Genomic DNA, 72,089 nt, shown 5'->3' on the forward strand with positions numbered 1-72,089 from the left:
TTGTTTTTGTTTTTGTTTTTGTTTTTGTTTTTGTTTTTGTTTTTGTTTTGTTTGTTTGTTTGTTTGTTTGTTTGTTTGTTTGTTTTGTTTGTTTTGTTTGTTTGTTTGTTTGTTTGTTTGTTTTGTTTTATTTTGTTTTTTGTTTTTTGTTTTGTTTTGTTTTTTGTTATTTTTTGTTTTTGTTTTTTGTTTTGTTTTTGTTTTTCAGTTGGGAAACAGTTGATTCATAGGCTATAGTAGGTGAATATTAGATAAAACTGGTAAACTCCACCTGAATTAAGGGAGATTATATATTTTTCAATGTTTTAACACATATATGCGGGTTGGGTATAGAATGACCCACATGTACACGTGCTTTATACGGGGAACAATCACGTATAGGATTTGAAACATTGTTTTTAGAATTTGGACCAAGTCTAGAAGGAAAGGGTTGGCCTAGACCATATCATAGAGCATCAAATATACCAAGGGTGGTAAATGGTGCCACCAAGGATATGGTATAAAAAAATTGATACTTATATTGGGACTTGAATTCACTAGGAGAAAAGAAGATCATTGTGTGTATTCCAAATTACTTGGTGATCGTGCTATTTATTTGGTCTTGTATGTGGATGCTATGTTGTTGATTGGAAATGACAGAGAGATCATCCAAAAATTGAAAACTCAGTGGTGCCGTAAATTTTATTTTAGGCATGGAATTCAAAGAAGATAATACAAACATGAAACTCTAGTTGAACTAGAGGAAGTTGTCGAGACAATATTTGAGAGATTTAATATATAGGAATGTAACAAGGAAAATTTTAAGGATGGAAAATTTTCTTGAAGTTTAAAAACATTGGTGAATCTCACTAATCCCTAATATGAAAACTATAAAATGTTTATTGATATATTTGTAAAATTATTCAAATTTATAATGATTTTATATATAGTATTTATATAATGTTGGCAATTTTTAAGGTAAATAATTTTATATTCTAAAATTTGGGCGAATTGTCTTTAATAAAAATAGGAAATTGGCGAATCTTTTTTGTGGAAAAATCATGGAAAATTAGCACACTGGGCGATCATTAGCCCCTAAAATTTTCCATGGAATGTAAACTAGTGAAGGTGCCTATTTCCGTAGGTGTAAAATTATTTGCATATTAGTATCCCAAGACATAATAAGTGGAAGAGGAAATGTCTCATGTTCTATATGCTATTGCATATGGAAGTTTGATGTATGCAATGGTCTATGCTAAACTAAAGATTGCACATGCAATGGGAGTATTGAGTAGGTATTTGTCAAAACCAAGGAAGGAGCGTGGACAAAAGTAAAGAGGGTATTCAGGTATTTATGTGGTAATATTGGTTATGGATTGTGGTACCAAGGAATAATGGGATTGGATATGGTGGTGGACATACATGGATTTGTTGATGTAAACTAGCTTGAAAATCTAGATCACAAAAGACCTACAAGTGCATATTTGTTTAACCTATTTGGAGGAGAAATCAACTAGATGAGAAAAACACAATTTGTAGTGCCACTCTTAACTACAGAAGTTGAATACATGGTATCCAATCATGCAAGCAATGAAACATTATGGTTACAAATATTGTGTTCATGTATTGGATGGTACAACAAGTTATAAGGATAGATTGTGATAGTCAAATTGAAATCTTCCTAGCGACGAACACAACTTAGCATATTGATGTTCAGTATCACCTTGTGAGAGATATGATTGAAGAGAAGGTGTTGTTGGTGAAGATGAAAATTTTGAAGAATGTTTCAAATTCATTATCAAAATTAGTGAGCACTAATAAGTTCTCTTGGTGTATAGAAACAATGGTCATGTGACTTCCCTAGATTGTTGACCATGTACTCCGCAACTCTTTATGTACAAAGAAAAGAAAAAGGAGGAGAATGTTGTGTATGTGTTATATTCTTTGCATGAATATCCCCACACATTTTACATTACATTGGGCATAGCAGGGGGGTCATAGGGAGGATGAAGTCTCCCTACACAGGGTCAAGGCCAACACCTCCTAAAAAAAGGCTGGTGTTTTAATCTATTTTTGTCATTATTCAGCACAAAATTTTCACCTTTAACAGTTTTGTGGTGCATGGTGGTTTTTCCCATGGTTTTGTAGTTTTGGTTAAGAAACTGTTGTTATATTAGGATATAACTATAGTTTCTTAACCGAAACTACAAAACCAACATGCACCACAAAACCGCTAAAGGTGAAAACTGTGTGCTTAAGAATGCCAAAAATAGATTTAAAAAACCATATGAAATTGTGAAGAGGTATATACTAAAAAATCTTGTTGGTTTTCCCAGTTTGGGTTTTCAGGTTGAAATCTATCTGTTAATGTATGTGTTTATTGCATATTTTCTATTTGATTGAGAATTTGTTTGCAACAATTAATTATGTAGGGTTTGTTGGAAATAATACTGAGAGGGGGGGTGAATCAGTATTATCAGATCAATCAAACTTTTCAATTTCATACTCAGAAACATATACGCTACTTCAATTAAGTGAACCCGCGTGTACACGCAACTGTGTCTAATGAAACTCGCGTATATCCAGAGATCTTATAATTCAGTTAGCTTAATCTTCAGTAAATGCATCAGATCATTATTAAGCATATTAACAGTAAACAGGTGCAAAATAACAGAACAGAACATTACACAAGAGCCACACACATGAACACAAAGATATAAGGTGGAAACCCAATGTGGGTGAAAACCACCTGCTGCAAGTCATCTCAATCTTCTTCTTAATAAGAAAATCCTTTTACAATATTTGTACTGGTGCAGTGTTATACCAGTACGGGAGCTACAACCCCCTTTGCTCTTGTACTAGCCGATCCATTTACTAGTACGCAGGCTGCTACCTGCTACAATGCTCCAAAGATCTCCTTTAGCTTTTGTACTAGCTTAGATACTAGTACGTAGGTGCTTGCCTACAATCTTCTCACCTCCAGGTACCACGTTTCATCAATTTTCAGACTGGATACACTGAAGCACAACACATAATCTGTAAGGCCACTTTTCATCCAATTTTCATACTGGACCCATAACTATCATTGAAGCTCAAAACAATCATCAAACTTTGAATCACTGAAACCATGTTAACAACAGTCACCAGAACACAGAGCAAACACAGAACTCTGTAATAACCATCAGATCCATCTGCAACTTCAAATATTAAGATTTACAATGTATACGCTACTTCGATGAATCAAACCCGCGTGTATACGCGCTTTTATCAAAGCCAACCCGCGTACAGATCTAAAAATAATTTCTATCAACTTGCAGCTGTACCAGACATCAGTCATACTCATAACACTTATAGAACTATACATGCGTCAGTATGTAGATCTAGAATAAGCATCATAAAGATAGTTCATTTCAAACCATTTGATCCCGATCTCTCCTTAGATCTAGTTCTCCATCAACCGGTGAGATCTCTCCTTAGCTCAGATCAAGCAATGCATCATCAACCCATAACCCTGCATACTGGATCTAATGCTTCATCAGATATTCAAGACATTTCAGATACGCTTGCCTAATGATTTCCTTCCCTTTATATAGCCTTAGGCCTTGTTCAATACCAAGAGCCAAAACCATAGAAATCCAATACCATCAACTTCAAAACTAGGGATCGACACGCCCGTCGAGACACAATGGTCCGAAACCATAGGCACAACTTCCAAGGACTAACCGCCATGGACCAAAGGTATTTTTCCACATACACGCGCTTTTGCTGAAGCCAACCTGCGTGTACACGCGACTTGGGCTTAACGAACCTGCGTGTATAAACTTTCTCTTCTTCTTATAGTCTGATCATCAATTCCTTACTGCTGACCTTCTGCACTATGATTTGTCATCAGTGTGGTTTGCCATCAAGGACAACACTTGTCTCATAATGCCAACAATCTCCCCCTTTGGACTTGATGGCAAAGCTAACTTGTCACACTTAGAACTATCATCTGATTCCTTTGAGCCATCCTCCATCAGTCACATCTGATATCTCTTCTGAAGATTCACCCAGTTATACATAAGTGAGATATTCTTCTATGAGAGGGTTGCCATCAAGTACAACACATGCATCATAATGCCAACAGGGTTAAAACCTATAATTTGAAATGTCAATATGACAAATTGTGACTTAACTAATTCTACAACTAATAAAAGTCTTTCGGTAGAAATCACATAAGAAATATTTTTGGCCGACGCATTTCGAACCAACCAGTCTGGTTTATCATGATCATCATAAGACTTTTCTTAATTCATTATGACACAAAAGCGTGAATTTAGTAATTCTAAAACATTATTCCTAAACAATTATTAGTGTGGAAAATGGAAATGTCAAATGATTTCATTGACATTTGAGGTTTTATCTTTATACTTTATAGAAAGTTAAAATTATATTATTAACATTATTAATTTAGTTATCTTCTTCTATGTTCCAATAAATATATTAATTCTCATAATTTCTAGCTCAATCTCTTTTGAGTAATCACTAGTACCTATTTTTCATACTAAAAGCAATCACAAAGAACCTATCTTTACTTAATTTGAAAAATTTGTGTTTACACTAAAAAATGAATGGAAACTTAACATGACTAAAAGTTAATACTTCTTAACCCCTTGTTTTCATTGAAGCTAGATTTACTTCTATGAATTTATAAATCCATCATCAAATATTTAAATTATAAATACAAATTACTTTTAAGATAGGCTGCATGTTATTACTTTTAGAATAAGCAATAATAATCACACACTAAAATCAATATTGTCAAAATCAAGTTAAATTTGTAAAACTTGTGATAACAAATAAATTAGTGTTTAATTTTAACTAATTTTATAAGAGTATGTTAAAAAGAGGACAAATTCAACCATTGAGGATTTATAGTTCCACTTGCTTGATAGGAGCTTAGACCATGAAACTTTGTGCTTAATTGTTTTAGTCAATTTGCATTGTGCTTAATGCTTTTAGCCCATTTTAAGAAGAACCACAGGTTATTTTTTATTTGCTCGAAACAATATGCTTAGTATATATTTCTAATCATATTATATAGTTCTAATAGCTTGATAGGAACTTTGATCGTGATGCTTTGTGTTTAAATATTTTAGCCCATTAAAAAAGAAATCAAAATTGTATTAAAAATGGGTGGAACTTTTAGTTTTATGTTTACTAAATGGTTTACATATTATAAGTCTTATAAGGTTTGGATAAACAGACTCAGACTATTTACGTTTTGGATGGATTATAGTGTGGTTCGGTGGCCAACAGAACTGGCTTCCCACTAGACAGGTTGAGGCCATCGAACGATTTTTATGATTGTAACCTACCTGATTATTGAAATGAATGAATGGAAAGGTACTGCCAAGCTTACAAAAAAAAATGGTGGAACATTTTAATTGTTAGAAAGCTATCAATACTTTTCAACCATAAAAGTTAACTCTAGTTAATAAGATTAATACCAATCATTCTTCCAACCATCCTATATAAAATATTTATTATTATTATTATTATTATCCAAATAAAATATAATGATTAATTTCAACCATCTTGAAAACATATCCCCTCTATGAAAATTAACATCCTTCTCAATAAATCAACATCCATCTTGGAGTTAGATATGGCTAACAACCTCATTCATATGGCTAAATCGACATTCATTTTTCTAAATGCAAAGCATATCATTATCTCTCATCATCACAACATATAATTATCTATAAACACCACAAATTCAGGCCTGTAATGGGGATAGGACAGTACTAAGTTCCTTGATTGCATTGCCCAAGTTTTTGTTGTCATACTAGGGTCCCTCAACTAACAAACTCATTCCATATGACTATATGATGAAGCGTTTACATGTAATTGATTTATTCAAGGCATTCATTTTTTATCATCCAAACCCTCTAATGGATGCAATTGACTCACTTTTCGATTTGGATCATCAGGTGGTCCTTTTTTTCCACCATTTCGAGTTTCAACCAATGTCTGTAAATATGATTTCATTTGGGCTTTTGGGTGGGGGACTTTGGGGGTTGGGTTGATGTAAATTTTAAGGGTCATGGACGATGGGATTTGTAACAAAGGATATGGATGAGTTATACAAGCATTGCCTTGGATATTGTAGAATAAGAAAGGTTTATATTTTCATTTCAAGGTATTTCTCTCTTGTATGTTAAATCTAATATAAATTCTGAGATGAATATTGGTTTTATTGATATGGTTGATCCGTTATTGAAGGTTACTCAAAGTTAATAAACTTGACTCGAATGCGAGGCAAGTATTGATCAAAGTTACCAAACTCGACTCAAGGATGGAATGGCAATCATGCCTAGAAGAGAACAAATTAATGTTGACAAACTCTCTGAGAGAATGGCTTGGCAATGCACTATATTTTCAAAGAAATTAAATAGTAATTTCAAAGGAACATACGATATTTTTCATTATTTCCCTGAGAGGGGCATTCTACAGTCTAGTATGAGGGAGATGTGTTATTTCATCTATGCTCGACATGGAGTTTACATGGTCCTTTTAAATAAAAATAAATTGAAAATGATTTATTTCTTTATTTATAGAGTTTATATATTTATAAATCTGTTTATGCAAACATTTCCTCAAGTTTTACAATAAAAAAAGAATGATTTTACATCTATAGATTTGATCCCTCTCGGCACATGGTACATCCAAAGTTAAATGTATCTAGACTAATTAATTCCAAATGGGAACTTACCATATACTACAAACCACTAAATCTCATGGTCTCTAGAGCCCTAACGGGCATATTGGTTGTCTCCTGTGAAAGGGGGTGATAAAATGACAAATTGTCTCATGTGAAATGGGTGTTAGGCGTGAGACCAAGTCAAAGTCAAATTTGTTAGCAACCATGGTATTCAAAACGCATGGTATTCTCCCATGGTATTGAGCCCTTGGTATTGTAATGAAATCTTTTTTATAGGGGTATGAGTAAAAAGGAGATGTGAGTGAGAAAGAAATATGAAGCGAGTGAAATGTCATATGTTTTTCATTATTGTAATAGAAATATACTAAACCATTTTCCCGTGGTTTTCCCCAAATGAGATTTTCCACGTAAATCTTGTGTCTAGAATCTGAGTTAAATTTTTCAGTTAAATCTTGTTTTCACTGAGTTGAAAATTTTATTTTTCACTTTAATTTTTATGTTGTCTTTTATTAACAACTCGTATTAGAGTTGTAGGTTGTGTAACCTAGGAAGCTTGGACAATAAAATATTAAGTGATATGGAAAATATGAATGGGACCAATTTTACCCTATGGAAATCACAAATGGAGGATACTATGATTCTGAAGGATTGGTATTTTCTAATTGAAGGAATGACAAAGAAACCCTAAAAAATCATAGAGGAACCTTGGATGTCTTTGGACAAGAAGGCCATTGCTACAATTCGACAGTTCCTAGCAAAGTGTGTCTACTTTAATGTAGTAGGCGAGAAGACATTAGAAGGGCTATGGAAGAAGTTACATGATTCATATGAAAAGAAGATGTCTTAAAATAAAGTCTTCTCAATGAAGAAGTCATATAACCTGGAAATGAAGGAGGGTGCTTCAATTGCAGAGAATTTGATCGAATTTAATATAATTACAAGTCATCTTGCCTCTGTTAAAATTATTCTGGACAATGAAATAAAAGTTATCTTACTTATGTTTTCCGTGCTATATAGATGGAAGAATATGATAGTGGCTATGATCACTAAAACACCTATTGGGACGCTGAAGTTTGTGATGTTAGTAGTAATTTAATTAATGAGGAGCTATGATGCAAATAAATTGCGAAAAAACAGGGAGGAGAAGCTCTATCATTTGTTGATAGTGGAAGGAAAATTGAATGCAACAAACATGGGTGTTCAAAATCAAGAGGCAATTCGAAATCAAGAACAAGAAGGCTTACTTGTTTTCATTGTGGAAGAATAGGACACAAGAAAAAGGATTGTTGGTTTTAGAAGAAGGAACATAAGGAGTAGAAGGAACAAAAATTAATCAAAACAAATAAAAAATCAAGCAACACAAATGAAGGTGAGACCACTATTGTAGCTTTTGAAAGTGATGTCTTATTTATTGGTTTAGTAGTAGAATCTTATTTATATACTTATAGCAGTGGCATTGATTGGGTACTTAACTATGGGGAATATCACTATGTGACCCCATGCAAAAATAATTTTGTTACATATGATGAAGTTGATCATGGTAGAGTACATTTGGGAAATAATCATTTTTGTAATATTGTTGGAGAGGGATATGTCTAAATCAAGACAAAGGATGGATAGGGTATCTTGTTAAAATAGCTTAGGCATGTCCCAAATATGTGTATGAGCTTGATCTCTATGGGACGATTGGATGATGAAGGTTGCTCCAGAACCTTTGGGAAAGGTGGCTAGAAAATCACTAAAGGGTGATTGGCATTGGCTAAAGGATTTAAGACATGAACCTTGTATACAATGAGGGAAACAACAAAGATATCATATGTAGATACTATTGTAAAAGAAGGAAACTCAACGGATTTATGGCATAAGCATTTAGGCCACATGAGTGAAAAGGGCACAAATGTTCTTGTTGGTAAAAATATACTTCCAAGCTCGAAATCCTATGAACTTGATTTTTGCGAGTATTGTATTTAGGTAGAAATGAAGAGTTTCTTTTATGAGAGGTGGTCATGAGGAAAAACAAATTATTATAATTAATACATTCTAATGTGTTTGGGTCGTTGAATGTTAATTATTTAGGAGTCACATATTTCATTACATTCATAGATGATGCATCCAGAAAGGTTTGCCATTTGAAAATTAAAGGTGAGGTGTTTATGATATTTCAGAAATTTCATGTTGATGTTGAAAGGGAGACGAATAAATTTCTCAAGTGTTTGAGGAGAGATAATGGTGGAGACTATTTCTCCAATGCATTTAATAATTAATTTAATACGTTTGGAATTAAACATGATAAGGCTATGCCTGGCACTCCCCAATAGAATGGTCCTGCAAAAAGTATGAATCACACTATTATGGAGAAGTTGAGAAATATGTTGCAAAATTATGGATTGGAAAAGTATTTTTGGGTAAAAGAAGTAAGGACATATTGTTATCTCATCAACCACTCACCTTCTACATCCCTATATGGTGGTGTTCTCGAAGAAGTTTGGACCAATAAAAAAAGTAAGTTTTTCTCACCTAATTTTTTTTGGATGTGAAGAATTTATGTGTATTCCCAAAGAGTATAGAACTAAATCACATGATAAATCAGGGAAATGTGTTTTCCTAGCATGTGTGGATGGTGAGTTTGGTTATTGTCTATGGGATCCAGTTAAGCACAAAATTGTTAGGAGCAAGGGACTAATATCTAATTAATTTGAAATGTATAAAAGGGTTGCAAGTGAAATGGAGGTCAAGAAAATTGTTGACAGGTTTATATAACATCAAAAAAAATTCCCATCATTGGAAGAATATTGGCAAAAAATTCAAGAACAAGATGGACATCAAGTGGAAAAATATGGACAACAACAAGAAGAAAACGTGCCATAGTCGTTACAAGATATTCAAGTTGAAAACACATGACGACAGTTGGTTCGTAGGTCTACTAAACCTCAAAAACCCTCACAAATGTATCCACCCTCAAATTATATTTTTCTAACTAATGAATTTTAACTTCATTGTTTTCAGATGATTGTGATGGAAGCTAGAAAAACTGGAAGAAATAAATGGAGGAATAAATGGACTCTTTGTGTATATTTTCCTGTAGATTCACTGCTCATGTAATTTCCTAAACCACAATACAAGAATCTACTCTACTCTAAAATAGTGGAAACCAATGATCGATGAAAAAAATAATCAGCAAGAGGAAGAACATCAATGGCACATAACACAATATTTATCCAGGGAAAGCCACAACTCAAAACCCCTACTATCTATATTGCATTAATCATAAACCTGAGTGAAAATACAAAGCTTGTTCTCACTAGAACAATTCCTGCACAAGTATAATCAGCTCTCTGCCTCACAAGCCTGTTGTGGCCAACACTTAGCCAATGATGCTCCCTATGGAGCCCCTATTTCCTTGTGCAATTCCTATGAGGATCAACCTATATTTAATTGGGAAATGCTTCCTCCAAAACTGCGGAATACAAAACTAGGTCCTTCTTTGATTGCATGCATGATCTGTACAACTCGAAAAATCATACAACTAATAGTACATTGTCCCTGTACTCTAGTCTCAATTGGGTATTCCTTTGAACTGACATGCATGTGTTTCTCATGAGGGAATATTCAGTTAGATGGAGTAGAGCTTGAGGATGCACTAGTGCACCAACTCACTACTAATCCTTTATTAGTTCCAAAAAAAGTTAGAACTAGTCAAATTGAGTTATCTAATTACAACTCAAATAAACTCAATCGGGAACCCTAAAAATTAGGGATCACACTTACATGACTCCAAATATAATTCCAACTCGAATTTCCTAAGTTGATTAAGTCAATTTAACTTAATTAACTATTACAAGTTGCTATAAGAAAATAATTTACAAATTACTTCACAATTTAATTCAAGGACAAATTAAATTGGAATTTTTGGATGTTATTTTTAACATTTCTTGTTGGTATTTTCAACACTCCCTCTCAACAAGAAAGGAATTCAACTCTATTTTGATCCTAAACCTTTGGAATGTTCTGCATGCAACACTTCTCTCTAGTTTTGTTGCTACAACAACTCCTAAAATTAAAAAAAGGATCCAACCTGAATCAGTATGATGTATCTGTCACCAAAGTATTTCACTGCTACTAGCTCTGCCTCTGTCGATTGAAAAACTCTGCACATCTGCTGACTCTACCTATCTGCACTACTGTCAACCCTTATCTATGCTCTTCAGTATTTGAATGATCTAGCCTTTGTCACTCTGATATCTGAATGATTCCTCCTGCTACTATGTACTTTGGGCTCCCATAGCAAGTTACAATCCATGACATAAAACCTCTCAATGGACCTTGCCAAATTTCAGCCCCCTTGGGATTATCACTTCACATCGCCCCACCTCATACATGGAGGTATGGCTGCATGTGTTCCCTCTACCCACTTGGCTTGAAATTCCCCCCTACTGGAGGTCTTTGCATGAGTGGATGCCTCCACTCGGCCTCCTCTCTGCTTCTCCAACTGTGGCTGCTCCACAATTGTCTGAGACTTCTTCTTTTGGGATTACATGTTGAGAGTTAATTCACTCTCCCTCCCAACCACAAAGTCTCTCACCTTTTCCTTGCACCTCAAGGCTTTGCATGCATCTTGTACCTCAAGTCCATACAGGTTCTTGACTTGTGCATTGATCTATTTCACCTATCCCATGGCGATGTGTCTAAGTAAAACATTTCCCTTACTAAAAATCACATCATAGCCACGGTCTTCCAATACCGCGACTGAAGCAAGATTCTTCTTTAGTCTCGGAACATACATCACATCTGTGATTTTAAGAGGGAAGCGAGACTCCCTCTGAAAGGTAATTGTACCGATCCCGATAGCATTATACCTCCTGTAATCTCCAAATTCTATGTTCTTCTTGAGGTCTTTCTCCTCAAAATCGCTAAAGGGTCTATGTTCCCCATCATATGGAACGAGGCTCCATTGTCAAGATACCACACACATCTAATTACGGTGTTGGTCATGCAATGAATGAGAGTGAAATCAAGTTCAAATTATGAAACTAGAGCTTCACTTGTTGCCACTACTGATGGCTTCTTCTTGCTTTCTTTCTTTTGTTAGCAGTTCTTGGCATATTGCTTGTGCTCGTGACAGTGAAAACACTTGACTTTCATCAAGTCAATATTATTTCCACCATCCTCACCTTGGGACTTCTTCCCCTGGCCTTCTTTTCCTTACTCGCTAAGGGAAAGTCCTCTTCCACTTCCTTGGAAGAGGTCCCATCTCTGGTGTTCCATTGAAACTCCTCTTGTACCAAATCCGACCATAATCATTTGCAATCTGGAAGCTTCTCCATCCCATTGAAAGAGTCTTGATAACTATGCCAACTCTTGTGAATTCCTAGAAGAACTAGGCTCACCATATCATCCTCAGTGACAATTATTCCAACGCTTCCAAGCTCATCCCAACAATGAGTGAACTTGGTCAAGTAATTTGGAATTGAGTCACCCGCCTCCATATTGATTTTTCGAAGTTTGTCCTTCAGTGTCAACTTCCTATGGTCACTTCTATTCTGAAACAGTTCCATCAATGCTTTCCACATAGCATGCATAGTTTCCTTTCCATGGAGACATGAGAAAATGTGGTCTCAAACTCCCTCAAGGATAATTCGCCTCTCCCTTGCCACACACTTCTTCCATTCGGCCATATCTTTAGCATCCGATGTTGGTGGCTTAGGAATGTCTTGATCAATATATTCCTTGAGGCCATTATCCTCCAACACTACCTCCATCCTATCCTTCTAGGCTCCAAGCTATGTAATTCAAGTTTCCATTTAAGGCATACTCGAGTCTCAAACCATAAAAATCCATTTTCCGACCCTGAAGTGTGAATTGCAAATTTGAATTTTACCTATAACCCCATAATCGAAATCTCCTCTATTATATTGTATTTAGCTCTGATACCATGTAGATTTTTCTGTAGATTCACAGTTCATGTAATTTCCTAAAACACGAGACAAGAATATACTCTTCTCTCAAAAAGCGGAGACCAATGATCGATGAAAACAAAAATCAACAAGAGGAAGAACATCAATGGCACATAACACAATATTTATCTAGGGAAAGCCATAGCTCAAAACCCCTACTATCTATATTGCATTAATTAGAAATCTGAGTGAAAATACAAAGCTTGTTCTCACTAGAACAATTCTTGCACAAGTATAATCAACTCTCTGCCTCACAAGCCCGCTCTGGCCAACACTTAGCCAATTATGCTACTTGTGTAGCACCTATTTCCTTGTGAAATTCCTATGAGGATCGACGCATATTTAATTGGGAAATCATTCCTCCAAAATTGTGCAATCCAAAACTAGGTCCTCCTTTGATTGCATGCATGATCTGTACAACTCGGAAAATCATACAATCGATAGTACATTGTCCCAACACTCTAGTCTCAACTAGGTCTTCCTTTGAACTAACATGCATGATTTTCTCATGAGGGAATCTTTAGTTAGTTGGAATAGCACTTGAGGATGCACCAATTCACTATTAATCCTCTAATAGTTCCACAAACAGTTAGAACTAGTTTAATTGACCATAACTCAGTCAAACTGAGTTATCTAATTAGAACTCAAATAAACTCAATCTAGACCCCTAAAACTAAGGGATCACACTTACATGACTCCAAATAGACTTCCAAATCGAATTTCATAATTTAATTAAGTCAATATAGCTTAATTAACTATTACAAGTTGCTATGAGAAAATAATTTACAAATTAATTCATAATTTAATTTAAGGACAAATTAAATTGGAATTTCTGGATGCTATTTTTAACATTTCTTGTTGTGATTTTCAACACTTTGTTGAAAAATAAAACTTGGGAGTTAGTGAAGCTTCCAAAAGGAAGAAATTCCATACAAAACAAATGGCTATACATGATTAAACATGAGGGTGAGGAGATTAAGGAAAGATACAAAGCAGGGTTAGTGGTGAAGGGATTTGCCTAAAAAGAAGGTATTGGGTTTACAAAAAAAAAATCACCTATTGTTAAAATGTCATCCCTAAGAATTATCCTTGGCCTTGTTGTCACTTTACGTAGAAATTTTACCTGTAGAACAAACCGATATATGCAATGTCCTAAAGCATAATACTTGTTCTACTTCCACAAAACATTAAGCGGAAGCATAATCGAATTCATCAACAACATCAAGTAGAAACATGCATAACTAATCAAGAGAAATAATCACACATAACACAAGATATATCCAGGGGAAAGCGCTAGCATAAAACCCCAACCATGTATTATCAATCAAGTGGAAATCCTCTTCAACATACAAAAAGAATCAACTCAATAGCTATCCTGCTCTCTCTGTACTCTGATGATCTTCAATCAGAAGATGAAAATCATGGACTACCTAGGCCTCAATATATATGTCACAAGTCCTCCAATCTCCTATAATAGATCCTTCTCCTTGCAAGGAGTACTTACTAGAAATATCTAAGCATCTGATAGTACACTGTCCCACATTTGATCTCAACTGGGTCTCTGACAGAACTAACATGCAACAGTTATCCATGAGTGAATCCTCAGTTATCTAAAATACTAGTTGTCACATGCATGCAAGCATTAAAAAACTATATTTTATTATTTGAACAACTTGTTAAAATAATCTAACTGGACTTGACTAGTTATAACTAAGTCAACTGATTCTCTCATTATAGAACTCATACTTATTCCCTCAATCAGTGGAGGAAATTAAGGATAAATTCCTCAATCAGTGGGACAACTCATGTGCATGCTCACAAAGACTTCAAATTCGAATTTCCTTAACTAATTAACTCAACTGAATTAATTAATTAATATTTCCAACTGCTATTAAGACCAAAATTAATTTTACTTCCTATAGATAGACGAGGGACTGCTATAAATAGGAAGGGACCCAGAAATGCTATTTTTAGAACTTTCTATTTTTATCAGTTTCACCTCTCACCCAATGTGGCCAATGACCTCACTGGCCAAATGTTATTTTTAGACATGCTATTTTTAGCACATTCTAAATTTAACATTTATTGTTGCACATTTTTCAACACTCCCTCTCAACAATAAAGGCTTTCTCTCGAACCCGATCCTGTAACTCTGGAATGTTCTGCATGCAACACATCTACCCAGTCCACTTGCTTCAACAACACTTGGAACCAAAACACTTCCAATTGACCACTCCGTTGGGCTAGGAACATACTATGATACTGAAGCTCTACCTGCTGCTGACAAGTGATCCCTCTCTGACATTTGCGCTATTGTAACATCTCCATGCATCTCGCACCATTGCACACCTCTCTGTGCCACCTAGCACTGTGCAAAACGCTTGTGCCTCTCGCATTGCTGCAGCCTGCTAGCTATGTGCTGTCCTGGGATTCCCTGCACTGTCGCTCTCTCTGTCGCTTCATCTGCATCTGTCTCTACCCAATCAGTCAATTCCTGCTACTCCACATTGAAGCTCCCGTAGCAAGGTCTCATCTAAGAGGTTGGGTACCTAAAGGATCCTGCCCCTCCTCCTTGGAACAATCACTCTATATAGCCCCACCTCCTCCCTGGAGGCATGGATGCATGTGATCCCTCAGCCCACCTGGCTCGAAGTTTCCCCCTACTGGAGGTCTCTACATGAGTAGATTTATCTACTCGATCTCCACTCAGCTTCCCCTGTTGTGGCTGCTCCACAACCTCTTGAAGTTGCTGCACCAATCGTGGCTCCTCCACAAAAGTCTGAGACTTCTTCTGGCTCTGCATGTTGAGAGGTAATATACCCTCCCTCTCAACCACCAAGTCTCTAACCTTTGCCTTGATCCTCAAGGCTTTGCATGCATCTTGTACCTCAAGTGCATACAGGTTCTTGGCTAGCACACCAATCTATTTCCACTTTCCCACCGTCACGAAATTTTCTAGAAAAGGAACTGATTTTAAATCAGCGATATCTCCCTCATTCGAACTCTAATTTAGCCGATTTTTTTTTTTTTTTTGGGTATTTTTCCACAAGGAATTCAAATATACTATTTATTTCTGAAAATTTTGTACATAAATTTTCAGACCTGCTCTGCAAACCCTCGGCCCAAAACTCAAAACTTTGAAATATCCTCTCAATATACTGTTCTTGCTGATCACCTGTGCTCTGATACCATGTAGAATTTTTCTACAAATTAGTTAGCTCTGATACCATGTATAAATTTCATCTGTAGAACAAACTGATATATGCAATTTCCTAAAGCATAATACTTGTTCTACTTCTACAAAACATTAAGCGGAAGCATAATCGAATTCATGAGCAACATCAAGTAGAAACATGCATAACTAATCAAGAGAAATAATCACACATAACACAAGATATATCCAAGGGAAAGCACCAACATAAAACCCCAACCATGTATTATCAATCAAGTGGAAATCCTCTTCAACATACAAAAAGAATCAGCTCAATAGCTATCCTGCTCTCTCTGTACTCTGATGATCTTCAATCAGAAGATGAAAATCATGGACTACCTAGGCCTCAATATATAGGTCACAAGTCCTCCAATCTCCTATAATAGATCCTTCTCCATTGTTATAGACATTTTTGTGCCTTACAACTCCAAGCATGAAATGTCCATAAACCAAGGGCTCCTAAGTCCCTAAAAGTGTTGTTCTAACCCCTAAAGGAACAAGGTCAACAAATTACAGCTTCTCCCAGAAGTTCTCCACCAGAAACTGCTCAGAATAAGTCAAAATAGGATCATTTCAGCTGCTCCACTGGCTAGGTGCGTTGCATTGCACCTAAATACATTGGCTAGGTGCGTTGCAACACACCTAAATGCACTATGAGGGTGCGTTGGGCGAGAAATGACAAATGGCAGTGTCATTCCGCGAGGTGGAGAGACAATGGAAGCTTCCAGAATCTTCTCCTATGACACTTCCCTCACTGAATTCAACCAAGGATGAGTAAGAGGCCTTCAGTCTCCAAGTGGAAGCAAGAACTGACAGAGAGAAGACACTAATCAAATCATAAGCTGACTCATCCTCCTTACACATATCTATATATGGATCCCTCATCCCAGAGATCCAGGAGGCTGGAATTTTGCACATTGTAAGGAATTGTTGTTGGTTTTGAGACAAACATCAGAGTATTGGGTGATCTATGCTTTGTTGGAGGTGAAGAGGGGCTTCTTTGCTGGGAGGTTGATGCTAGGTCAGGAATCATCGGTTGTAACTCCTCCTGGATCTTTTCTTGTTTATCAATAAAAAATATTTGAGTTTTTTCTCCATGCTTTTGTATCATTGATGCTTGTTACATTTGTATGGTTAACTTAAATCTGATCCTAAGTTGTTTATGAATATAGATCCATGTCTTTGTATAGTGTTCTTCTTATGTGATCTTACAGGTACTTGGTGAAGCTGGGCAAGTAAGGGAGCAGGTACCTGGAAGCTGTCAAGGAAGAGAGAGATTGGATCAAAGGATTAGCGCAAGACACAGGTTGGTTCTTCCTATTCCTCTCTATCTATAGTTCATAAAGGAAATACAAAAGTAGTTTTTCTCTGTTTGTTTTTAAGGCAGCTGTCACACCTTAGTGGGATAGAGCAGTTCTAAATAGACACTTTTCCCGGTAACAAAATGGCGACTCCGCTGGGGAGGATGTCTAATTAGTTTGTTTGTGTATCTCTTTGTTGTTTGTTTCATAAACTTATAAGTAGCATTCGAACTGCATTTTCCATAACAAATGCAAAGTAGACATCTGCTGCTTCAATCCATTCACTGGATCTGTTTATGATTTGAACAGCTGATTCACAAACTATCTGATTGCCCTTGTGATAGCTCTTAGACCCTCCTTAGATCTACCCCTGATTGTGCATCACTGATTGCTTTTACTCGGCCACAAACCAAAGACTGAACTGCAAACTGTGACCCAGAACCCGGACAGATTCTCGTTTCTGGCCCAGTGGAGGTACTATTAAGAGATCTTGCATTTCAACGCACTTCCCAAAAGGGCAACCTACGCTGCAATGCAGTTTCTCTGTGTTACGGGTGCGCTGATCAAACTAGCCCTGTGCAGCTGAGGTTCTTGTGCTTCATTCTTTCCAGTTCTGTCTCTGAATTTTGCTGCCTGTGATCAGTATATACCTGTTTAAAACCCCTTTTCCTTGCTGTTATTCCGCCTCCTTTGTACAAAAGAACTGTAGATGTTTTTGTGTGTTTGTTGAGTCGTTTACAGTTTTCCATTGAAAAGTAGAATAGTCGTACTGTCGTCCTTTGATTTAGATCTGTCGCAAGTGTCGATTTCAATCATAGGATAAAGTTTGATTGCTGTTGATGGTCGATTATACTTTTACTATTGCCTTTGGTCTGAATTTGTGATTTTCTAGTGTCAAAAACGAGTATTCATTTCAAAATCGTAAGGTGTCGTAATCATCTCTATCTTTTGATTTCGAAAAGAAGCTTGTTTGTGTTTGTCGCTTGAAAGCAAATTCAGATTTGTACATCAACTTTCTTTTTAGCATCAATACTAAGAAAGTCGAAAACAAATACATGCATGTACATTTGCATATAGACAGTCTGTTTGGCTTGATTTAGGAAAGTGCATTTACAGTGTGCTCTTTGCTCTTTGTGAAAAGATTGTGTCTTTCTTTTCCTCTAGTAGCTAGGATTTTCATTGCACAAAAGAGATAAAAGTTTGTTTATCATCTTTAGATTGCATTTTAGGAATTACATCTACATCTCGTGGTGAACCCAAAAGGCAAACTTCATAAGCAAGATCAACTTAAAATAAATTCAATGAATCTAACAACGCTTTGGAACTTAACGCACAACATTTAGAGGTCTAGGCTAGAGACGTATTCTGGCGTCGTAAAGCCTGGTAACTGTTGTCCTCACTGATGGTTGGGTGATTCCTCCACTTTGAGACGATAAGTGCCAGTATGGACTTATGCTCCCACGTACCGTCGAGTATATTTTGGGAGACCCCTATAGGCTTAAATCCTTTATCCATAGGAAGCCGTGTCTGCCGCCCTATCGATCGCAATGCACTGAACACAACATTCGGGAAGATTGACTGCCATACCGTAAAAAGTATTCTGCAGTTTTGCGATTGGTTTGGTACTCCCTCTACCTAGACCTCTAGAGCAGTCCCTTTCGTTCCTTTTCAGACTCCTTAACGGAAAAGGTCCATTTGAGCACTTGTCACTTCAGGCTCATTAAAAATCGAAGGAGACTAGAGTCATCTTTTGTTTTTTCTCAACTCTTAAATACTGAAAAAACAAGTTGTGTCAAAGCGTATAAAATTTATTTTAAACGGAATATTCATTACCCTTTCCTACGTTGATCTTGGGTTGAGAAAATGGAGTCTACCAACCAAGGAATTCCCCTTGGAGGAAATCCTAGTCCCTTCTCCTCTTGGGGAGATGTTGGTGCGCCCCATATGGCCACATTGTTGCTTCCAGGACTGACAATTGGTTTGCCTGTATGGCTCTTCTCAACCTCTGTCGTTCAGAACACCACTATTCCTGAACAATCGAATCAGCAATTAGACGAGTTCAGAGTTGCCCACTAACCTTCTACTTCCTCTAATTCTTCCTCTCCTCCTTCCTCTTCGCTTAATGGGGCTGGTAAAGCCAAAAGTCAAGTTCCTAAGGAGAAGAAGGGAAAGAAGAAGAAAGAGAAGAAGAAGAAGGAGCCAAAGGCGAATGGGGGAAAACGAGTGTCGTCTAACGAAAATCCACACACTGCACCGACCAGGCCTAAATCGCCATGTGTCATTTGCAAAGGAGACCAATTTCACAGAGATTGTCCTTGCATCCATCGGATATTAAGGGAATGGTCTCCTCGTTTGCACAACCCGGTGTTGACAACCTCTGATGATCATGTTGAAAGCACACCATCAACTAGTGAAAGTGAAGCCCCAGGACAAAAAGGGAAATGTAGATTTCCTTGTAAACTGTGCGAAGGCGATCATGCCGTCCACCGTTGTCCCTTCTTAGATGAAGCTAAAAGAGTTTTGGATGATCGTCCGATTTCACCGTTACGACTTCCTCCTAGATATAAAAAACTCTTGCGGAGTCCGTCACTAGTTGAAAATCCGGCTGGCCCGCTCAGGTGGTCGGCTAAAGCACCTATCATTGAAGATAAACCATCTGGATCCATACCAGACGAAAGTCAAAAGGTCGAGGCGGCAGTTGACCCGGTCTTGCCTTCAGAGGTTTCATCTTCAGATGATACAATCACTGAGGAGAACAAGGATGACACCATCCAAATTCTCTTCATAAACACAGACTCCGATGAACAAGGGGGCAATTTACCCGTTCCTTTACCGCAGGAAGGAATTTCGTCAGAGCCGTACCCGGCCGTCTATTCGGTCCCACCTCCAAGCAACCTAGTTGTCTCCTTCAACTGGAATCAACTAGGCAGATCCCGTTTACCAGCAAGCGTACCATTCCGAATTATTGTTCAAATATATAGAATGGTTATGGCTGGTACCATCATAGATGAGGTGGCTTCTGTGAGTATCCTTTCCTCAACTGCTTGGAAAGCGCTTGGTTCAGCATCGCTTTTGCCTGAGATGAGAAATTTGACAGGCTTTGATAAAGGAACCAGTCGACCTTTAGGGATCCTTCCCGATGTGCTCATAACATTGAGAAGGAAAATAGTTCGCATGAACGTAATGGTAGTTCAAGGACCCCTGGATTACAATCTACTCCTTGGACGAGACTATACTTATTGCATGGGAGCCATTGTCTCATCACTCTTTAGAGTGATGTGTTTTCCGCACGAAGGAAGAGTGGTCAAGCTCGTGGACCAGCTTTCATTTCCCGGATCACGCATAGCAAATAGTCATATACCATCCCTAAATGGTCTTTTCACGCAAGAAATGTCTCAATCTCCAGTCCATCCACCCGATGAGCACAAGTAATTCGGGGGGACATGACTGAAACCCAGGGGGCATGCACCCTGGTCTGCTTCGGCAGGAAAACTTCAGGTATAGGGTAGGTTTCCGCGAGAGAATATGACTAGTCTGTACCCCCGTCCGTGATTGGAAGAGGGGGTTATTCTAGAACAAGATTCTCTTGTCAAAGTTATGTGAGTTGGCGAGCGCCGCCACTCACCTTTGTTTATCTCGGTAGACATCGCCGAAGAAGTGTTTTGTTTACGCCGTGAATAGAACAATCTTTGGGTAACCTGTAAGAGGTAGGCCTCTCTCGGTAAAACAAATGTTTTGGCGGAAAGAAGTAGAGGTAACCTTGAAACTCTGTTTTATACCTGGGGGCATGCAAACCTTTTGGAGTGCAAGCAAAGAGCGATTATTTATCTGTTTTTTGGATTAGTCGTTTCCTAACTTGCATAAAGAAAGGATGTGGGGCAAAACTCTAAAAATTGCCGTTTTATATGAGACATTCTTATCATACGACTGGATTAATCGAGCAATGTTACCGCAAGGTTCAAGCTCGTTAAAAAATAAACCCGCATCGAGCAAATGTTTCCACCCGCGTTTAAGCTCGTTAAAAAATGAACTATTCCCCAGTAAATAACCACCGTGAATGAAGTACTTCAGCCATTAAAGCCTTGGTCGTGTTTGCACCGTCACCTCCACTTTTTCATTGGCCGATCATTCACCTCCATTTGATTGTTTACCCATTTTGAGGAACAGCTGTGAAGAGTGATTTCACTAGCCATCCTTGTGACACTGCCGTGATTGGAAAATTCCAAACCTTACCTGGAATCAGATGCTACCCATTTTATCACTCGTTCCTCAAAAGACGAGTCTTCTTTAAGCTCTTTTCAACTGACTCGTAAAATATGAAAAGATTGCCGAGTCCTTGGCCTTCCAGCTCGTTAAAGGGACAGGAAGTGCTATCCCTCATCTAGATTTTAATCTTTTTGGACCTGAGGGATTATTGCACAAAAAGATCGAGCGCTTGTTTTGTTTGGCTTGCTAAAACTATCGAAAATTCATCCCTTCTGTATTGTTTTATACTTTTTCGGACTTAAGGGATTAGATGACGAAAAAGGAATTTTGGAGTTACCTTTACGTACCTTTTCAGACTCTCTAAAATTGAAAAGGACCGAGTTATCTTTGTCTTTAAACTCGTTAAAAAGATTAATAGCGACAAACTTGTCTTTAGACGAGAACGAGTTTCACTATCGCTAGGCTCGTTAAAACATAGCGATGGGTTTGCCCGAAGGGCAAATTATAGAACAAGCATATGTTATCCTCCTCAAGCTTGACAAAAATAAAGAGGTACTGGTCAGCAATGACTGGGGAAAAATTGGGAAGAAAACTCAAAGAATCTTTATTGGTAGCAAGTCGCTCTTGAACATGACACTTCCACTCCGTGTCCGAGTCGGGTTGGGTTGTTTCATTCACCGGTCACATCGCCATGGTCACACCATACCATCCACATTTGGGGTTAATGCTACCAATCCATCACATCAGTGTCGCCGACATGTTCAAGAGAAGTCATCCAGAGAAGCCACCTGTGTCCCACCCACTACCATACATTATACTCCATTTTTTCATGACCGCCACCCTGAACCGTATATCATCAGATCGTTTTCACCTCCATCAAAATCATTTGCTCCGTTCCGTGTCATTGATGTGGGATTCATTAAGGCCCTCCTATGACGGATCACTTCTTGTCGACATCAGCTCATTATCCAAGAAGTTGGTCTAGGAACACCCCATTTAGTACTTTGAAGCTTGCATGCCTCAATGGCAAGTTTCTCACTTCCGGCGACAGGTTTACATCAATGACCTTCGACCGAAAGATTTTTCATGGTGTTCGACGCCAAGTCCTTTATTCACACCACGTGAATTGCACTGCAGTACCTTGAGGATCATTATCATTATCGGTGATTCCTCTCGCGCTTGTTAACAGTTTACATCATTGACTAGTAATCAAGCGATGTCTTTCCATGTTCGACTTCAAAACATTTCTCACATGGATCGACTTGTACTTCGAGTGAAGATCAGACGAGATTGAAGACCCCGAATCTAGTTTCATCCATCCAGGCTGCGATATATATCCAGGGAAATAAAGACATTAAATGTACAGCATTGCAGCACAGATAATCATCCTACCAAAGGATGATGGCTCTATCAGAATCATCAGTCTACAATCAGACGATTGTCTATCCTATGTACATGAGAATGAATTTATAAAGCTGAGCATGGGAATGCTCGCCTCAGCTAGATCATGGAAAACAATATGAAGATAATGTATTGTATTGTATCTTATTACAGGTCTCCTTCCAGCATTGAAAGAACTTCGGATCCTCATAATAAAGCATTTCACCCGACACCAAAAGGTTAACGGCCTCATACTTTAGGGGGCAACTGTTATAGACATTTTTGTGCCTTACAACTCCAAGCATGAAATGTCCATAAACCAAGGGCTCCTAAGTCCCTAAAAGTGTTGTTCTAACCCCTAAAGGAACAAGGTCAACAAATTATAGCTTCTCCCAGAAGTTCTCCACCAGAAACTGCTCAGAATAAGTCAAAACAGGATCATTTCAGCTGCTCCACTGGCTAGGTGCGTTGCATTGCACCTAAATACACTGGCTAGGTGCATTGCAACGCACCTAAATGCACTATGAGGGTGCGTTGGGCGAGAAATGACGAATGGTTGTGTCATTCCGCGAGGTGGAGAGACAATGGAAGCTTCCAGAATCTTCTTCTATGACACGTGCCTCACTAAATTCGACCAAGGATGAGTAAGAGGCCTTCAGTCTCCAAGTGGAAGCAAGAACTGACAGAGGGAAGACACTAATCAAATCATAAGCTGACTCATCCTCCTTACACATATCTATATATGGATCCCTCATCCCAGAGATCCAGGAGGCTGGAATTTTTCACATTGTAAGGAATTGTTGTTGGTTTTGAGACAAACATCAGAGTATTGGGTGATCTATGCTTTGTTGGAGGTGAAGAGGGGCTTCTTTGCTGGGAGGTTGATGCTAGGTCAGGAATCATCGGTTGTAACTCCTCCTGGATCTTTTCTTGTTTATCAATAAAAACTATTTGAGTTTTTTCTTCATGCTTTTGTATCATTGATGCTTGTTACATTTGTATGGTTAACTTAAATCTGATCCTAAGTTGTTTATGAATATAGATCCATGTCTTTGTATAGTGTTCTTCTTCTGTGATCTTACAGGTACTTGGTGAAGCTGGGCAAGTAAGGGAGCAGGTAGCTGGAATCTATCAAGGAAGAGAGAGATTGGATCAAAGGATTAGCGCAAGACACAGGTTGGTTCTTCCTATTCCTCTCTATCTATAGTTCATAAAGGAAATACAAAAGTAGTTTTTCTCTGTTTGTTTCTAAGGCAGCTGTCACACCTTAGTGGGATAGAGTAGTTCTAAATAGACACTTTTCCCGGTAACATCCATGCAAGGAATACTTACTAGAAATATCCAAGCATCTGATAGTACATTGTCCCACATCTGATCTCAACTAGGTCTCTGACAGTACTGACATGCAATAGTTATCCATGAGTGAATCCTCAGTTATCTAAACCACTAGTTCTCACATGCATGCAAGCATTAACAAACTATATTTTATTATTTTAACAACTTGTTAAAATAATCTAATTGGACTTGACTAGTTAGAACTAAGTCAACTGATTCTCTCATTATAGAACTCATACTTATTCCCTCAATCAGTGGAGGAAATTAAGGATAAATTCCTCAATCAGTGGGACAACTCATGTGCATGCTCACAAATACTTCAAATTCGAATTTCCTTAACTAATTAACTCAACTGAATTAATTAATTAATATTTCCATCTGCTGTAAAGACTAAAATTAATTTTACTTCCTATAAATAGACTAGGGATTGCTATAAATAGGAAGGGACCCAGAAATTCTATTTTTAGTAGTTTCACCTCTCACCCAATGTGGCCAATGACCTCACTGGCCAAACTGCTATTTTTAGACATGCTATTTTTAGAACATTCTAAATTTAACATTTCTTGTTGCACATTTTTCAACACTCCCTCCCAACAAGAAAGGCTTTCTCTCGAACCTGATCCTGTAACTCTGGAATGTTTTGCATGCAACACATCTACCTGGTCCACTTGCTCCAACAACACTTGGAACAAAAACACCCCCAACTGACCAATCTGTTGGGCTAGGAACATACTCTGATGCTGAAGCTCTACCTGTTGCTGACAAGTGCTCCCTTTCTGACATCTGCATTAGTGCAACATCTCCATGCATCTCGCACCATTGCACACCTCTCTGTGCCACCTAGCACTGTGCAAAACACTTGTGCCTCTCGCATTGTTGCAGCCTACTAGCTATGCACTGTCCTGGGATTCCTTGCACTGTCACTCTCTTTGTCGCTCCATCCGCATCTGTCTCTACCCAATCAGTCAGTTCCTGCTACTCCACATCGGGGCTCCCGTAGCAAGGTCTCATCCAAGAGGTTGGGTACCTCAAGGATCCTGCCCCACCTCCTACCTGGAGGTATGGCTGCATGTGATCCCTCAGCCCACCTGGCTCAAAGTTCCCCCCTATTGGAGGTCTCTGCATGAGTAGATGTCTCTACTCGATCTCCACTCAGCTTCCCCTGTTGTGGCTGCTCCACAACCTCTTGAAGCTGCTGCACCAATCGTGGCTCCTCCACAATCGTCTGAGACTTCTTCTGGCTCTGCATGTTGAGAGGTAATATACCCTCCCTCTCAACCACCAAGTCTCTAACCTTTGCCTTGCTCCTTAAGGCTTTGCACGCATCTTGTACCTCAAGTGCATACAGGTTCTTGGCTAGCACACCAATCTATTTCCACTTTCCCGCTGCCACGATACTTTCTAGAAAATGAACTGATTTTAAATCAACGATATCTCCCTCATTCGAACTCCGATTCAGCCGATTTTTTTTTTTGATTTTGGGTATTTTTCCGCAAGGAATTCAAATTTGCTATTTATTTCTGAAAATTTTGTACATAAATTTTCAGACCTGCTCTGCAAACTCTCGGCCCAAAACTCAAAACTTTGGAATCTCCTCTCAGTATACTGTTCTTGCTTGATCACCTGTGCTCTGATACCATGTATAATTTTTCTACAAATCAGGTAGCTCTAATACCATGTATAAATTTCACCTGTAGAACAAACCGATATATGCAATGTCCTAAAGCATAATACTTGTTCTACTTCTACAAAATAGTAAGCGGAAGCATAATCGAATTCATGAGCAACATCAAATAGAAACATGCATAACTGATCAAGAGAAATAATCACACATAACACAAGATATATCCAAGGGAAAGCACCAGCATAAAACCCCAACCATGAATTATCAATCAAGTGGAAATCCTCTTCAACATACAAAAAGAATCAGCTCAATAGCTATCCTGCTCTCTCTGTACTCTGATGATCTTCAATCAGAAGATGAAAATCATGGACTACCTAGGCCTCAATATATAGGTCACAAGTCCTCCAATCTCCTATAATAGATCCTTCTCCATGCAAGGAAGACTTACTAGAAATATCCAAGCATCTGATAGTACACTGTCCCACATTTGATCTCAACTGGGTCTCTGACAGAATTGACATGCAATAGTTATCCATGAGTGAATCCTCAGTTATCTAAAATACTAGTTGTCACATGCATGCAAGCATTAACAAACTATATTTTATTATTTTAACAACTTGTTAAAATAATCTAACTGGACTTGACTAGTTAGAACTAAGTCAACTAATTATCTCATTATAGAACTCATACTTATTCCCTCAATTAGTGGAGGAAATTAAGGATAAATTCCTCAAATAGTGGGACAACTCATGTGCATGCTCACAAAGACTTCAAATTCGAATTTCCTTAACTAATTAACTCAACTGAATTAATTAATTAATATTTCCAACTACTGTTAAGACCAAAATTAATTTTACTTCCTATAGATAGACTAGGGACTACTATAAATAGGAAGGGACCCAGAAATGCTATCTTTAGAACTTTCTTTTTTTAGCAGTTTCACCTCTCACCCAATGTGGCCAATGACCTCACTGGCCAAACTGCTATTTTTAGCAAGTCTATTTTTAGCACATTCTAAATTTAACATTTCTTGTTGCACATTTTTCAACACTTTAGACTTAGAATGTGAACAATTATATGCGAAGACAACTTTTCTTCATGAAGAATTGAAGGTGGAAATTTATTTGGAACAACCAAAATGATTCAAGGTAAAAGGTAAAGAGAACCTCGTCTGTAGGTTGAAGAAGAGACTTTATGGGTTGAAATAGAAACCTTGCCAATGATACAAGAAATTTGATTCATTTATGTTGGAGCATGGCTTCAAAATACTAGAGGTTGGTCATTGTTTCTACATCAAGAGGTATGACCAAGAAAGTTATATTATGCTATTGTTGCATGTGGATGATAAGCTAATTACTAGACATGATAAGAACATGATTAATAGTTTGAAGAGAGATTTTTTCAGTCAATTTACAATGAAATATTTAGTTCCAAATAAGCAAATATTGGGCATGGGGATTATAAGTGACAAAAAGAACAAAAAATTGTAGTTGTCACAAGAAAAATATATAGAAAAGGTGTTTGACAGGTCAAATATGTAGGATGTCAAACCAATTGGTACACCCCTAGAATCACACTTCAAACTTAGTGTTGATTTGTACTCTTATAATCAAAATAAGAAGGAGAAAATGAGTGGAATCCCTTATGCTTCAGTGGTTGGTAGCTTGATGTATACCATGGTCTGTACCCATCCAAATATTGCACATTTAGTGGGAATAGTGAGTAGGTTCTTACAAATCCAAACAACCAACATTAGTAAGCAGTAAAGTGGATTTTGAGGTATCTCAAGGGTACTAGTAGTTATTGTTTATGTTTTGGCAATAAAAATGGTGTCCTTGAAGGTTACGCAGATGAAAACATGGTTGGAGATGTGGATACTAGAAAGTTTACTACTAATTATTTATATACGTTTGTAGGTGGAACAATATCTTTGATGTCTAGATTGCTTAAATTAGTATCCCTCTCCATAACAGAGGTTGAATACATAGTTTTACGAAAGCTTGCAAAGATATGTTGTGGATTCAATGATTTTTAGGAGAGTTGGGAATAAAAAAAGATAAATATGTGTTGCATTATGATAGTCAGATTGTTATTCATTTAGAAAAAACCCCAACATATCTTATGCAAATCTGCCCTTAGATTTGCTAAATTCATCCCTTTATGAATTGGTTCCCTTAACAATAGGCACTTAGCTAAAACCATCAAGTTTAAGCAATATTCTATAGCCCCTAGAGTCAAAACCCTTCACTACATAGCCCTCAGAGCCAAGCACTATGACCTAGTGATCATACACTACATGTGTATGATTCAGGAGTAAAATCCTATATAATAAACAATGAAAGGCCCTTTTAAAATAATTTCCGATGCATTCTGGAAGTTAGAGTCGGTGCATACCTTGGGCGCCCTTAATGTTAACTATCAGGTCAGGCAGTGCCCAGCTGGGCTCCACCTGCTCCACTCCTACCCAGCACAAAGCCTTTGTGCGGCATATGATATCCTCCAGGTAATCCTTACCTCCATCTCGCTACTCTTTATGACGTATAACTCCAATGTGCAGTTGGGGTCTCTCACCCTCAACTATTCCTTCTAGGCGGCCCACCTTATACTTCTGCCAATGCTAATTTGACCCATCACTTTACTCTTCCTAGTCGCTTAGATTTGGGCTCAAACGAATCATTCAGGCTATCAATTTCGGGATGACGTGGCTAGTGCCTCCTTGCTAGTCGCGTAGACTTGGGCTTCTAAGGGTACCTTTGGGTTCGACAACTCTGGCACGTTGATTAGTTTTTTTGTCAAGGAATTCGGTCTGAAGATGACCCGGACAAGAGACAAAATTTTCCAAAGGGTTAAATTTGTCTAAGTGTTGCCCTTTCTGTGTTGATTCCGACTATGGTTTAATTCGACTTCTGTGCTCTTTAGTCACTCTTCTAGATCGATAGTCTCTCTAAATTTATTCCTTTTCCTTTCCCGTCCTTCTGCAGTGCCTATAATTCTGTGGAAGGAGATTAAGGGTCCCGACTATTTAATAAAATCACAGACAATATAAACATTGCAATCTGCACAAGGGAAAGTAAACAAATAACTAGAGAAGGACTAGTTGTATTGCACAACCTTCATAGGCAGAATTTCACTCTCCAAAACCACGCCCACAAACCCTCTTTTTTTCATTAATAAAAAAGATATAAAATTACATGCATTTGGTTCCTCTCCTTGAAAAGAGGATCATAGGACTGATTTTAGGAAAATATTCCTAAACTACAACCATTACAACAACTTGTTTAATTTAGAGAACTACATGGCAAACGAAGAAAAAAATTGGCCTAACAATCCAATCTTTGAGGAACCAACTCCTCTAGTAAAAATTTGACCTCTAGGTCAAGAAAATTCATGATGCTCCTACTTCATGCTCCCAAGGAACAAAGATTTCATTGGATCCTTCCTCAATGGTTTTTCCATTTTTTTGTAAGAGTGTCGCATTCATCCAAATTTCTTCTAATACTAGAAGGTTCTTCCATTTAACAAAGTATTCATAATACTCCTTTTCCCTAGTCTTTCTGATCAATCTCTTATCCAGAATCTTCTCAGGTTGTAAAGGTTTAGTTGTGGGCAATTGCTTCTCCCAATGAATATCTTGACTGTCACTAGATGATTGTTCTGTTTTAGGCTCATATTTATATAAGTCTTCTACATTAAATATTGGAGAAATTCCCACTCCAGGTGGCAATTCTAATTCATAAGCATTGGTAGTAAACTTCCTCAAAATTTTGTAGGGTCCTATATTTTTAAGTTTCAATTTATTATACTCACCCTTAGGAAACCATTCCTTAAGTGTGTAAGTACTAGATCTCCAACATCAAAGTTATGCTCTCTTCTCTTCAAATTTTCTCTGCTTTTGTACTTTGAGGTGTTTTCCAGCAACTTTTGCTTGACCTGGTTATGGATTTCTTGTATGGTTGTAGAAAAATATTCTCCTACTACACCCCTTTCTTCTGTTCTTCCCAATTTCCTAATCTCATGTACCCTCTTGGATTCATTCCATAGACAATTTGAAATAGGCTTTGTCTTGTAGTTCTATTAGGAGTGTAAGAATATTAGGCTTGTGCCAAAATTTGATCCCATTGTTTAGGATGGTCTCTAATTAGGTTATGTAGTATGTTTCGAAGGTTTCTATTCAAAACTTCAGTTTGTCCATCAGTATGTGGGTGATATGCTGAGCTGAGCTGCAATTCTGTTCCAAATTTATTCCATATTTCCTCTAGAAGTGTCTCAAAAAGTTAGTATCTCTATCTGAAACTATACTCCCAGGAATCCCATGAAATCTTACTACTTCCTTAAAGAAAAAATTAGCAATGTGACTAACATCATTAGTCTTAGCACAAGGGATGAAATGAACCATCTTTGATAACATATCTAGTACCACAAAAACATAATCATTACCTTTGTGTGTTTTAGGAAGTCCCAAAACAAAATCCCGCTTATTGAATCCCAAGGCCTTTATGGAATTGGCAATGGGGTGGATAATCCTATGTTTTGGCTTCTCCCTTTGGCATATTGATAGATTTTTCACTTCTTCACAAACTTTTGCACGTCATATCTCAACTTTGGCCAATGTTAATGTCTCCTCAATAGGTCATAAGTCTTACCTTGCCCAAAATGTCCTCTAAGACCTCCACTATGTTTTTCCTTGATCAGGTTCTCCCTCATGTAATAGTTTGGAATGCATAGATGATTGTTTTTAAAAATAACTCCATCTTGAAGCATGCAATCAAGCCTTAGATTTCTATATTAGGAAGTTGGACTTTTACAAGCGTCATAGGCTTCCTTGAAATCTACATCCTATTCATACAACTCCTTTATGAACTCAAATCCCAATAATTGGATTTCGCTTTCCTGTAACAAACGTTGTCTCCTTCTCAAAGCATCTACAATTTTGTTAGATTGGCCACTGATATGATTTAAAACAAATGTAAAAAATTTGCAAATACTCAACCCGTTCAATATTTTTCTAGTTCAATTTTAGTTGTTGCATAATATACTAAAGAGCATGACTATTACTATACAAAATGAATTCTTTGGATAACAAATAATGTCTCCATTTCTTCAAATAATGAACCACTGCATAACACTCCTGATCACAAGTTTTATATTTCCTCCTGACCTCTTTCAACTTCTCACTGAAATAGGCAATGGGTTTGTCTTCATGGCTGAGCACAACTTCGATTGCATCATTACTAGCAACAATTTTGCCTTGAAAGGGTTTATTAAAATCTGGAAGAGTGAGCACTAGTTTCTCTGTAATATTTTTCTTCAATATCTAAAAGCCCTTTTTAGCTTCATTAGTCTAGTTAATGATTGTTGACTCCTCTTTATTTTCTCTACTATTAGAGCACTCATCTTGCTAAATTTTCGAATAAATTCCCTGTAAAAACTAGCCAAACCATGGAAACTTATAACTTCAAAAACATTTCTAGGAGAGGGTCATTCAAGGATATCTTTCACTTTACCTAGATCCATATTTAGTCTTTCTTTAGAGATCATAAATCCCTAATACACTAATTTTGACTTCAAAAAGAAACATGCCTTCGAGTTCACAAGCAACTTTTCTTGTTGCAACTTCTCCAATACATACCTCAAATGCCTCAGATGTTCCTCCTTAGACTGAATGTACACTAAAATATGATCCAGGTATACAATCACAAACTTACCTATGAACTCTTTTAGTACTTGATTCATCAGCTTCATGAATGTACTAAGTGCATTGGATAGGCGAAATGGCATGACCATCCATTCATATAAAACTTTATTATTCTTGAATACAATCTTCCACTTGTCTCCCTCTTGAATTCTTATCTTATGGTATCCACTCTTTAGATCAATATTATAAAACCAACATTCACCACTCAAGTAGTCCAATGAATCATAAATACATGGTAGGGAAAAATGATACCTGATGGTAATTTTTTTCAAGGCTTTGGAATCTATGCACATGCACCATCCACCATCCTTCTTAGGAGTTAGTACTATAGGTATTGCACATCGGCTGAGACTCTCCTTGATCATTCCCGTATCTAACAACCCTTGTACCTTCTTTCTAATCTCCTCATTCTCCTTAAGTGTCATGCAGTAAGCAATCTTATTGGGAAAAATGACTCTAGGTGTCACGTCAATGTAAAACTTAAACTAGAATTAGTGTATGCTTTGTTAAACTAGAATGTAAGAGATTTATTAGGCATTTGATAAACAGTAATCAGGTGTAGTAAGAATAGAATAAAGTATCACACATAAGAAACACACATGAACACCAGGGTTTAAGGTGGAAACCCAATGTGGGAAAAAACCACCGTTGTTGTCGTCACAGTCTTCAAAATTATTAATATCAAAAACTTCTTACATTCTTATATTGGTGCAGACTCATGCCAGTACACAGGCACCCACCTGCTGAAGGCTACAACCTTCACTCATTCTCCAGCTCCTACTAGAAGGGAGCTCCAACCCCCTGATCTGATTACCAGCTACTACTGGCAGGAAGCTTCGACTTCCTCACTAAAGGCTCCAACCCTCAGCAACATTTGTGGACCACATTTCATAAATTTTCACACTAGATCCACCTGCTTTAATACATCACAACTTGTAGATCAACTAAAGCAAACACCAACTTAATTCAAACAAAACAGTGAGATCACTATAACCAGAACACAGAACTGAACTCAAAATACTGCATCAACACACAGAATCAACTGCAACCCTGATCATTCATATGCCAACATGTATACACTACTTCACTTAAGGCAACCTACATGTATATGTCCTTTTCCGTAGAGAAACCTGCGTACAAATCTAAATATAGTAAAAAGTTTTAATTTTGAATCAGACATAGAGTTGACCAGAGTTATTTTGAAATATTCTATTAGCTTACATAATCCTCATATAGTTAGCAACATCAATAATCTTTTCAACCAATCAACATGTAACCAATTCAACTTCATCATTCAATTAGTTCTACTTCAGACATTATCACTCAACTCATATCAACATGAGGACATCATTAATAGACAGCACAAATACAGCAACACTGATAAGGTTGATCAGACATTTACGAACATAAACCCTTCCTTTACGTACGTAACTTTGAAGAAACGAACCCGCGTGTATACGCGACTTAACCAAGACCAACCTATGTACACATCTGCAAATTTTGACCTAAAATTGTGCATCTCTTCAAAACTTCAGAAAGACCTAGATCATAAAATTCAGAGATAAAAACATGCGTCAATACTTAGATCTATTCAATCCATGAGCATATCATACAATGGAAATTCATTTCAGGTCTCATGATCCTGATCCATCATTGTATTCATCGGTGTTATGAAACCAGCTCAAGAAAATATATAAAAGATAGATCAACACCTTAGAATTCAGCCTCTTCGAGGGGGAAACCTCCTTTACATTACATAAATGAAAAATTCTTGGATGAGTTAAATGAAAAAACCTCATTTCAATATATAGGAGTCTAAGGAGTCACAATATAATCCAGCCGACCTAACAATAATAATATAAAGCCACGAAAATAACAATAGAGGGATTCTATGGGGCACAACAATATAAATAATGAGTATAACTACAATAGTAATGGGGTAATCACTAGTATTATAGGGACCCAACATGCCCCTCTCCTTCAAAAAAGTGTTGTCCTCAACGCTTGAGTAGTTTTGGATACTTCTGTATAAAATTCTCATCCTCCCATGTGGAATCTTTAGCGGATAAGTTCTTCCACTTGATAAGATACTCTGGAATTGATCGATTTCGTAGCTGTCGAGTTCTTGTTTCTGTGACTACTTCCGGTTCCAATATAATTTTTCCTTCCTCGTCAAGTTCTGGCAATATTGTTTGAACTGGGAGCTTGTCGCCTATAACCTTCTTTAAACATGAAACATGGAAAACTGGGTGCAATCGAGAAGCAGCAGGAAGCTCCAATTTGTATGCCATAGTACCAATCTTTTGCAACACCTTGTACGGACCATAATACTTTGGTGATAATTTATTATCCTTTTTAGCTTGCTTTAGGGACATTTGATTATATGGTTGTAGCCGTAGGAATACCCAATCACCTACATCAAAACTTCTTTCACTGCGATGTTGATCTGCCTGTTGTTTCATTCTATTTTGTGCCAACACGAGGTTATCCTTTAAGAGTTGGAGGACTTGTTGTTGATGTTCGATGTGATGTTCCACTGCCTGAACCTTAAAATTTTCTCTTAAATATGATGTGATGGATGGTGGTTGATACCCATAAAGTGCCATAAATGGGGTCATTTTTGTTACTATATGGAAGGAAGTGTTATACCACCATTCAGCCAGAGGCAACCATTTGACCCATTGTGTTTTTTTATCAGAAACAAAGCAACGAAGATATCCTTCCAAACATTTGTTTACTATCTTAGTTTGCCCATCAGATTGAGGATGATAAGATGAGCTATGAGCTAACTGAGTACCAAGACAAGAAAATAATTTTGTCCAAAAATTTCCAGTGAAAATGGGATCTCTGTCACTTACAATAATCTTTGGGTTTCCATGTAGCTTTTGAATTGTTTCCATAAATGCAGTAGAAACTGTACTGGCTTTAAATGGATGTGATAATGCACAAAAGTGTGCATACTTGGTAAGTCTGTCAACTACCACCATGATTACACTCTTTCCCTCAGACTTGGGTAAACCTGTGATAAAATCCATTGAAACCTCCTCCCAATGTTGGCTTGGAATGGATAAAGGTTGTAATAGACCCGGTGTCTTAATTGTTTCAACCTTATTTTGTTGGCAAACCAAACATTCCGCCACAAACTTTTGAATATCTGATTTAAGGCTATCCCAAAAAAATTCCTTCTTAACCCTATGGTAAGTTTTTAAAAATCCTGAGTGCCCTCCTAAGGGAGAAGTGTGCAATTCCATAAGAATCTTTTGTTTTAGCTGGGAATTCTTACAGAGGTATAAGCGATCTTTGTACCATAACGAATCATTTTGCCAGCTAAATGTATCAGACGTACTGAAATCTTGTTGTAGCTATCGAATAAGTGCCCACACTTATTCATCATTCTTCCATTCCTCCCTTTCTTCATTTATCCAATCTGGTTGGATAATAGAAATGGCGCACAAAAATGCTTCCACATCCTCATCCTTTCTTGAGAGTGCATCTGCCACCACATTTTGCTTCCCTTTTTTGTAGATGATTTCAAATTCATAACCCAACATCTTTGTGACCCACTTTTGTTGCTCTTCAGAGGATAATATTTGTTCTAAAAAGTATTTAAGGCTATCATGATCCGTTTTTACCTTGAAGTGTCTTCCCATCCATTTCTTAAGTGCATGGAGTATTGCCAACTTTTCATTCTCATAAATAGCTTTGCTTAAAAACTTTCCCTTGATTGGACGACTTTCAAAAGCAATGGGTCTTTCATCTTGCATTAGAACAGCACCAATTCCATTTCCTGAAGCATCACATTCCACAGTAAAGGTTTTTGTGAAGTCCGGTGTAGCTAAGACTGGTGCTTGGCACATTGCCTCTTTAAGATGTTCAAAGGCCTTTGTTGCTTCCGGAGTCCATGAAAATGCATCTTTCTTCAATAATGTTGTTAGAGGTGCTGCTATTCTCCCATAATTCTTAACAAATTTGCGATAATACCCTGTCAACCCAAGAAATCCTCGCAGATGCTTTATGGATGTGGGGATTTTCCATTCCTTAATGGCTTTAATTTTGCTAGGGTCTACCTTAACTCCTTCATGAGATACAATATGACCCAAATATTCCACCTCCTGGACTCCAAAGAAACATTTGGATCTTTTTGCATATAATTGTTTCTCCTCCAATAGTTGTAGCACCTTGTCAACATGTTCAACATGATCCTTCCAAGACTTGCTGTAGATTAGTATATCATCAAAAAATACTAACACAAATTTTCTAAGGAATGGTTTGAAAATTGAATTCATCAAACCTTGAAATGTTGAAGGTGCATTGGTAAGGCCAAAAGGCATGACCAAAAATTCATAATGACCCTCATGAGTTCTAAATGTCGTTTTCGGAATGTCTTCAATCTTCATTCTGATTTGATGATATCCCGAATGAAGATCCAACTTGGTGAAGTAAATTGATCCATGCAATTCATCCAGTAATTCATCAATGACAGGAATGGGGAACTTATCTTTAATAGTGAGCTTGTTGAGCTCCCTATAATCCAGACACATGCGCCATGATCCATCCTTCTTGTGCACCAATACTACTGGAGCAGAGAAAGAACTTTGACTTGGTTGAATTATACCAGCCTCTAGCATTTCTGCAACCATACGTTCAATTTCACTTTTTTGGACATAGGGATATCTGTACGGCCTGATGTTTGGAGGAACACTTCCTGGAATCAGATGAATAGCATGATCATGATCACTCATAGGTGGGAGACCTTTGGGAGTCTCAAATACCTTGGAATGATTGTCCAGGACTTTTTGGAGATCTGGAGAAATAGATGATTCCAATGTGGAAACATCTAGCGAACATAATTGTGCAATTACACCTCTTTGCTCCTTTTTTAGAAGCTTTGTCATACCATTAGAGATGATTATCTTTCCTGGTTTCCCTGCAATACCCCTTAATTCAACTTCCTTTCCTTTCATAGAAAATTTGATGAAAAGTTCTTGAAAATTAAAAGCTATTGTACCCAAGGATTGCAGCCATTGGGCTCCTAGTACAACATCAGCACCTCCCATTGGAATGGAAAGCATTGGGCTAGTCAATACATATTCTCCCATGGATAGCTTGATATTATGGCACCTTCCAAAGAAATTTATTGTTCCTCCATTTGCAATCAACACTTGACACTCTGGTGCTGGATATAGGAAGCAATTCAATTCTTTTGCTACCCTACAATGACTAAAATTGTGGCTACTTCCTGAATCAATCAACACTATTACCTTTTTCTTCTTGATTTGTCCTTCTATCTTGATGGTTTGAGGAGTGGTAATTCCTGCCAATGCATTACAAGATATGGTTGGATTTATTTGTTCTTCATCTAGGCTTTGTTTCTGGAGTATATCTTCTTCTTTTGACCTTTCTTGCTCCTTTTCTTCTTCCTCTTCACAATCTATGTAGAATAAATTCTTCTCAGCACACTTATGACCTTTAGTGTATTTGCTATCACAACTATAACAAAGCCCTTTTGCTCTTTTTTCTTCCAATTGTTGTGGTGTCAACCTTATAGGTTGTGGAAGACTAGGGGCAACAACACTTCCGTCTTTATAGTTGTGAGTGGTATGCTTCCTGGTTGCCATAATTTTGCTTTCCATTTTTCTTGCTAACCTGAATGCCTTCTCTAATGAATCGGGTTCCCAAAGGTGAACATCATGTTGGATATTATCCTTTAAAGACCCTATGAACACATCAATCCTATGCTCCTTTGGAATATCTTTTACCCTTATGTTCAATTTTTGGAACTCCTCAATGTGCTCCATTACTGAACCCTTTTGTTTGAGACTTATCAATTGGCTAAAAAAAGTGTTGCTTTTTGTATCTTCATAATGTGCTATCAATTCTTCCGTAAAAATTGCCCAAGTGATAGATTTTTAATGAGAGCAAAGCCATTGATACCATACAAACTGATTTGGTTCCAAATATACAGTTTCCATACGTACCTTTTGTGTGTTTTTCACATTATTGAGATCGAAGAACTGCTCCATCTGTAATATCCATGTGGCGGGATCCTTGCCATCAAACTTCCTCATATCAATTTTTGGAATATGGTGGGTCTTCGATCCAACATTAGAGTCTATGGAATCATGATTAACATTAATTTTGTTCACATCATGAGCTTCCTTTACAACATTTTCACCATTAGTAAGTATTTCTTGTAGAAAATTTGTCAAATCTGTCTTCAAATCTACCATGTCTGTCTTCAAATCTGTCTTCAAATCTGCCATGTCTCTCTTCAAATTTGTCTTCAAATCATCCATCTTAGCTTCCATGCTCTTTATCTTAGACTCCACGCCATTTATCTTAGATTCCACGCCATTTATCTTAGCGTCTGTTAGCTTTTGTGAGCGTGACATTTGTTGCACTTGTTCTTGTAATTTTGATATATCATGTAGCATTTCTTCCTCTTCTTCATGAGTCATGCTAGAGCTTTCAGGTTCCTTACTAGGTGTTTGCATTTTCTTTCCTCGGGGCATCAGTTACCGATAATAATGCTTTACTATGCCCTTAGAATTCCGTTAAGCCAAGCTTACGCAAAAATTTTAAAAAAACCTACACACCTTTTTTTTCACTTTATAGAAGCCTGATATTGAATCTGATGTATCTCTGTAATTTCAGATCATCCAATTTTGAAATTGTGATTTGTAGTACCCTTCTGCATCCTCTTTCTAATGCCACAAGTTTGACCCAAATTGGATTCTCCAAGGAAGAGTTATGTGAAATCTCCCACAGTGACTTGCTTCTAGACTAGTTCAGTAGAGCGAACTTGTACGATGTGCCACGAGTCACTGTTTCAACCTTTGGATCTAAATCATGTACAAAAGAAACTAGATTCTGTCCTCTTTCGGTAACTTCTTACGAAATTTCAATCAGATCCCCAAAGAGAAAGTTATGATGATTTTCCCTAGGTCACCTGTTTTGAATGTAATTCAAGAGTCTGCAAAAAGACCAAATTCCTCAGATCATATCTCCGAAAATATTGCGCGAAAAGCTCTGAAATTCGTACCCAAGGTTTAGAGCGATTTCTTCTCAAATGGGTTTTTTTTGCGACTTCTGAAACGTCACAATAAAAAAGTTATAGCGAAAATTCCACAATGACCTGTTTGGAGCAGCGAAACCCTAGAATCCAAAGCTCTGATACCAAATGTTATGAAACCAGCTCAAGAAAAGATAGAAAAAATAGATCAACTTCTTAGAATTGAGCCTCTTCGAGGGGGCAACCTCCTTTACATTACATAAATGAACAATTCTTGGATGATTCAAATGACAAAACCTCCTTTCTATATATAGGAGCCTAAGGAGTCACAATATAATCCAGCCGACCTAACAATAATAATATAAAGCCACGAAAAATAACAATAGAGGGATTCTATGGGGCACAGAAATAACAACATGGGGGTAATAGGGGCACAACAATATAAATAAGGGGTATAACTACAATAGTAATGGGGTAATCACCAGTATTATAGGGACCCAACAATCGGTGCATAATTATTTCAAATCTATGTGTCAATTATGGCCCTTACAATGCAAATATACTTCAGATTGAAGTATTCATCAAAAACCCTTTCACATGCACACTTAGCACTTTGATCTTCACCTCCTTATATAGTTAGAGCCTTAGCCAATACCATGAGTCAAAACTACACTAGTGTCAGTGGTAATCTTGGACAGGATCAAGTAACCATTACTGCGCTCAATATTGTGGGCTAATACCATGGTAAGGACCCTTGGTATTCTTAAATTAGTGCACCAACATGTACGCGACTTTTCTTCTTTGTACCTACGTGTATATGTGACTTGGCCTTGACGAACCCGCGTATAGATCTTCAAATATTCACCTTTATCAAACTTTTGATTCTAATCTATAAACCTTTGTCCCATCATTCTGTTATTTTGTTCCATCACTCTGTCACATCTGAAATCACTTGTGGATTCATCTAGTTACCATATACTTGTTTTGTTACAAGTGAGTTTCCATCAAGGACAACACATGCATCATGATGACAACAATCGCCCCCTTTGGACTTGATGAAAACCATGTTGATGTTGATCACCTAAACTTGTAGAAACCTGTTAGATACATCAAATAACCGCTATTCAAACACCAAGATACGCTCGCCCTTTGACATCAAGGGCAAAGGGTGGACCAAAGCTCCCCTTTGGATTTGATTTGCACTATATTTTCCATGCTCCCCCTGAGCACATGTTGAATCTTCATAACTATTTTCAAATGGAAACATGACTCTATAACTCAACTGAGTATGACCTTCCAATCACCAAGGAATCATACTTACATCAATCACACAACCTAGTGGGATACATATTTAACTCAACCACCCAACCAAGTGGGATTACATTTTTGACACTACCACCCAACCAAGTCGGATTACATATTTGACATGACCTCAAAAGTCCATACATGACTGAATAAGACAATTATTACATCATAGGTCTCCACATGACCTTTACATCAAATGACAGTTATGACATTAATAGCTAAGACCAAAAGATCTTAATAGTAGCATAATTCAACAACCATAATGCCAATAATGAATTATATTCTGCAAGGCTAATGCTCCCCCTAAACCTATGTTACCTATTCATTGTCAACAACTCATTCATCAAAGCATCTTCATGAATCAGATAAATATCAATGAGAAAAACATAACTCAACACCATATCAGCAGACTATACCCATCAACACCAGACCAAGAAAAATCAAATCATAGCTATTAGTAGGATGTCAGAGGCTGATCTTGAGTCTATCTCATTGTTTTTCTATTAGAGAAAAACATACGTGACTGTTTGCAAAGAAACTTGTGTATATACGCGACTATACTTCATGAAACTCGCGTACAGAAAGCAACCTTCTGAATTTTCACTTGTAGACTGAGCAAACTAGATTAACAGAAAAATGAGGCAGAGATAACTCCCAATTTCTATCTGAGATATTCAAATGCTTCTCTGGGAAGAGGTTTAGTAAATATATCAACAACTTGTTCTTTGGAGGGAACATACTCCAATTTAACCTTTTTCTCAAGCACTTGTTCTCGTAGAAAGTGATACTTAATTGGAATATGCTTGGTCTTGGAGTGCATAACAAGATTTTTCAAAATACTAATAGCACTTGTATTATCACATAGGATGGAGATGGGTGGAGAACATTTGATTTGTATATATTGTAATGTTTGCATCATCTAGAGAAGTTGTGTGCAACAAGATGCAACAACCACATATTCTGCTTCCACTGTAGATAAGGAAATGGAACTTTGTTTCTTGTTGAACCAAGATACCAATCGGGGCCCCATGTAAAATGAACCTCTGCTAGTGCTTTTCCGGTCATCAACATTTCCAACCCAATCTGCATCTGTGTATGCATGAAGGATAAGATCTGTATCTTTAGGATACCATATACCAAAGTCTTGGGTTCCTTGGAGATATTTGAATATTCTCTTTATTGCCTAAAGATGTGATTCCTTTGGATTGGATTGGAAATGTCCAACAATCCCAACTGCATGTATGATATCTGGTTTGATACTTGTTAGATAAAGAAAACTTCCAATCATAGACTTGTAATCTGGTTGGTTTACTGCAGGACAATCATCATTAGAAATGAGGCTACATTCTATCATCATGGGATTACATACAGGTTTGCAATATTCCATCCCATACGTCTTCATAATCCGCTTGAGATATTTTGTTTGTGAGAGAAAGATGCCATCTTTTGCGTGTTGCACTTGTAGACCAAGAAAGTAGGTTAGTTCCCCAAGTAAAGAAATTTCAAATTATTGTTTCATAACAAAAGCAAATTTTTGACTCATAGATTCTTCATTATTGCCAAAGATGATATCATCAACATAAACAACAATAATTAACAGTTTATCATCCTCAATTTTTGTGTACAAGTTGTTGTCTGCGGATCCTTTTGTGAAACCTTGTTGTTGAAGATATTTGTCAAGACGATAATACCATGCCCACGAAGCTTTTTTTAGCCAATATAAAGCCTTTTTGAGTTTGCATACAAGGTTTTCATCATTTCCCAAAATGAATCCTTCTGGTTGTTCAATGTATACTTTTTCTTCTAGATCTCCATTAAGGAAAGCAGATTTTACCAGAGAAAATTTTAAGGATGGAATTTTATCTTAAATTTTAGAAACCTTGGCGAATCTTACTAGTCCCTAATATGCAAACTGTAAAATGTTTTGTGATAATTTTGCAGAAATATTTATATTTCCAATGATTTTATATTAGTCTATATAAATTTTGGTGATTTGTAAGGTAAAACAATTTTATATTGTAAAATTTTGGCGAATAATTTTTAGGAAAAAATGGAAATTGATGAATGGTTTTTTTGCAAAAAGCATGGAAAATTAGCCCAACTACGAATATTAGCCCCTAAACTTTTCCCTGGATTTTACATCCATTTGATAAAATTTAAAATATCAAAAACTTGAAAATGCAAGAAACATTCTTATGTCTTCAATTCTGGCTGCTAGTGCAAATGTTTCTTCAAAGTCTATACCTTCTTGTTGAGAATAACCTTTACGAACAAGTCTAGCTATGTTCCTAATGACCTCTCCATTTTCATTCAACTTATTTTTGAATATCCATTTTGTCCCAATAACATTTTATCACGAGGCCTTGGAACCAATTCCCAAGTATCATTCTTTTCAATTTGATCAAGTTCTTTATTCATGGCCTTAACCCAACATTCATCTTTACTAGCTTGATTTACATTTTTTGGTTCAATGGTGGATAATATAGCTAGATAACTAGGAGATCCTACAAGGGTTCTTATTGTTTGTACCCCATGTTGTCCTTTGAGATGACTCTAGTTCAGTTAGTCATGCTAGAGAATTTAAATGTTTTGCTTGTTTTTAAGGTTTTTGGATGACCAATGTTATGAATAATTTGAAAACAGGTGCTTAAGCCTTAACAGTTACTAAGTTGGATGAAAGGGTTGCTATTTGTCTAGCTATAGTTAATTGATTTAAAATGAGTGAATAGAAGAATCTTGATGAAATATAACTTGCTAAATATTCAAACAAAATATTTGATTGGTTATAAGAAAAGAATACAGGCAAACAACATTTCCTGTAGAACAAAATATATTTAAATGAATGCAGATGGGTGTGACAATTAATTGATATAGAGGAGTTTGATAACATATAGTCTTACAAACTAGTCCCTAGTTATTGTTTATAACTTCACAGGGGATTTAAGAATGACTGATACTCAGAATGATCTTACCCAGATCTCTGCATAAAGACTTAAATATATGAAGAAATACATAATGAAATAAGCACATAAGAAAAAATCTATAAAAATAAAATTCAGAATCCTTTCATTAACTTGAAGTAAATCTCCAACTCAGTTACAATTCTATTCTTAAATCTCATCCAAGGGTTCAACGCTTAATAACTCGAAGGAGGTTTTATTTATACAAAAATTTCTTCTATATATTTTCAAAACAAAAATACAAAAATAGTACAAAACTATATGAATTTCGAAACTGCTAATTGTTGGCACTATTCTTTAGGAATTTGTTGATGATATCATCCCCAAAAAGTGTTGCCCAGCTGTCTTTCAGTTGTTGATGAAATTTAATCAATAACTTCACACAAGTGATCCCATCTGTCTTCACTTGGTATAGCAAGATTTACCAATTTCTTGTAAACTTCATTAACCTCGGTGTACTTCTCAAAAGTGTCCTTATTTACAAAAATGTGTTTAATCTCATGCTTATTTTTCAAGTCAAAATCTAAAGCTTTTAAGATTTGTTTTCTTGTAATATGACCCTTTATGCCTGCAAAATTTTCTTTATCAGTTGCTATAGTATAAAGCTTTTGGCAGTATTAGTCCACGTTGATCAACCTGTCATTTAGGGCTACTAATCCTAGCAGTCCTCTCTAATTGAGTAAATTAAACTTAAAATGAAACCTTTGGATAGAAATCTTCAAGGTTTGGCACTTAGTCTCTAATTGAGTCATAAGGTTATTTTTCTACAAAACCTTATTGATCTCCAAAATGGTTTATGTTCTGTCCAGAATCTCAATTTGCTCCAACTCGGCCCTGGTTTTTGAATTAAGAACTCTAATCATGTCTGTAGCTTCACTTGGTTTGTCTTTAAGAAGTTACTTCACTTCATCAATAACTATCTGCCATATGTTTATAAGTTCCTCTTACTAAAAAATACTCTGAATGGAGGGCCATACTTCAATTATGGCCTGACTAATATCTGCCCAAATGATTTCCTTGGATTGGGCCAAGGTTTGATCCATTAATGACTCACTCTACGACTTTTATATTCTTTTGCTCAACTTGTGTGTTTTCTGCATTTCTTCAACATACAAAGTGTCATTTTTTATCTTCTGAGCTTCCATATTCTTAAATTTCTTATGAAGCCTTTCATTTTCTTATTTTTGGTGAGTCATCTCTTGTAAGAGTTTGTTAAAATCCCCTGCTATTGATGTAGATTCTGTTGTGGTTGTTGTATATTCCCTTGCTGTTCTGGATGTTGTAATAGGAATAATTGTGATAATTGAGAAAATTTCTCTTTTTCCTTAAGCAATTTCTCAATTTTCTCCTCCATGGTATTTACCTGTACATTCTGCTCAATGATTATATTGAGCATTTCTTCCTTGTGTTGTTCACTTTTTTCTATCTCTTTGGTCTGAGGATCCTCTGTAGAAGGTAGTTTGAGCTGCTTCCTCAATGCTGCAATATCTGAATTTTTATTTTTGATAATATATTCTGCAGCCTTAACATTAGTAAGGTCATATCCAATTTTAATCACTAAGTATTCTAATGACTTGACCTTGTTATCCTTTGCTAAAGATGATATCTTTTCAATCTTCAATTGTGACTGCACATTTGACAAAGAAGTTCTGAGTTTTGACAATGCCATAGTAGTATTGGTCATGGTAGAGAAAATCATCTCACCAGACTGCCTATGCATGTCCATTTGATCAATTGGGTGTATCTGATTAGCATCAAAATAAAATACAGTCTTCTTGTAATCAGAAGAAGCCTTGGGAAAAGGCACTTGGGCCTGTAGAAAAGCCATTTTCATTCTACCCTTTTCGCTGTCAAAAGTTGTCAACAACCTGTGTTGTGAAGTAGAAGTTTGCTTCCAAAACTGTGCATAAACATTTTCCTTTAAAGCTTCATTCTTCTACTTAATTTCAAGGAAATTAGTGAAGATGTTTGGCTCCTTTGTTTCACTTTCTCCTGTAGATTGAGTGATTTCTAGAAAATTATGTGAAGCTGAAGAAGAAGATGGAGTAGCGATTACAAGTTCTTCTGTCCCTATAGAAACCTGTGAATCATCCAAATTCATGATGATAGGCTCCTTTTGACCCTGAAGTGTATTCTCTTCTCATTGTTCTTGATTTCTATACTTCTCAATCTCTGGTATTGGTGTATGATTGTAAGGTGTGGTTTTGATTTCCACTCTTAAGTTTGAAATAATATTGAATGGGTCATAAGACTAGGTGAAGCTCAATTGAAAACCCATCTATTTGAGTATTGCATTTGCTTCTAAACTTGTTGATCTAGTATTACAAATGAATGATCCTACTTGTGCCTTTATCTTGAACTGAGATCTCCTCTTCCCTGAAATAAAATGAAGTTCATCCATATTAATCATTTTCCTAATATATTCCAAAGAGAAGATTCTCATTGGAACATATTTGGGCAGTTTATATGGAGCTAATTTGTAGCCATATACTCTAATCTCTCTATAGTTTTGGTAAAGATACCATTCTTCTTTTCTAACTTGATCACTGAGATGCAGGATCCTTTTGATTTCTGCACTGATCCTAGGTTCACTCTGGCTACTGAGAAGCTGAGCAACTGGGTGAATGAAACAATCAATGAAGTTTGAAAATCTGAACTCAGTTGAGTTCTTCCTAATCAATGAGGTCCACTGTGTGACTGCTTGATTCTCTTGCTGATCATCCTTCTTGTGTAGAACAATAGGTAACCTATCTCCTTGTTGAAAAATAAACATATGTACTAGCACAGAGGAGTATTTAAACACTCCTTCAGTAGTTATATTCATCAATTTCTCATGCATATCTTCAGCCAAGAATTGACTGTAATTATACATGAAGGCGGGTTTTCTTTCTTTAGAGAAAATGGATAGATAACCTAGGATAGCTTCATCTACCCATTGACCGGTTTGATATGTGCTTAGCTCTCTTAGGAAACATGGATGATGGATAAGGAGGATTCTTTTTAGGGAGCTCAGCATCTTCAAGGAGAAAGATCTCAAAAATTTGAGCTCTTTGAGGGAAGGTGAGCTTTTGATATAGGTCCATTAATACTGCAGTGGAGAAAAAGCTAAGGGAATCGTTTTATGGGATCAGAAGCATTTTGTTGATGATTTCTGGAGTGATAGATATTCAAATGTATCCATTCTGAGTTACCACGGTTCTCTAGAGAGGGTTATACTTAGCTTGGCACCACATGACTAGATCAGGAAAAGAATAGGTTTGAGGAAACATGTACAAAGGCAAAAGGGATTCCCATAGGTTTATGTCATCTTCAAAGTCAATGTAGGTTTGTTTTAGCTAATTATGTAATTCGAACATGTTGAATTCACATTATGTGTCTGTAATTTTAAAATCTTGGTTAGCGAATGGGATGTGGTCCAGGTTTAAGGCATCAGAGGCCTTTAGGGTTTCCTATAATGCAGAAGAACTGGCAGATGGCTTGTCTTTCTTCTTAGGAGCCATGATAAGAAAATTGTAATGAAGGATAAGAGGAAAAGGAACACTGATACCTTAAGATGATGTGTGTTGTTTGTAGGCTCAGCAGTGGCATAAACTCTAAAAACATGAACAATGAATTCAAATAGTGAAAGAGCAGTTTAGGAAAGCAGGCATGACTGGGTGAGGGGGTTATTTATGATCGGGTTTAGCTTACTGTTACGGGAAAGTCGTTACTGATCGGAAAATAGGGAATTTAATGGAGGGAGAGAATAATAACGAGAGGAAATAAATCGGCGGCAATGGATAGGCGACAAAGAATCGGGGCACGTGGCATGCAACAGATGGAGGCGAAAGGAGCGGGAGATGTTACTGTTGACGTTGTATCGGGAGGAGCGGGAAGATGGATAGGTGGATTTCAGGGGGGGGTAGCAATAAGTGACAATGCGTGAGGGGGTGCGAAGCATGGAAGTGGTGACATGTTAATGGGGGGCCCGCATGGGTAAAACAACGTTTCACAACACCCCCCCCCCCCCCCAAAATCGTTATCACATATCATGGCGAGGGTGTGCGAAATGGCTTGCTCGTTGTTGATCTAAGTGGGGAAGCGGATGATCGTCACTTTGTAGTTGCACTTTATTGCTTCATGAGAAATCAACTTTATTGTATATGACTTTGACTTATAAAACATATAAATGTTTATTTACAACAAATTAATCATCATTTAAAAGGAAATTAAATTCTAATTAAAAACTAATCTAATTTTGGCACATTTACACTAGTAGCCATTATTTTCCTAATTCACTAATTAATCCTAATATAATACAACTTTGGCCAAATTTTGAGCATATTAGGCCATTAATTTATCCTATTCTATCCTATCTTCTAATGTTCAACCAAGTTTAAATAGTTTGTTGAACTTATTCACTAATCTAAAACATAAATTTAAATGATTTGATCAAGATTAAACAGTTTGATCCAAATCAGAAGAAAAGGTTGTGGCATATAAACAAGTTGCACACAAACCTTTATTTATTACAAATGAAATTTATTTCTATGAAGTGGCATTTAAACAAGCACACTTATAAAATTTGATTTTATTTTGATGGGGTTTTATTTCATCTTTCTTTTTTATTTTCTATTTTTTCATATTTCCATTTTTTCTTTATTTTTTCATACCCTCTTTTATAAAATAAGAACTAACTTATAAAAAATAGAGTATGTTACGACACCCCAGATTCATTTTCTCCTAGAATTTGAGTTTCTGGGTGATTCTTTTGAACATACCTAGATGGAGCCTTTTCTTTGTCTGATGTGTCTTCTTCTACTGCTTCATTAGTTTCTTCTTCTATATCATTGAGATTTGATGTGGAAAAGCATTCATCATCATCATCTTCTTTTGTTGATGTTACCTTTTTGGGATCTATGCATGCTTCATCAATCACAACATCAATCCATTCAACAATTTTCCGAAGTGTCTTATTGTAACATGTGTATCCTTTACTTCTAGATGAGTAACAAGAAGTATTCCTTCATCTTGTCTAACTTCAAACTTACCAAGTTTTTCATCATCATTTTCGATGAAACATTTGCTTCCAAAAACTCTAAAATGATTTACAGTGGGAGGCTTACCATACCAAAGTTCATACGGAGTTTTATCACTATTCACATGAACATGATCCTTGTTGAGAATATTTACTACAGTATGTGCAACTTCACCCCAGAAGGTGTTAAGAGTTCCAGACTCATCAAGCATAGCACGAGCCATTTGTTGAACAATTCTATTCATTTTTTCTGCCACACCATTTTTTTGAGGAGTTTTAGCTATAGAAAATTGTCTTTTTATGCCATGTTTTTCATAGAAATCAAAGAATTCATCTTATATGTAATCTCCTCCTCGGTCAAATCTGAGACATTTAATTTTTAGATCTATTTATGGTGCTAGACCTGCCAACATTCAGGGGATCACCCTAGTATGAATTCCCACCTAGACCTCACACCGTTTGGTGTGGGAATCCCATTCGGTATGATGGCTCGTTACCATTTTCTTAAGGATTTGCCTCAACTCCTGCTTGTCAACACAGGAGAGTGGTCTGCTTTGTCTTCGAGAAGTGAGGTTCGCGTGTCTGGTGAGCGTAAGTGTAATTGTGTCAATGGTTCTTTCACTGTGAGGGGAAGAGGGTGAAGGTGAGTTCCAGGTTGAAAGGTATTAGTCCCACTTTGGCTAGGAACACACAACACAAAAGGAAATACACAGCTTCTGGCGGAGCAGTCCACTCGGATGCAGAAATCACAACATATAAGGTAAGATAACACGTAAAACACTCACGGATCAGTCTGAATGAGTGCAACGGTTGATACAACAAGATTCATGTGAAAGGTCTGTCTAATGTCTGGTAGAGCAGTCGACGCGGATGGGACGCATTAACAACATATACAACACATTTCCATTAATAGATTATGCATTAAAACAAATGAAACAGTTCAGATGTAGAAAACAGGTTAAAGAAACATGCATTACAATTGTTAAAGATCAGTCTTAAAATAGATACAATACATGTGTGAAAACGTGTTGGCCTGTTGATAGGCTTCTGAATTAACTGAAAGTTCCAAGACACATCGTTACACCATACATCACTAACCCCCTCAGCGAGGCGTTGGAGCCACTACTTACTCCTCAAAGAAAATATTATAAACTCTCTTGGCTATGTGGAAGGAGCTGAGGTGAAAATTCCTTTCTATGTACAAATGACGGGGTATTTAAAGTCAAGGGTGAAACTAACCCTTGTGGTTGTTCAACTACCCTCATGACTATTTGACTTCCATGAATTTCCGACTTGCATTACTCTTTGTTCACAAGTGGGTCTCTTGGACTTCCACATTACATCACATTGATTGACAACATAGCCCATAGTGGAGATGTGGGCGACATGACTCATGACATGATTTGACATGACATGTTGGTACATTGTTGCTGATGGAGTGCATGTCGAGCTACAGTGCTACTAGGTGATGGATGTCTTCATGATGTAACACAGCTTCACCTCCACATAACGAAGTGCGTGGAGTCCTTGATGGTCCTTAGTTCACTTGATGAAGCTCTAACATGTTGTTCCTTGCTTGCATGCTAGAAGGTTTGACAGGCTCATCTGTTCACGAAGGTGCATGTTCGTCGCATTCGTCTGCTTCACATGCTTCATTCATTCATCCATTGGTGAACCTGTCCTTCTGCATGTGCTCCCTTCATTCATCTCGTTCGTCGTCTTGCCATGTTTGTTGGTGTACCTGTACCTGCAGTCACTCATGACGAGACGACATCAAATCCAAAAACCTCCTAGTCTACCATGACACATGATCATTTCAGATGCAGGTGACCAGGAGAGGCAACAAGGTTGTGAAGCGGGATGATGGCTCCGGACACTACTGATGAAAGCTGTGCAAGATTCACTGAGTGATGGAGGCGGGCAATCTGAGTCAACAGTGACTGTCTGCGAGGTCTAGCTTGACTAAGAGGAAATTTGCACAAATTGTGGGAGGGACAATCTAGGCTACAGGAAGGCAAAGTAGGCATGCTCTACACATTTTTCGGAATGAACAGTCAGCGGGGTCTGGACAGCTAGATTTGCGCAATTTTCCAGAGGAGCGGGCTAGGCTGCATGATGGGTCACTTGGCAGGGATTACGCAATTTTCTTGGGGAACTTCCAGGGAGAATGGTAGCCAGAACTACGCAATTTCCAGAGGGAACTACCAGTCTACTGCTAGGGTCACTGCCAGCCAGAATTGTGCAATTCCCAGAGGGAACTTCCAGCTGGCTACTCAGTCATTGGCAACAAAAACTGCACAATTCCCAAAAGAGAACTGGTAGTCTACTGCTAGGAGTTGCTGGCATGGAAATGCACCAAGGCCGGGAGGCCAGCCTGCTGATCATCTCTGCACAATTTCTCAGTTGAGCTGACTGATGGGCAGTGGAATGCCTGTTCATGAATACAACACAATTTCTAAGATGAACAGTTGATTGACTGTCCAGATGACTGATTGGGAAAACTGCACAATTTTCTGAAAGAGACAAGGACGGGCACTTGGTGTCTACCCTGCCTATCCGCGCAATCTCCTTAGTCATTTAAGCAAGTGAGGTCAGTGGGCTCTACAAAAATTTTGAAGGGAGTCAATCCGGGGTGACCACCGGGTCCGACTGTTCAGGTGGCCAGCATGAGAGTTGATTTCATTGCTTGCAGGCATCACAACTTGAACAAGCTAGTTTGGTGCTTCTGCGCTGTTTTGGTTGACAGTTGATCGAGTTGACAACGAGGTGATGGTCTGGGTGTTAGAGTGGAGTTTAGTCATCAGAACTTCAGCAAAATGACTAAGTGTGTGAACAATCGAAAGATGCATAGGTGATCATACAAACACACACTCACATGACTTGACGACGAAATGACCCAAACCATCTAGACACACATGTTCAACATGACTGACCGATGGTGTAAGTGACAAGCGCGACACTCGTGATTGATCATTCATGATCGAGATGACGTTGCGTGACAGTGAATGTGACTTTGTGTGTGAGTGCGATAGATGCTTTCATAGCGAACACAACAAGCACATACGAAGTGAAGACTTTGAGCATAACCAGAACATGGTCGCAAGCATGACTTAGACATTAACATGCAGAGACTTGAATGCAATGAACAAGCAAGGTGGATGTAAAGACTCACACGAGCTCACGAAGTGAACCCAAGTGTGTGTAGTCATCAAGTGAAACTCTTCAAGGGAGGCTCTGAAATTGGTGTAGGCCGAAATTTTAGAGGGTGGTTGTAGCCACTACAACACTTGGCGACACACTCGTAGAACTCCAGCTTCTCTGTTTTGGTCCATTGCTAGCACAGGGACTTGGTCTTTTAGTGAGTATTGAATCGATGTGTGGTTTAGTTTAGTTTCCCCATTTACCCCATGGGCATACATGGTTCACCCTTTGCCAACTCAGTCAAACATAATCAAAAGTTCATCTTAGATATCAGTGTTTCGAATCTGGGAAGGGTAGTTTAGCTCGCAAGCTGAAGATTTTTAGAGTATAATTTTTCATCTCTGGTGTTTCTCCGCTGCCAACAGCCCTGGACATTACCCCGATGGAGTCACGCAGGAACACACACATTGCTCCACTGCCAATAAGTCTGGTTAGTACCCTGGTGGAGTTGCATGCTTCACCTCTCTACGCAGGAAGCCTTTCTCTTCTTTCGCCTTTGTATTTTTCAAGAGAACTATGTATAGGCACTTATTTATTTTTGGGGTGGAAGAGGGATCCCAACTTATTTGGAGAAAAAGAGGTTGTTCCTTCAGAGAAGCATGTAAGACCTCTGACATAGGTTTGCTCGTTTAGATTTCCCCTTCTCCGTTTCTACTAGTTGGATGAGCTTAAAAACACAGAGCAGAAGGCTGAGTACAGGCATGGGGTTTCCTAGTGTGGACACAGTTTCACGGTTGGACCAAAAATTCTCTTGTAGATGGTTCGTATTTTCTGTAAGGACTTCATCGGCTGGGTTACAACCAAGCACAAAGAAGGTGGACACAAGACTGGCCAAGTGTTGCAGTGTCACAATTCTCTATTTAGCCACATACTCTATTCGAAATCCCAACATAATAGTTTACATCACTTATTTCTGGAAACAAAAATAGTAATATACCAAACAAACAAAACAAACGTAAAAAAAAATAGTAAGAAGAGAAAGCAAAGAAAAGAAGAAGCAGAAGTAAAAGTGAAAGCAAGGAGTAATAAAACACACAAGCAAGCAAACAAATAAACATGCAAAGCAAGAAAGAAAACAAGCATGCAAGCAAACAAACTAAAAGCAAACACTACTACTACTCATAAGCTAACGGTGCATGGGCCTGATCACGTAAAGTGATATTTCCAATGCAGGCATTGGTGCATTGGTTGACCCATGTTGGTGAAGGCTTGGTCTGTGAGAAACCCAGTTGTGCGAACCAGCAAATGTGAAAGATACAACAATGAAAACAGACACACTCCAAACTTACAAGCATCCACAGAATAAAAATGAGTGAAAGCGCATGTCATGCACTCTATGGACTTGCCATGGTGTTGTGCTACACTACGTACAGATGTTGAGTGTATGCATTCCCTTGACTGTGATATGCAAGAAAATATGGAAAAGGTAGACCACTTGTGTTTCACAAGTGTGCTTGTTGTGTAAGATTCCTCCAATCCATGAGCGATGGGATCATGTAGTTCGTGTGGAGGAAGTAAAATCTGAGTGTCAGATTGATATTGAGTGCATACAAATGAGTGATGAGGAGCCTTGAGTGTTTGAACAATTTCCTGATCAGAAGTGAAACCAACCTCAGGACAGAGAAGCCCTGACATAACCATTAGCTCGGGTTGAAGTGCCTCAACAGTCTGTGGGGTTTTGACTTCGTTGACAAATGGATATTCGTAGACCAGTGGCTTAGAAGGATTAACAATGAGTGAATCAACATCGTGATCAGATGATGAGGTGAAGAGATCATGACAACCAAGATCACAAAATTCAGGATGTTGGTCAACATCCTCATGGTTTGATGAGTCATGCAGAGGGGTAGATGAGAAGGAAGGTTGTTCACCCTCTGTGTTTCCAGAAAGAGCAGATGAAAGATCAAGTGGATTTTCAATGAATGATTGGTCCTCTCTGTTGTTGTATGATGGGCCAACATCTGGCGAGTCCTGCGAGTGATCAACAGTGGGTGCATCTGTGGATGAAGACACACATGCGAAATCATGGATGGTAGGTTCACCAAAGATGTTAGGAAAGAACGGAGGGGGCTCGAATGGAAGGGATTCATCCTTTGCCGAGTGTTGATGTTCAAACTCCCACTCATACTCTTCATGAATGACAATGCATGTTGGTTGTGCAACACCAACTCTATCAATGGCTTTTTCCTCGTTCACAAAAAGTGAAGAGTCTGGAATGGACGAACACAAGATAACACCATCTGGAGGAACACCCAGGTGCGAAGATGGAGGTCGTAGAACATAATTCATATGAGAACTCGAAGGACTCACAACCAAATCTGTGCAAAAATTAAGTGAAGTGATGTTGGGAGGATGTGAAAGATGAAAAAGTGAGTGAGCATGATCCTCAACATCACTCGGCAGTGGTGGAGTTGTTGGATGAAGGGATGGTAGACAGTCAGTCGAGACATTGGCTGCATCAACATGAGATTGTGTAGCTCCATCATTGAAGAATGTTGATCGAGACTTGATCTCAAGCTTCTTCTTGGGACGGGAAGATTTCTTAAGGCAATACTCAAATTGGTCCCAAAGATAGGCAAATTTCATCTAGCTCCTCGGAGCTTGAAACTGCAAGTCACAGAAGCGCTGCCAAAAATTAATAACTGATTCATGCAGAGCCTTCCATTGTTGTAACAGTTTCCAGTCAAGATAGTCTGGATCAAAATGATAGAAAGTGTCTTCAACAAGATCACAAAAGTGTTCAAATGAGTGCACGTTGTCAGCTGGTAGGTTGAGCAGCCAACGAAATGGGGATTCGTGAAGTGTGTATGCAAGCAGCAAATCGGCCTGTTTGTCAAAAAACTCATCTTCCTCATGAAGCATGGAAAGAAAGTCGTGTAAGTACTCAGGCCAGGCCACTTCAGCTTCACCATCATACGTATAAGTGGAGAAGAGATCAAACAAATCCCCCGTGATGGAGACATCTTCACGATTCGAAAAACATCACGGATGGGGAAGAGTGCAAGATTCCATGAAAGATGTGTAAAGGTTCAAAACTAGATGAAAGGACACAGCTTGTCATTGGCCCTCCTTCTAGTGCCAGAAATGTTGACGTTGCTAGACCTGCCAACATTAAGGGGATCACCTCGGTATGAAGTCCCAAATAGACCTCACACCATTTGGCGTGGGAGTCCCATCTGGTATGATGGCTCGGTTGCCATTGTCTTAAGGATTTTGCTAAACTGTTGCTGGTCAACACAGGAGAGTGGTCTGCTTTGTCTTCAGGAAGTGAGGTTCGCGTGCCTAGTGAGTGTAAGTGTACTCGTGTCAATGGTTCTTTCACTATGAGGGGAAGAAGGTGAAGGTGAGTTCCAAGTTGAAAGGGATGAGTCCCAACTCGGCTAGGAACACACAACACAAAAGGACATACATAGCTTCTGGAAGAGCACTCCACTCGGATGCAACAGTAACAACATATAAGGTAAGATAACACATAAAACACTCACGGATCAGTCTGAACAAGCGCAACGGTTGCTACAGCAAGGTTCATGTGAAAGGTCTGTCTAATGTCCAGCAAAGCAGTCGACGCGGATGTGACAACATTAACAACATATACAACACATTTCCATTAATAAATTATGCATTACAACAAATGAAACAATTCAGATGTAGAACACATATTAAAGCAACATGCATTACAAGTGTTAAAGATCAGTCTTAAAACAAATACAATACATGTGTGAAAACGTTCTAGCCTGTTGACAGGCTTCTAAATTAAGCAAAATTTCCAAGACACACCGTTACACCATACATCACTAACCCCGTCAGTGGGGCATTGGAGCCACTACTTACTCCTCAAAGAAAAGATTACAGACTCTCTTGGCTATGTGGGAGGAGCTGAGGTGAAAAGTCCTTTCTATGTACAAATGAGGGGGTATTTATAGCCAAGGGTGAAACTGACCCTTGTGGTTGTTCAACTACCCTCATGACTATTCGACTTCCATGACTTTTCGACTTACATGATTCTTTGTTCACAAGTGGGTCTCTTGGACTTCCATGTTACATCACATTGATTGACAACATAGCCCATAGTGGAGATGTGGGCGACATGACTCGACATGACTTGACATGACAGTGTTGGTATATTGCTGCTACTGGAGTGCATGTCGAGCTACAATTGTTGTTGGGTGATGGATGTCTTCATGATGTATCATAGCTTCACCTCTCGTTGACGAAGTGCATGGAGTCCTGGATGGTCCTTAGTTTGCTTGATGAAGCTCTAGCATGTTGTTCCTTGCTTGCATGCTGAAAGGTTTGACAGACTCATCTGTTCGTGAAGCTGCATGTTCGTCGTGTTCATCCTCTTTGCATGCTTCATTCGTTCCTCTGTTGGTGAACCTGTCCTTTTGCATGTGCTCCCTTCCTTCATCTTGTTCGTCATCTTGCCATGTTTTTTGTTGTACCTGTACCTGCAATCACTCATGACGAGATGACATCAAATCTAGAAACCTCCTAGTCTACCATGACACATGATCATTTTAGATGTAGGTGACCAGGAGAGGCAACAAGGTTGTGAAGCAGGATGATGGCTCCGGGCACTACTGATGAAAAATGTGCAAGAGTCAATGAGTGATGGAGACGGGCAATCTGAGTCGATAGTGACTATCTGCGAGGTTTGGATCGACTGGGAGGCGAAATTGCACAAATTTTGGGAGGGACAGTCCAGGCTACAAGAAGGCAAGGCAGGCATGTTGTGTGCATTTTTCTAAACGAACAGTAAACAGGATCTGGACAGCTAGATTTGCACACTTTTCCAGAGGAGCGGGTTGGGTTGCATGATGGGTCACTTAGTAGGGATTGCGCAATTTTCTTGGACAACTTCCCGGGAGACTGGTTGCCAGAACTGTGCAATTCCTAGAGGGAACTACTAGTTTGTTGTTGGGGTCACTAGCAGCTAGAACAGTGCAATTCCCAGAGGGAACTGCCAGTTGGCTGCTTAGTCACTGGCAGTAGAAACTGCGCAATTCCCAGAGGGAACTGCTAGTTGGCTGCTCAGTCACTGGCAGCAGAAACTGCGCAATTCCCAGAGGGAACTGGCAGTCTGCTGCTAGGAGTTGTTGGCGGGGAAATGAACCAAGGCTGGGAGGCTAGCATGCTAATCATATCTATGCAATTTCTGAGCTAAGCTGACTGATGGGTAGTGGAAGGCCTACTCATGAATACATCACAATTTCTGAGATGAATAGTCGGTCGACCGTCCAAATGACTGACTGGGAAAACTGCACAATTTTTGGAAGGAGACAGGGATGGGCACTTGGTGTTTGCCCAATCTGTCTACGCAATTTCCTCAGTTAGTTGAGCGAGTGAGGTCAGTGGCCTCTGTGCAAATTTTGAAGGGAGTCAGTCCAGGGTGATCGTCGGGTTTGACTGTCTGGGTGGCCAACATGAGATTTGATTGCATTGCTTGTGGGCAGCGCAACTTGAACATGCTAGGTTGGTGCTTTTGCACTGTTCTGGTTGATAGTCGATTGATTCGATGGCAGGGTGATGGTTTGGGTGTCAGAGTGGAGTTTGGTCATCAGAACTTCAACAAAATGACTAAGTGTGTGAATAATCGAAAGATGAATAGGTGATCATATGAACACACACTCACATGACTTGACAACGAAACGACCCAAACCATCCAGACACACATGTTCAAAATGACTAACCAATGGCTTAAGTGACAAGCGCAACACTCGTGATTGATCGTTCATGATCGAGACGACGCTTGTGCAACAATGAATGTGACTCTGTGTGTGAGTGCGACAGATGCTTTCATAGCGAACACAACAAGCACATATGAAGCGAAGACTTTGAGCATAACCAGAACATGGTTGCAAGCATGACTTAGAAATCAACATGCAGATACTTGAATGCAATGAACAAGCAAGGTGGATGTAAAGACTCACTCGAGATCATAGAGTGAACCCGATTGTGTGTAGTCATCAAGTGAAAATCTTCAAGGGAGGCTCCGAAATTCATTTTCAACTAATTCTTTGAAGACTTTAAATTTATCAAATGCTTCATCTTTGTGTTTCAATAAACCGATCTTGCAAATTCTAGAAAAGTCATCAATGAATAAGATATAGTATTGTTCTCCATAAGGTGAAATTTTCCTTACTGGTTCACACAAATCAGTATGTATAGTTTCAAGAGACTTACTTGTTGATCCTTATTTGGCATTGATTTGAAATCTAGTTTGCTTATCGAATTGACATGACTTACATATGGTACTTTCTCGTAGGGTGATGTTGGGTAGATCACGAACAACTTTGAGCTTGCTTGCTTTGCTTATTTGAGAGAAGCTTAGATGTCCCAACCTTTTGTTTCATAACCAATTTTCCTCTTCCTTGCCTAGGTAAAATTGTTCTTGGCCACCTTTCAATATATACAGATTTCTCGGGGTTCTTGTTCCTTTTATTATGATCTTTCCTGTGTCAACTTCACGAACCACACATTCTTTTGATCAGAAGACCACCTCTTTTCATTGGTCAGACATTTGGCTAACACTCAAAAATTTATGATTTAATCCATCAACATACATAAAATTACCAACTTTAATCTTTTCTTTTAGAAAAACAGAACCTTTACCCTTAATGACAGCAGGTGAGTCATTTCCAAAAATGACATTCTTTTCTTTCTCTAAACCATTATATGAAATAATTTTATATTTATCACTTGTCATGTGTTTTGAGCATCCGCTATCAATGTAACATTGATTTTCTTGTCCTTATGCAAACAATGATATGCCACAGATTTCAGATTGTAATTCCTTCCTTTTCCATAAGTTAGAATTTGTTGATATTTGCTCTTTTTGAGATGTTGGTTGTAATTTGCTCATGCATTTAGATTCTTCATGTCCAAATTTATTGCAAAATGAGCATTCAATTTCATCTTTAATAGGTGAGAAGTTATTATAAGTGTTCTTCTTGACTCCTGTCCCATTCCTTTGTTTTCTTGCTTCTCTAGTCATGATGGTTTTGTATGCAACACATTGAGCAACCTTATGACCAAAATTATGACATGAGAAACATTGTCCATTAAAGAAGAAATTTATGTGATCATAGAATATTTTGGTGTTGTTTACCTTTTGACTGGTGCTTCTGTTGTTGTTCATCCTTGGATTAGAGTGAACATGATTTACCTGTGGAATGCTTTTATTCTTTTGTCGAGGACTAAAGCTTTGTTGATTGGTTTTTACTGCATTTAGATAGCTTCCAGTAATGGCTAAAGACTTTTTTGTTTGAGATGTTTATCCAATGTATCCAAGACCTATCTTCTACATTGATAATTTTATCTAAGGTTTCAGATCCTTTAGCAAATCTTGATTCAGAGTATTTATTTTCTCAAGTTCCTTTCTTAGACTTACTACTTCACATTCTAACTTCTCATTATGCTTTTCCTTTTCTATGAGTTGATGCTTCAATGTATCTATGGCTAATTTGTTTTCTTCCAAGCAAATTTTGAGTTGATTTATTTCTTCAAAGAAACATTTTTCTTCTAAAGCATCCACAAATTTATCATTACACTCATTAGTATTTTTCTCAAAAGCCATGAGTAATTTAAGATCTTGATCAAATTCTCCTTCTTGACTATATTCATGATTATAATAACCTATTCATGAGTATATTCAAATTGTCTCCTATTACCTTTTTAAATATCCTTCCCTTTGTCATGGTTGTCTTTATGAGGAAATTTAGTAGCATAATGACCAACTCTACCACAAGCAAAGCATTTGAAGGGAAGATTACCTCTGAATTTTCCGGTGCCCAGTTGAAGTTTCTTTACAAATTTCACCTCATCTTTTTCTGATATATATCTTGATTCCTTATTTTATTCCTTTTCTTTTCCTTTTGCAGATGCTTTAAATGTGACTTCTCTGACTTCTGAGGGACCTCTTTTCCTCATTTCAAAAGCTGTCAGGATCCTGTGAAGTTGAACAATAGTAAGAGTCTGCAGATCCTGCTTCTCTTCAATGGCAGGAACTTTTGACTCGAATTTAGGAGTTAGAGATCTTAAGATTTTCTCTACTAAAGTGGTGTCCTTTATTTCTTCACCCAAATTTTTCATGCGATTTACAATCTCATCTATACGTAGAAAGAAAGTAGCAATACTTTCGTCAATATGCATTTTGAGAGTTTCATATTGAATTTTGAGAGTTTGGAGTTTAACACTCTTTACCTTTGTATCCCCTTCATAGCTTTGAATGATTCTGTTCCATATTTCTTTTGCTGTGTTTAACTGCATAACTTTGCAAAATTTTGATTCTGTCAAACTTCCCAATAATGCATTGACAACTTTGGCATTGGTTTCATACGTCTTCTTTTTTGCTGCATGTGTGGGAACTACAGCTGGATATTGGTAACATGCTTCCACAATTTCCTAAACATCTGCTCCAAGGGACTGAAGATAGGATTTGATTCTTGTGTTCAAATATATTAAATTATTTCCATTGAAGAGTGGTGGTTTGATAGACGTTGTTCCATCTTGATTGCTCATCTTGGGAGATCTTCCTTCAAGCGATCAAGCTTCTTTTGAAGGACCTGTTCTAATACCAATTGTTAGGAAAAATACTGAGAGGGGGGGTGAATCAATATTTTTTAAAAACTCAAAAATAATAATTTTCTTATATGAAATATGTATGTGACTTTACTGAACCCAACTCGCATATGTACGCGATTGTTGTAAAAGAAACTAGCGTATGCTTAGTAAACTTTTAAGACAACTAATTCTTCATCTGTTAAACTTAAACCAAATGTAAAAGATTTATCAGGCATATGATAAATAGTAAGCAAGTGCAGTAAGAACATAATAAAGTATCACACATAAGCAACACACATGAACACCAGGATTTAAGGTGGAAACCCAATGTGGGAGAAAACCATCGTTGTTGTCATCTCATTCTTCAAACTTATTAATATAAAAAACTTCTTACATTCTTGTACTAGTGTAGACTCGTGCCAGTACACTGGCACCCACCTGCTGAAGGCTACAGCCTTCACTTGTTCTCCAACTCCTACTGGAAGGGAGCTCCAACCCCTTGATCTGATTACCAGCTACTACTAGCAGGAAGCTTTGACTTCCTCACTGAAGGCTCCAACCCTCAACAACATCTATGGACCATGTTTCATAAATTTTCACACTGGATCCACCTGCTTTAATACATCACAACTTGTAGATCAACTGAAGAAAACATCAACTTAATTCAAACAGAACAGTGAGATCATTGTAACCAGAACATAGAACTGAAGTCAAAATATTGCAACAACACACATAATCAACTACAACCATGATCATTCATATGCCAACATGTATACACTACTTCACTTAATGCAACCCGCGTGTATATGCACTTTTCTATAGAGAAAGCTGCATACATATCTCAATATACTAAAAACTTGTAATTCTGAATCAAACACAAAATTGACCAGAGTTATTATGAAATGTTCTATTAGCTTACAAAACCCTCATACACTTAGCAGCATCAATAATCTTTTCAACCAATCAACATGTAACAAAATTCAACTTCATCATTCATCAATTCTACTTGATACATTATCACTCAACCCAGATCAACATGAGGACATCATTGACAGACAACAGAGATACAACAGAACTGATCAGGTTGATCAGTCATTTATGAACATAAACCCTTCCTTTATGTACATGACTTTGAAGAAACGAACCCGCATGTATACGCAACTTAACTGAGACCAACCTGCATACATATCTGCAAATTTTGACCTAAAATTGCGTAGCTCTTCAGAACTTCAGAAAGACCCAAATCATAATATTTAGAGATAAAAACATGTGTCAATACTTAGATCTAGTTAATCCATGAGAAGATCATACAATGAAAATTCATTTCAGGTCTCATGATCCTGATCCATCATTGTATTCATCGATGCATACTTATTTCAGATCTAATTGTCAACTATGGCCCTTACAATGCAAATATACTTCAGATTGAAGTATTCATCAAAAACCCTTTCACATGCACACTTAACACTTTGACCTTCACCTCCTTATATAGTTAAAGCCTTAGCCAATACTAGGAGTCAAAACTACACTAGTGTTAGTGGTAATCTCAGATGGGATCAAGTAACCATTACTACGCTCAATATTATGGGCTAATACCATGGTAAGGACACTTGGTATTCTTAAATTAGTGCGTCATCATGTACGCAACTTTTCTTCTTTGTACCTGCATGTATACGCGACTTGGCCTTGATGAACTTGACGAACTTGGTATTCTTAAATTAGTGCATCAACATGTACACAACTTTTCTTCTTTGTACCTGTGTGTATACGCGACTTGGCCTTGACGAACTTGTGTATAGATCTTCAAATATTCACCTTTATCAAACTATTGATTCTTATCTGTAAAAATTGTCCAATCATTATGTTATTATGTGTAGGTTTTAACCCTGTACAGAAATTACCTGCATTCGAATTCGAAAACACAAAAAATAAACAATGCGAGAGCATAACACATAAAACAAATATACACAGAGATTTTCCCTTGGATCCCAAAACCGGGACTACCAACTTGATTTTTCATTATGTTCCTTTCAATGTTACAATACATATATATACATGTCGAAGCATCCAATACCATGGACTGAAAACCATCACGCCCAAAACCATGTGTGAAAACCATGCACAAAACCATAGGTAGGTTCACCCCACCCAATATAGGGTCCAAAAAAAAATTCCCCGGGGCACTACCTAGACCCCATAGAGGGGGGATACCCACCCCCCACTACGCAATTGGCACAACGAAGGGGGCGCTCTGCCCCCCCCTCTAACCCCCCGGTTAACTAGGTGGGTTAGTCGTGGAAAGAATATAACACAACCCAACATTCTCCCACTTATTGTTTTCTTTCCACAAGGGGCCACAAGAGAGCTTAGTCATTTATACAGCCCTGCAATGCCCATTATTTCGCTACACCAAGAGAACTTCTCAGAGCTCACAGATTTTTTCAATGCATCTGTAGTATTCTTCAAAGTTTCCACCTTTACCAGAAACACCTTTTTGTCTTCTATCATATCCCTCACAAAGTGATACTGAACATCAATGTGCTTTGTCTTTGAACGGTAAGCAGGGTTCTTTCCCAAGAAAATTGCACTTTGACTATCACAGTCTATACTTGTAGCTCCCTGTACTAACCCCATAATTGAACACAATCTTTGCAACCAAATTGCTTCCTTTCTTGCATGAGTGGCTACCATGTATTCTGCCTCTGTAGTTGATAGTGCCACTACAGATTGTTTCTTACACATCCAACTGACTGCACCTCCAAATAGGTTAAACACATACCCACTTGTAGTTCTTCTTTGATCCAGATCTCCGGCCCAGTCTGCATCAATAAAGCCACAAATATCCAAAACTATGTCCAATCCTGGTCTTCCTTGGTAGCACAAACCATAATCACTACTGCCATGCAAATACCTGAAAACCTGCTTCACTGATGTCCAATGCTCCTTCCCTGGTTTTGACATAAACCTGCTCAATACTCCCATTGCATGTTGTTACACAAAAATATCGTCACCATGATTATTTGCAGTCAGTATGGGTCTATCATCACTTGTACTGTCCTCCTAAACAAGTCTAGAACCTCAGCTCTTCAAATCAAGCTTTGGAAGTGGGAGAAAGACATTAAAAATCAATGTAACTCTGGTTCCGCACTTTCTCTCATGGTCACCTGTGGTCCTGCACCTTCTGTGTACAAAAGCTGCGTACCTACCCGCTCTGTTCCTAACGGTGCAGGTGCGGACCCCCGTGAAAGTCAAAAGGCGCAATTTTTATCTTAAAAAACTCACTTTGGGTTAATTCTAGAGTTTTCTAGAAGGAATTTTGATGTGGATTGTTCGCTCTGAGGTGGTTCATGCATCCCAAAAGAGAAGGAGCTAATCCCTTGACTAAAGGAGCTATCCTTTTGAAGGAGGGATTTATCCCTTTCAAGGAGGACCTAGTAACTTCCCTCCATTGCACTATAAATATAGGCATTGGGGTGAGGACTAGAGAGGTTAGAAGCTGAACATTTTGAGGGTAAATGCTAGTGAAATTGAGACTCTTTGGTTGAGCTTGAGAGGAGAGATCACATACCTCTTGGTTCCATTGGAGAGTGAGTGAAACTTGTCAAAGTAGAGGAGACATCTTGTTGGACCCTGGGAGGAGCTTGTACAACGTCAAGGCAAAGGTTGTAAGGTTCTTCTTCTTTTGAATTAATACAATCAAACTCATTTTTCTCAACAAGTATCTTATGTTATTTGTTTCATGGACTCCTTGACTTTCATGTTAAATATGTTTTATGCAATTGGTTTTTCAGGTGCTATTTAATGTGTTTGCCTTGTTTGTGTTTGCAGATTCGCGAAAAGGAGCTCATTTGGATCAAAGGAGCGAGGGCATCCACAAGCTTGCGTTGGACCAAAGGTAGGCCCTAAAAACCTTTGTTTGCTATTGTTAATTGAATCATATTTAGAGAAAGATAGTGTCTGGTTGGTTTGCTTGTCGTTAGGTCTTCTTTAGATTCTAGGAAGGTATATCTTCTCCGCAAGATCGACCCATTCCGTGCGACAGAATGGCGACCATACTGGGGACTTGATTGTTTTCTTTGTCTATACTTTGACCTGAGAAACTGTATTTTCTGTTTCTGTTTTTGACTTGATGATTGTGGGATTGGGTGTATTTAGTTAATTTTGAGTTAGTTCTCATTCTTCATAGTTTTGGGAGAGGTACGCACCCTCTGAGTTAAGCACAGTGCGTACTTGTATGCACTTTTGCTTTGTGCACAGAGTGTAGACGCACCTGTGTAAACAGGTTGCCTGCGTACCCTGTCAAAAATTTGAAGAATTTCAAATTTTCCTCTTTTTAATCAGTTTAGAATTTGTTTATAAGTTTTAGCCATTTCCCAGACCTGCTTGTTCCTTGTCAAAAACTTTCCTTGGTTTAATTTCATTAGAATTAGGGTTTTAGGTGGAATTCCTAGGAATTTTGCTTGTTGGGTTTGTTTTTCGTTTTGGTTGTGTAGTGGCTCTGAGCTTAGAAGCCCTAGAGACCTCAGATTACCTTGGTGTCTACTGGTCTTCTTGTGAGTCTGACCATTTATGAAATCTCCCCTTGTTGAGGAATTCGCTTTGAGTTTTCTCATTTCAAAATTTCGAAAAGCTTGTAGTTGAAAGTTTGGAATTTTCATTTTTACAAAAAGAAAACGAAAGATTGGTTGTTTTTTGACTAATTGTGATTCTGCATACATTAGTCCTTAGCTCACATTTAGCTAAGTAAAACATCCTCAAAAAGACTTTTAGTAGGCTTTAACTTCAAGTAGCTTTTTATAGTTTGTAGCTCTCAAAGTTAGTCATTTTCATTAGTTTTGAGTGTCTTTTTTACAAAATATAAAAAAACAAAATCTCTTTTGGAAAAGTTTGTCTTTTGTAGTGATTGTTTGCTTTGAAAAGAAAAGGGAAATTTGTGTGAAATAGCTAGTTGTCTCATTTTGAGTGCTTTGGAAAGGAAAAGCTCTTCTTTTAATTTGTTTAATTGAGAAAGATTTGTGTTTACAAAGTAGTTGCATTTCTCAAACTCTTTCTTAAGTTTAGAAGTTCATCGAAGAGAAAAGATTGTTTAAATCATCCTAGGTGCATCTTTTTAGTGATTTCGAGTCGAGTCTTTGCACCACGAGTTTCATCTCCGCCACCTCTTGACTAAAACAACAACCACTAAAATTAACGCTTAAAGTAAAATTCACCTAGTAACATTTTATTTCTAGGGCTCTGATACACCAACTTAGCTTAGGCTAGTGTCTTGGAGTAGGTGAGTAATTAACTCTCCAAGACAGTAAAAACAAACAAGTAGCTATATCTTGTGGTAGGAAGAAATCCAATTGTTGCATTTATGCTCTGGGAAAGCTCCTCTTAAAGGAGAAGCACGAGATCGTGTCTGAACCAGTGTGGGAATAAATCCTTCCTCATTGGGAATGACGCCAGATATTCACGTATTAAAAACGGTAAACCTCGGATTAACCATTGTCGAGGAGCCTGGGGTCACTTGTTGGTAAACCTTGGATTATGTCAAGGAGCCTTCAAGGGGATTGAGCTTGCTACTCTGCCCTTGCGTGCGTATCGGATCATAGACTGTTCCCCCAGGTGTATTTGTCTCAGTTGGTAGCCTTAGTGACCATATTCTTTAGGATTCTTCCTAAGGTGACAGTGGTGGGAAGATCCCACTGTACCTGGAGTAGACGTCGGCTAGACTCACTTGGATTTTCTGGGGGGTTCACTTCACTCGAGACGGTTAAGTGGAGGAACTTGGTCCAGTCTATTCATTAAGTAGGTTGTCGGGGTAACTGTTCCAACCGCCATTTCTGTACTGAATTCTGCGACGTTGGATTTCATCACCAACTAGTGTTTTCGGTCCGGAAAGTTACTGTTTGTGTGTGTTTGATCTCTAGATTCTTTAGGCATGTGATTCAAATTTGTTTGGTTCTTTAGAGGCTTTAGGTGTTTTTCATTGAGATTTTACTTTGTTTGTGTGTGAAGTAGTTAAAAGTTTTTAACTGTGGCTGAATTACCAAGACAGTCCCGTAGACTTCGGGGCCAGTCTCCTGAGTTTTTAACCGTGGCTGATTTACTGAGGAAGTCCCGTAGACTTCGGGGCCAACCTCCTGAAGAAGTCTCGAGCCATCTTGAAGGCTTGAACGTCCTCGTAACTCCTAGTGGCAGTAAAGTTGGGTCACCTAAAGAGGGAGAGTCTTCGTTGGTTGTACATCCTGATTACCAAACTCTAGAAACAGGTTATAATCCTGAAGCTATTTCGGTTTCCGAACTAGCTGGTAGCTTTTCATCTACTAGCGATATAGGTGAAGAACCTGAGATATCTGAACCTGTTACTCCAACATTGGGGTTTGTCTCTCCAACTTCTAGTGGTCCTAATTCACCTAGTGTAGAAAGAGTAATCACCGAAAATCTTCCTTCTGGTTTGATAGCTATTGAAGAACTTGCTCCGGAAGAAGAAGTAGGCATCCCTATCCCTGAAAATCAACCTGTTATTGATCTAAGGGAGCGTGAATCAATTTTTTACAGTCCACCTAGGAGTACTACTTGGTATCTTTCTTTGACTAATTATTTGGAAAACTCAGTGTTAAGTTTTTCACCACCTCATGCTCCTTATCATCCTAGAGGTTTTTATACTCCCGTAAATATGTCAGGTTAGTCGTCCATGTTTACTCAATCGCCTGAATCTTTTTTGTACGGTGGTACTTCTGTTCCCGCTGGGTATCAGTCACTTTCTGGTACTTTTTCGGGAGCATCTCCTCAACCCATTGAACAAGGGTTATTCACTGGAAGCAATGGTGCAAAGCCGTTGAGCGTAGAAGACATTCTTATGATGTCAGGTTCTATTCCCAATTCTCAACCTCAAGGTGGCCAGTTAACGCCTGGGGGGAAGCCTGATTTAACACTTGGGGGACAACCTCAAGGTACACAATTTGCATCTGGGGGGAACCTCAAGGACAGTACGTGCCTACGGTACAATACGTTCCTCAAGGTCAACCCCAGACTCAATATGTACTCCAAGGTCAACCCCAGTATCAATTTATACCTCAAGGTCAACCCCAGTATCAGTACGTGCCTCAGGGATATCTACCCTAAGGTCAATACTCGAACCAAGGTTTCCAACCACCCTAAGGTCAATCTTATGTTCAAGGGACAGGAAATGTACCTTTCAACTATCCAACCTACCCTCAACCTGGTTATGGTCCTCAATATTCTCAACCTGTTATGGGTTAGTACCTCGGAATGAACATAGTGTGGGATCCATCGCAAACTCAACAGGTGTTGCAGCCAAATGTACAGTTGTCATCTCAAACTAGACAACCCTTAGTTTCTGGTTCACCCCAGCAACCAGTCCAGTCTAATATTCAAACTTTTGTACCTTCGGTAGTTTCTCAGTCTAGGCCTACTACACCTCGTACTCCATCTCAAACGACTGCTGCAACTGCCGCAACATCTGTTCAATCTACCCCACCTACTTCTGGAGTATCGACAGCTCCGGTTTCTACTGTTTCTGTATCTACTCCTCAGACATCTTTACCACCGTCTGGATCCACCATTCAAACTACAGTTCAGATGCATGTAGGACAACCTGGTTTAAGTACGATTGTCACCAGTCAACCTCAATTCACCTATCAACCGTACCAGGGACAGTACCAATTCGGTCCTGCTGTCCAGCAGCCAGTTCATCAGTATCAACCGTATCTTGGGTACACTTATCAACAACCTCAACAACCCCAGTACGGTCCGGTTAATCCTGGTTTTCCAGGAGGATATAATATCCCGAACGCGATTCCTATTCCTAGTTATCCTGGATATCCTCCTCCTGGGGCTGGTCTCATGACCCTGAGTTTTAGGGATCCTAATCGGCAGCTACCGTTTATCGCAACTTTGGACTTACCAGACTTGTCGCACCTAACGAACGATCCAATTAATTATCTTCCGTTTTGGCCGCCAATGCCAAATAAGTTTCCCAGTGACATTCCCAAGTTCGAAGGTAAATCTGGAGAGGACCTGTCGAACCATGTGATGACTTACCACCTCTGGTGTGCGTCTAACTCCATCATAGATGATTCGATCCGTCTTAGAATTTTCCAGCGCACTCTAATTGGTCTCGCGGCCAAGTGGTACATTGAGTTACCGCGAGGCACTTTTTATAATTTTAGTCAGTTAGCTACCACGTTTTTAACTCATTTCCAGTTGCCAGTCCGATATGACAATGGCACGGAATTGTTAACTTCACTAAAACAATCAACATCCACGTACATTTCAGATCATATTCATGAGTGGAGACGTCGACGACGTTTAGTGAAGGTATTTATTCCAGGTCAAATCTTGGCTGAGTGGTTTGTAAAATCTTTGTTGCCAACGATCACTGAAGATGTTTCTAAAGCCGGAGTTGTTACTGAGGAGCAAGTGATTGCTCAAGCACAGTACCTTGACTTGGTCTATACTCAGTCAGGTACGTTACACGAAAAGATCCCCGATCTTCCCAAGTCGAATCAAATCACTGCAGCTCCTTCGGGATCTCGTGCCGCTGACGGTATGATTGGTACAGTTAACACTAAAAGTAAGAATAAGTCTTCCAAGAATTCTTCTCCTATCATAACCTTGCCTGATTCCCTAACAGGAGATTCTTCTGCAGAGGTTTCCGCCGATGTTCACGTTGTAGAATCATCTACAGCTAAATCAAAATCCGGTGGGAAGAAGAAAGGAAAGAAGAAGAATAAAACGGACAAAAGTTCAAAAGAGAAATTTGAAAAGGCGGAATCCAATGATGAAAAGCGCAAACCTCGTTATCCATGTATCATTTGTGACGAAGAACATTTTCTAAGAGACTGCCCTCATCGAGCAGAGGTTGCGAAGATCGTCAAAGGTTCCCAAACTCCTGCTGTTTTGAAGGATCCATTTCCAAATCAAGATAGCATGATGATAGGTTCTTCCTCGAGTGGCAATGAAGAACCCATATTGATGATGTCCCATGTAAGGATTGCGACTCGATCGCAAGATTATGGTAGTAAAAGTCCTGTTGATGGCAAAGAAGCAGAATCTTCTCATTCTAATCCATCAACCTCAGCTCTCGGTTCCGATCCACTACAGATCGAGAAACCTAATCCAGACTTAGTGATCAAACCGCCCGCCAAGGGTATACTTCGAAAGTCAGCTTTCAATCCACATGCGAGAGCGGCTCAGAATTATAACATTGTTGAGGATTTAGCTGTTTCACCCTCAACAATGTCGGCTTTGGAAGTGCTGCAATCATGCCCAGCACAGCGTAAATTACTTTTGTCAGCTATAGGAGTTGTTGATGTTCAGGACCCGAACCTAATAATCTTTGATCTAGAAAATAGTACACTACGTTTGCCTCATCAAATGGCTTTCCAGATCCCAATGATAGTCAAAAACAGGCCTATTCATCGGACTGTAATTGATGAGGGAGCCTCAACGTGTATTATGTCGATACAGTGTTGAAATCGCTTGGTTCTCCTTCACTAAATCAATCCCCGACAATTCTTAAGGCCTTTGATGGCCGTGGGTTTCATCCTTTTGGCATTCTACAGGATTTTCCTATAGGGGTTGAAGGAAAAACCGTTAGTCTAGATGTGGAGGTGGTTGATGCCCCTCTAGACTACAACCTTCTCTTGGGTCGAAGTTGGTCTTACGCTATGACAGCGGTCGTTTCATCGGTCTTTAGAGTCATAAAATTTCCACATAATGGAAAGATCGTAACAATAGACCAGCTGGCTTACTTTTCCTCCGACCCAGCCTCTTCGGAGAGTATTCAACATGTTGGTAAAACGACTATCCCATATAAGGATGTTGGAGTAGGATTAGTTAAAGATGCCGGTTTACTGGGAACTTTTCCTTTTCCTCCAATCAACGCATCATCTTCATTTGCAACTATTCATATGATTACATCAGACTCTATTTTTTATGACGATTCTTGGATCGTTCCTTCTGAATCTGAAATAGACTCATTTGGTAATTCCATGCCTTTGAGTCCATATGAAATGGCCTATGAAGTTGTGCAGTCTTTTGCCGACCCATGTTCAACCGAAAAAGACTTAATGAATGTGGTCCGTGAGGAATCACTTTTCACATCAACCTCAGATTTAACTACGTTTTCTAAACTTGTTCACTCTGATGAGCAAATTCGTGAAATCCTATGTCTAGATGACTTACCATGGGAATATCTCCATCACAGATCTTCGTTTTTACCTGAGGATGATCGTTTTGAAAATAATTTCTCATCAGTCTTTACGACCGAATATGTCAAGGAACCTCAGAATCCAATGAAACATCCTGATTCATAGTTAAATTTGGGAAACATCTCTCGAACTATTCCCATTGACATTTCGGTTAAGCCTGGAATTGTTGAGAACATTCATATAGGTGCCTCGTGTACAGATGACGAAATTCAATTATATAAGGCCCTATTTCAAGAATTTTGCGACGTGTTTGCCTGGTCCTATGAGGAAATGCCAGGAATTGATCCCGCAATTGTTGTTCATGAGATCAAAACTTACCCGAACGCTAAACCCGTCCGGCAACGTTTGCGTCAGATTCACCCACGAAAAGCTGCTGCAATTAAAGCAGAAGTTGAAAAACTGTTGAAAGTAGGTTTCATTTATCCGATCCCGCTAACGGATTGGGTATCGAATATTTTCCAGTTAACAAAAAACAGGGAACAATAAGAATATATCGATTATAGGGACATTAATCGACCCTGTCTAAAGGACAATTACCCAACTCCCTATATCGATCAAATCATTGATGATTGTGCCGGCAGCGAGATATTTTCCTTTATGGACATTTTTTCCGGATACAATCAAATCAACATTCTACTTGCCGATCAACCAAAAACGACTTTTATTTGTCCATGGGGGACATTTTCTTATTGCAAATTACCTTTTGGGCTTAAGAATGCCGGAGCAACTTTTCAGAGGGCGATGTCTTATGCGTTTCATGACATCAAGCACATTGTGCAACCCTATCTCGATGACTTGCCTGCTCATTCACTACATCGAGCTGATCACCTCGTCCACTTACGAGCAATCTTTATGAGGTGTAGGCATTATCGTATTCGGTTGAACCCACACAAATGTGTCTTCTGTATAGAAACGGGTCGATTGCTGGGATTTGTATTCTCGAAAGCCGGCATTCGCGTTGATCCCTCAAAGGTCGAAGCTATTATCAATTTGCCTCCTCCTTCGAGTCTTCACCAACTCCAAAGTTTGCAGGGGAAAGCAAACTTTTTATGACGATTCATTCCTAACTACGCCGAGGTTACAAAGGGTTTTACACGGTTGTTGAAACAAAATACTCAATTTTCTTGGGATGAGATAGCTTAGAAATCTTTTGATGCACTCAAACACGCGTTGACCCATGCACCGTTGTTGCATCCTCGCAACTACGACCAGGATTACTTTTTGTACCTCGCCGCCTCCCATTCCACCATTGGAATGGTCTTAGTTCAGGAAGATGAATTCAGAACGGAACATGTGATATATTACCTTAGTCGCACATTAAATCCAACTGAGCTAAAATACTCACATGTGGAGAAATTGGCATTGGCAGCCGTTCAAGCTGTCCAACGTTTTCGTCACTACATTTTACTACGTAAAACTACAGTCATTTCGGATTGCAACCCTATGATCTACATTTTGACCAAACAATTGCTAGGGGGAAAGTACTCTAAATGGATCGTTATCCTGCAGGAGTTCGATTTGGAATTTGAGAAATCCAAGTCTAAGAAATCTTTAGTTTTCGCAGAGTTAATGTGTGACTTCCCGCGTGCTGACACGGAAACTGTGGCGGAGGAGCCCATTGCGGACGAATCCTTGTTTCTAATCAGTACTTTAGATCCGTGGTATGGGGATATCATCGTCTATCTCTAGACCCAATCCTTTCGGTCAGAAATTTCAAAGTCGGAACGTCAGAAAATTTGCTTCTAGTCCCAACAATTCAAAATTACTGGAGATACTCTTTATCGCTGTGGGGCGGACTCTATTTTTCGACGTTGCTTAACTCACGAAGAGGCTGAAAGGGTTCTAAATGACTGTCACTCTAGAGCATGTGGCGATCATATGTCTGGGTATGCCACAGCCCAAAAGATATTGCGCGCTGGCTATTTCTGGCCGTCCTTGTTTAAAGATTGTATTACGGCGGTCCGAAAATGCCACAACTGCCAGATTTTTGATCGTAAGATGCGCGCTCCACCCGCTCCTCTCCACCCTATAATTGGCGTTGGTCCTTTTTCCAAACGGGGTATCGATTTTATTACATGTAACCCTCACTCGACCGGGGGGCATGCGTATATCATCCTTGCGGTAGATTATTTTACTAAGTGGGCCGAGGCGATGCCTACATTCGAAGCAGACGGCAAGACAACTGCAATTTTTGTGTTCAATCATATAATTGCTAGATTTGGTGTCCCACAAGCGATAATCACCGATCATGGGCGTCATTTTCGAAACGTTATGATGACCGAACTTACAGGCCGTCACGATAGTTCAACTCCTTATTATCCATAAGCAAATGGTCTGGTTGAGTCCATCAACAAAGTTTTAGTTATCATGATCCGACGAATCATTGGGATTCATCGGTTGAATTGGCACAACATGCTATTTTCA

The sequence above is a fragment of the Pinus tabuliformis genome, chromosome 8 (assembly GCF_031772625.1).
Source record: "Pinus tabuliformis cultivar Carrire ecotype Pingquan chromosome 8, CPIR1, whole genome shotgun sequence".
NCBI classification, from domain to species: Eukaryota; Viridiplantae; Streptophyta; class Pinopsida; order Pinales; family Pinaceae; genus Pinus; species Pinus tabuliformis.